Source organism: Fistularia commersonii, chromosome 31 (assembly GCF_037954325.1).
Source record: "Fistularia commersonii isolate RoL2024-O1a breed Wild chromosome 31, RoL_Fcom_v1.0, whole genome shotgun sequence".
NCBI classification, from domain to species: domain Eukaryota; kingdom Metazoa; phylum Chordata; class Actinopteri; order Syngnathiformes; family Fistulariidae; genus Fistularia; species Fistularia commersonii.
In genome coordinates this window covers 5803106-5870521 of record NC_141314.1, presented here as the reverse complement: position 1 = coordinate 5870521, position 67416 = coordinate 5803106, and the positions used below count along the sequence as shown (strand labels likewise).

Here is a 67416-nt window from a genome sequence, read left to right as displayed (position 1 = left end):
GCCTACGTTCAGAAGATGGTCAAGGTTTTCAACGAGCAGGACCGCTGGAGCCTCATTTCCCTGTCCAACAACAGCGGCAAGAACCTGGAGCTCAAATTTGTGAGCATGCTGAGGCGCCAGTTCGAGTTCAGCGTCGACTCCTTCCAGATCATCTTGGACCGCCTGCTTGAGTCCTACATGCAGCAGGAGTCGCAGCAGCAGCAGCAGCAGCAGCAGCAGCAGCAGCAGCAGCAGCAGCAGCGTAGCGCTGCTGACGCCAAAAGCCAGCCGGCGGAGGATCCAAGTGGACCTTCGTCTTCCGCTGTCAGGGAAACACAGAAGCCCGCCAGCGGAGACTCATCAGGTTCAGAGAAAGGCAGTTGGATCAGCCAGCAAGGAGAGGAGGTGCGTGAAGAGGAGTCCCAAAGGGAAGGAGTCCTCAAACCCTCCCCCTCTGGAAAGGATGACGCAGAGGATTCGGAGCTGAAGGAGCAGGGAGAACACCTCGCTGAGACGGACCTCTCTGAGCAGACCTGTGGAAACCAGTCGGAGACGCAACAAGCCGCTGAGGAGGTTGACCTTTTGAGCCAGCCCGAACTCCAACCCGAGCCGGAGCTCTCAGGGGATACAGCGTGCCCGCGAGAGGAGGATCATCTGGAGGAAGCCGACTCCTCCGACGGTGAACAGACGGTATGTCTAGATCACTCAAAGCCTCCCTCTGAAAAGAAGGTACTTGAAGAGCAGACGGGTCAGATGGAATCCCCCGGTATTTCAAGCCCGGCCCAAACGCCATCCGGAAACCCGAAGGAAGATTCACTTGGTGAGGAAAGAATCGAGGAGAGGTCCTCGAGTGGAGACCGGAGCGAGGATGGGAGGGGTATGACGCGGCTGACGTCAGAGTCACATGCCGAGGAGATGCGAGCAGAGCGGGAAAGTGACGCCGATATGAGTCAAACGAGCGAGGAGACTTTAGCCCCGGAGCCAAAGCACGGCGAGCAGGTTTCTCCCGTCTCGCAAATACAGGGCGCGCACGCAGGTAAGGCAGACCAATCGCAGAGCTCGGGGGATATCGACGAGCCTGCAGATTCTCAGGAAAACCCGCCTGCAGCCCCCAGCCTTGTCCTCGACAAGAAGACCTCCCCTCAGTCCTCCTGCAAGGCGTCGGAGAGACTCTCCCATATGGTGGTGCTCAAACACTCCTCTCCCAAACCTCCACGCAGGATGTGCAGGAAGGTCACCCCAAACCCTCACCCCGGTCCGGTCTGCGACAATGACCCTGTGGCGGACTCTCGTCGATCTCCGGACATCTTCCCCGGCCCCGAACCTGATGCGGAAGGTAACTCGGACCCCGCTGCGACCTCCACGACCTCACCGAAAACGATCGGCTTCGCTGAACCCAGCCCTTCCTCTCGCTGCGCGGCAAAGCCGGACGTTCCCTCGGCTCCCGACGAAGCCCCGGATGAACCGCCCGCGTCTGATTTACCTCAAGAGCCGACAACTTCTCGGTTCACCGAAGAAGAGCCGGTTCAGACCTCCGAGGAGACTCCGCACGTGACGCTGAACAAGCGAACCGCCGGAGAACACGAGTCTCCTCCCGTGCATCCGGAACCTCCCACCTGCCAGGACACGTCAGCAGAGGTCTTCGATGGATCCAGCTTGGACGGTCCAGATCCTGCTCATACCTTAGGGATGGGAGATGGCGGTGAAAACAGGGAAGTGCAAGGCAAATCTGTGGATGTGGACAGCAATCCGCAAGAGACCCCATTGAGTTCCCTTCTTCTTCCCCATGCAGGGACCTCCCCTGTGTCCTCCCTCACACTTCCTGTACTCAGTTTCTCCCCTCCTTGCTCCAGAGCCCCCCCGCCCAGCCTCAGCCCTCCCCCATGCGTCACCCCTCCCTCCCACTACCTCCCATCTCCAGCCCTGACCAGCTGTGCCACCAGCTTCAGCTCTCCCAGTCTGAGTTTCAGCCCAGCCTCGTCCTGCCTCAGCTCACCCCCTTATCTCACTCCGCCGACGCTCAGCCTCAGCCCTCCGCCCCTCTGCGCCAGCCCTCCTTCCCCTTGTATCAGCCCGCCCCTCCTCTGTCTCACGCCGCCGGTGGAGCCAGAAGATACTCTGGCTCTGATACTGAACACGGACAGCGAGGAACAGGTCGGAGAGCCTTCAACCCAACAGGGAGCTACCGTCGTCCAATTGGAGGACAAACAGGAAGAAGGCTACCTCCCGTTGGTGCCTCAGGTTGTGGAGCCCGTCTCCTTTCCGATCGCGATCCCCGGCCATGAATCCCACGCGCCGCCTCGCTCTCCGTCTCCACCCCCGGCCCCGTCTCCAGCCCCGAGCCCGGGACCCGCCGCCCCGGAGACCGCCCGGGCATACCGCTCCGCTCCAGAAGCCCAAAAAACGCAGACGGAAACATCGGAACAGAAACCGCCCCCTCTGCAAAACGGGGCAGTCCCCGCCGTGGAGGTCCTCGCAGAGAGCATGTACGGTGACTTCGAGGCGGCCATGGACCACTTGCGTTACCGCCTAATCGCCACGAGGAACCCCGAAGAGATTCGAGGCGGCGGCCTGTTGAAGTACAGCAACCTGTTGGTGAGGGACTACCGCCCGGCCAGCGAGACCCAGATAAAGACACTGGAGCGCTACATGTGCTCGCGGTTCTTCATCGACTTCCCCGACGTCCAGGAGCAGCAGAGGAAAATCCTGTCCTACTTGAAGAACCACTTCATCGGCGAGGAGAGGAGCAAGTACCAGTACCTGATGACGCTGCGGCGCGTGGTGGACGACAGCACGGTATGCCTGATGGGCCACGAGAGGCGCCAGACGCTGAACATGATCACGGTGTTGGCGCTGAAGGTCCTGGGAGAGCAGAACATCATCCCCAACACCGACCACGTCACGTGCTTCTACCAGCCGGCCCCGTACCTCGCAGAGCACAGCAGCCCTTACATAACGGAACCAAGCTACTGCAGCTACTACATACCGCAAGGGGGGTCGACGCTCCTTTACCAGCCCTACCCGCTGCACCTTCACTCGCAGACCGGACTCGTCTAAGAGCGGCGCTAACGAAGGTGCTGGTGGAGGGGAGGGGCGCTCGTCTGCATCCAGGGATATCCAGGGTCCAAAGTAGACCCGAGCGAAGTCCCCCGACGACGACATACAGTGATCTGTGCTTTTAGGGGGTGAAAATTTTCCATTTCTTCTGATGTTGTAAAAATACAAAATCGCCTGAAAAATGCTTTATGCATCGCCTGAGTCACCACCACCCCTTCCTGGGCGCTGGGGGGGGGGGCTCAGCTGCTGACATTCACGCGCCGACGCGAGCGCGCACACAAAGGCACTTCCAGGTTCTTGAACTCCTTTACACTCCTTCCCCTGTTCTCACCGTGTCGTTCTCAGTGGGTTTTTGTCAGAACGTGGACCTTTTTGCCCTCCCAACCCAACCCACCCCAACACCTTTTCCACCCCCCGTGGTTGATATCGTGCATGGATACATCGGGACTGTTCTCTCACTGCCAAATACTGTGTGACTACTATGCTTCTTAAACGGTTCAGTGTAACTTTGTTATTCCTTTAATGAATGGGGGGGGGGGGGGGGTATATTCTCAAGAGACGCAGAGCTCCGTGCACGCACACACACACACACACACACACACACACATACACACATATCTCGTGTAGGTGACTAGAGGTCGCGACACAAAGGCTTTCAGTTTAATAGGAAAATCCATATATTTTTGCAAGACTTTCCGAGACAACGCGGTAGCTCTGGAGAAAAGAAAGAAAAAAAAAAAAAAAAAAAACGCCAACGACAATGCCTTTGTAATGTACAGTGTATGTCAGTGCGTGTGTGTGTGTGTGCATGTGTGTGTGTGTGCGTGTGTGTGTGTATGTGTGAGTACAAACCCTTGTTTTTCAGGTGAATCGTGTTCAGATGTCGTGCTTGGTCCCCCCCCAACCCCTTGTGGAGTTTTCTCTCTGTGAGATGTGGTACCGCCCCGGCGTTCCGGGGGGGTTCTGGTCACAAACCATCTTTGGGTCATCCCTGGAAAAACGTGGCAGGACGATCTTCCGCAAAAGGGTTCCTTTGACTCCTCTCGGCATCGGCCGCCGTCGGGGGGAACCCGCCCCTGACTCGACGTCAAAAAAAAAAAAAAAAAAAAAAACAGCAACAATGACCAAAGATGGTTCGGTAGGGAATACAAGTGCCTAAATGTTGGACATCTTTGGCATGTCTTTATCTTACTGCACTGGGGAGGGGGGGCGGGAGGGGCGTTGAATCGTTTTTGATGTCTCCTTCAATGTAGTCCTTTGTTGTAGTTGATCCATGTATGTTTTGATAAAAAATAAAGGGGGAAATTCAACGTGAGCAAGACTGGATTCCTTTGAACGTGGTCCAAAATGTCAACGTTGGTTCTCGGCTAGAACGGAGTTCTGAGAAGTCGCCGGCTCAGGGAAACCTTTTAGTTGTACACGTCCACAGGCGCTGAGGGACCATAGTAGCACCTGAAGCTCCACGCTTGAGAACAAACCACCGAAGATGAAGATGACACCATTGAGAGCTGGGCTGCAACGGGCGTTCATTTTCTGGATAAGGGTCGACCTGTCCTAGAACCTTCTTAGGAACCAGACCGTTTCTTGGTGAACTAGGACAGCGAAGGAACCGTGGAGAAGACCATCTTCGCTCCTATTCCGAGGCAGGGTCTTTAACGGTTCCAAAGGACCTCGTAAGTTCTCGGTGATTGGTGGAACTCATAAGGCACTTATTGTAGTCACAGATTTTGATGGGGGGGGGAACTCACCAAAAAGGAGCGAGCTCACCCCAACCACACATCGACATTTCGGCCCCATATAAGTCTGTAGTTAGCTAACCGCTAACAGGTTTTTTTAACCCGCAAGAAAACATCTAACCGGTGAGCAAGGTATTTTTTAAAAGTGACGCCCCGCAGTCTGCGAGAAGCATCTGGAAATGGGCGTGGCTTACAAGTTCCTCCGGAAAAAGCCCCTGCATCGGAGTAGTAGCTGAGATGAGCAGAAGGTCCGCGCCCCCTGGTGCCCCTGCGGCCCAGAAGCAGTCTAGTTCCCAGAGAGCTCCTCCAGCGAAAGCGGGGCTGGATGAGTGTGTGGAGGCGACATCGGGTGGGCTGTTCCCCCGCAGGGGAGTTGAGAAGATCCACAGCAGTGATGAAACGAGAAGACCCCACCACCACCACCTCCACCACTGGGCAGGTCACCAATACGGGAGGGGGTGGCAGATTTACACCCAGGGAGGGGGTGGAGGAGGTGGGTGGAGAAGATCTAATAGGTTCTGTATCAGCATCTCACAGACCCTCCGAGCCACTCTTGTCCACTCAGAGCGTTTCCATAGAGACAGAGACGGGCAGCACGCCGGGGCGCAGAAAGCGTGACGGAAGACAGGGGAGACCCACACACACACACACACACACACACACACACATAGAAAAAAAAGATAGCGGGATGAAGGGTGGTAGGAGGGGGAGGTGGTGGATGGAGGCGTGGGAGGCTGTCAGGCCTTCAGTCGCATGGGAGTCGCTGTAAAGTGGCTGCAGTGACGGCAGGAGTGATGTCAGAGCTGTTGCATGAACACACACACACACACACACACACAAATGCACATACAGTTGCAAGGAACATTAATTCTCCCTAATGGCTCGTGGCCCATCCACCCCCAACCCAACCCACTTCACCCGCAACGCTTTAAATCGCAGAGACACAAAAGGGAACTTCTCACACACACACACACACACACACTCGCACACACACACACACATCTGCTCTGGGTCCCTCAGTGTGGCGTTGCATCTTCTAAATGTCAGTTGATGAAATTAAATGGTGAGTTGGGAATGTTTGGCGTTCACAGAAGCCTCTGTCTCGCCCCTGGAACCTGCCCCGCCTCCCTGCCCCTCCCCCCCCAGAACCCCCACCCCCACCCGCCGCCCCCCCGGCGTGTGCGTCCCACACACCTGCCTCCGCGATGCATATGACTCAGTTCCCTTCCAGCTTACGATACAGTTATTCCGACAAACAGGAGGTCGGACCAGACTAGTTGCTGGAATGGATTCAGCCTTAATGGCAAAACACACACATACACACACACACACACACACACACACACACACACACATACACACATACAGACAGGTCCTTTTCAGATTGTAAGCCAGGTGATGAAGATGATGGTCAAATTTCTGACTTCCTAATCACATGTTGATGCATGAGATGAATGTCTGAGTCTGATAATAGTTGTGTGTCTCTATATGTGTCCCTGTGATTGACAGGTCCAGGATGAACCTCTCGTCCAATCACAGCAAGGCTGGGCTCCATTCATTTATCCATTCAATGAATGAATGAATGAATGAATGAATTAAAACCTTTCAGGTCTATAGGAGTCACGTGTCCACTGGAGCTTCTCTACCTTCGGGCGGCTCCATTCAGAGTCGCCTCAGCCAATCAGCCGCCTCCATTTAACCCACATCCAATCAGCTGCCTCCTTTCAACCCTCTCCCCACACTGGTTTTCCTCTAGACCTCCTCCAACCTCAGCATCGTTCTACCCTCCAAACCATCTCAATTCTGACTTTATCTCCGGAACATCTGACACGTGCTGTCCCTCTGACGGACTCGTCCCCGCTCCTCGCTCCCCAAACATCCCTCGCTCCTGATTGGCCCTCCCGCTGGCACACTCCCCCCCCCCATTGGCCGTCTTGTTTGAAAAGCATCTCCGTCAGCTGTGACGATGATGAACGGCATCCAATCCCATTCCGTGATGATTCAATGTTTTGATTTCCGAAGAGCTCCAACACCTGATACCGGTCGAATGCGTGCGTGCACGTCTGTGTGTGTGTGTGTGTGTGTGTGTTATGTTGACGTGAATACCGTTGATCTTCAGCACCGCCGCCGTCTGCAGTGAAGCATGGATTTATCTCTGGACTCGAGAGGGGAGGCAGCATGTGTGTGTGTGTGTGTGTGTTTATATCTACGCTGATTGACGTCACAGCCCCCCCCCTTGCATGCGCGTAGAGAATAGATTCACATCTGCATCCAGCTCTTCTCCACCTCCCTCCTCCTCCTCTTCTTCTTCTTCCTCTCCTCCATCCCCGCCTCTTTCCATTCACAGCTCACCCTCTCATCCCCCCGCAGACAGATGAGACGGTCCGACACAAAACATCTCGAGGCAACCAGACAACGCACAACATCCTCCCCGGACTAGCACATCAGAGGGAGGATGGCGTGTGTGTGTGTGTGTGTGACGCCCAACGGCCCCCTCCTACGTTTCACACGCCGGTATCCCTGGTGACGACGGCACATCATTTAAATCACTTCCCCCATGAAAGGTCATCTCATCTTTTACGCAGGACACACACATAGGGGAGGGTGTTTGCAAACAGGCTCTGTCTCACACACACATACACACATGGACACACACGCACTCATGCAGACAGTGAGGGGGGGGGGCTGGGAATGCGTGGGATGACAAAATAGGATATTTTAAAAAGGGCGCGGAGGCTATTTCAGTCAACAAATCATAGGAGGGTGAAAACAGGAGAGCACTGGAGTGGTGTGTGTGTGTGTGTGTGTGTAGGAGGAACACACACACACCAGTTGTTTCTAAGGCAAAAAGGGGGCCGGTCAACAACTATCTTTGTGCGTGTGTGAGCCCAAAGCAGTGGGGGTGGGTCATAAGGGACGGAGGTGATCAATGGTTGTTGCGGGAGATCACAGAAGTCTCCGATCGATCAATACTCTATTACCTTTTGCCACACCTGGAGGGGGAGGGTGGGGTGTAGCCATCTCTGCTAATCAATCAGAAAATAATGACTTTATATTTCCAATTTACCGGACACGCAAACGTATCACCAGTGAGAACAAAAAAAAAAAAAAAAGTAAAATAAAATAAAAATGAGCCAACAGCGACCTCTAGCGGCGGGACTGCGCAATGACGTCACAGCTGGCGCGACGCGGCCATCGACAAAATGGAACCCGGCTGTTCGGCCATGACGCGCAGGGTCGTGGGAGGAGGTGGGGGGGGGGTCACCGTGGGAAGGGGGCACCCAAGGAAGCACGGTTTGATCGTGTAAAAAAATATATATATTGTTATTTATAAAATCTACAGCCGTATCTTCGTACCTCCTGCAGAAACTCGGTGGAAACGCCTGACCTGCAGGATTCCAGCCGCTGCCTCTGCTGTGTGTGCATGTGTGTGTGTGTTGTGTGTGTGTGTGTGTGCATGAAGCCACGCGTGCTCTCCATCCTCCCCGTGGAGCCGGAGGTCCATCCAACCTGCGGGTCAGAGTCGTCACCAAACCAAGAAACCAAACTCCAGACTTTTTTTTTTTTTTTCGAGGAAAATTCCCAGGGGTTGTGGGGAGGGGGGGCTTCATTTTATTAAAGAGAATTTCAGAACATTGAGAAGAAGGAGATGGGGAGGAGGAGGAAGAGGAGGAGGAGGAGGGGGGAGCCTTCCAAATTCAATCTAGAAAAGAAAAAAACGGCGTTTAGAAAAAGCTGACGCGACGACGGGCGGAGCGGGTGGCGTTTTTTTTGTTGTTGTTTTTTTTTCTTTTCGAGGGGGAGGTTGTTGTCGGAAACGCAGGGGTCGTCCGAGGTCGCGAAGAGGGGAAGGTGAGGGGGGGAGAGGGGGCGTCGTCGGTGTCGACGCCGTTCCTGGAATGTGTTCGTCTTCCTCTTTTTTTTTCCTTCTTTTTTTTTTTTTAACGGACTAACACACTTTGAATGGTAGGGGGGCTGGGTGGGTGACGGGCGCCGCACATTTAAAACCATCGGCCACGACGCGGCCGTTCATAAAACACGGATTAAAAAGGTGGACGGGGGAAGGGGAAAGGCGGGGAAGGGGGAGGGGGCACAGGAAGTACACAACTCACGACATAATCCCGGATTTTTTTTGGGGGGTGGGTGGGGGGGGGTACACTTTCTACACCAAACGAGCTTTCGACGACCACGGAGATGCCATTTAGAAAAAGGTTTCGAGTGTGTTCATCCTTTGCGGCGGCGTGGTGGCGGCGGCCATTTTTTTTTCAGGTTTTTCTTGTGCTAAAAATCTGTACGGATACTTATAAAATCATTGATAAAAATATTCCTCTGTTAACAATACACCTTGGAGGGAAACCGTGTGAGACCTGGAGGGGGTGGAGGAGGAGCAGGAGGGGCCGCTGGGGCTTCAGAAGAAGGGGTGGAGGAGGAACTCGCGGGGGTCGCGGAGGCGGAAGATGGGGCGGCGATGCTACTCCGACTTGGCCTCCTCCTTGGCCTCCTCTGGGGCCGCCTCCACCTGCGGGGGGAACGAGGAAGAGACGTTCAGAACTTGTGGATGTGCGGGGACGAGTCCCAGGACCTCCACCTCCTCACCTCGTTGGCCTTGGCCTCGCCGTTCTCAGAGTGGTTCTCCTCGTTGGCTTCCGCCTCGGCGTTCTCCTTCGCCTTCTTGGTCTTCTTCTCCTCCTTTTTGTCGTTCACCGCCTTCTCTTTCTGCAGCGAGGAGAAGGTCATCTATGACGATCCTTGAGTGTGTGTGTGTATGTGTGTGTGTGTTTGTGGTCGAAGGTCCTACCTTTGCCGCCTTCTTGGCCTTTGGTTCCGGCTTGGGCGGAGCCGGCTTCTGCCAAAGAGGAAGGGACTGGGTTTGAGAGAAGCTACAACGCTAACGGCGTTAGCCAAGGCAGAGCGAGGCTGTCCCTTTAAGAGACGCCCCTCTGATCGTCAATACTATCGTTATTATTGATCATCGAGACCTCACCGGATTCGTACCTCCGCTGCGGTGAAGCGATTGGTGCTCGACGACGCACCGGCATTGTTTTGATAGTGCTTATGGATCGCAACTTAACGGCCAATCACGTGAAAGCGGATAATGCTTTTCATCAGTGTCTTTACATTGTTACGCTATAGCATTGTTTATTCACTAAAGTGCAATAACATTTAGTGCACCTTACTAACTGAAATATTGTTTATTACACCCCAGAATGTGTCATAACATTGTTATTACATCTTAGCGGGGGTGTAATTAAAATGTGTAATAACATTGTTATTACACCTCCTTTCAACCTCCTCCCATCTAATCATTTTGTGCCATAGTAATGTGTCATAACATTGTTATTACACTTTTGTAAGGGAAATACCATTACCACTACAACCTGGAAAATGTAATAACATTGTTGTTACACCATAGTAAGTGTAATAACTTCATAATTTGCCTTCTTTTTCTTTCAGTCCCCCCTTCTGAGGTCTTCACAGCGAATAACCCTCCTCCATCTAACCCTATTCTCTCTGAGTATGTGTAATAGCACTGTTATTGTACGTTAGCAAGTGCAATAACATTGTTACGTTGTGCGTGTTTATATGTATATATATGAGTGCGTTTGTGCACATATGCTTTTTTTCATCACTTTGGCGCTTTTATTGATTTTATTTTCACAGATCTTTGGGATCTGTCTTTTGTGTATATGTATATACAGTGTCCTTGAATGCTGCTTAAGGCACCCAAAATTAAATGTATTATTATTTCTACACCTCGGTGTTGTAATCACATTGTTATAACACTTCTTTATTTACTTTCACCACTTTCTCACTGTTTTTACTTTTATTTTGTTTCTTCTTAATCAGTATTTTATGTATATGTATATATCTGTACAACAGCCTTATGTGATAAGTAAGGCACTTTAAATATAATGTATTATTATTGTTTTTATCATTACACCTCAGTAAGTGTAATAACAATATTGATACACCTGGAACATGTGATAGCAAAGGTATAACACCTTAGTACGTAACTGTCATTGTTATTACACCTTAGTAAATGTAATAACGTTGTTATTACACCTTAGTAAACGTGATAACATTGTTCATAAACCTGATGAAGGTAATAACATTGTCAATAAACTTGATGAATGTAATAACATTGCTACTAGACCTGGCAAATGTGATTTCATTGTTATCACACTTTAAGTGTAATAACATTGTTAATACAGCTAGTAAGTGTAATATCATTGTTATTACACCTTATTAAATGTCACAGCTTTGTTGTTGTAAAAAAAGGTGTGATTTGTGGTCAATATAGTGTGTGCGCGCGCGCACGCTCTTACCGCCGATAGCCGAGCCGATCTCCTCTGAGGCTGAAACACAGAGAACAGAAGGATTGAGCGTCAGTTGGGGATGAAACGCCAAAAACGTGCGTTTACATCTGAAAAACACGGCGAGGACGAGGACTCGCCGCCACCGTCGCCGCTTACCTCCTCCCTTTCTGCCCCTTCCGTTCCCTGCAGGGCGGAGAAGAAAAGGTGAGAAGTTGTGACATGTGGAGCAGATGATGGAGATGAGGAGGTAACTTTATGGATACACACACACACACACACACACACACACACACACACATAGAGAGATAATGCATGCAGCTCAGATTTGAAAGCTGGCGCCAAAGTCTTGCAGAAGGGAGGAGGAGGAGGAAGGGAGTGGGGAAGGGGGAATGGGGGGGAGGGAGCGTGGGGGACCCACTGGCGCCACCTAGCGGCGGCACCGCGTTACTGCAGCCACCGGGGACCCGCAAGACAAAGAGAGAAAAACACGGAATCTCACGGAAAACTCGACGGCGGACGCACGTCGGGGTTCGGACGCGGGAATGGAAAAAGCGCCGGCGTGTACCCCCGCACGGATCCGCGACGACGAAGAGGGAAAGGGGGGGGGGGAGGGTGGGGGTGGAAGAGGAGGAGGAGGAGGGGGGCTGCAAAGCATGGCTGCTGCTTGTGCTTTAAAACTGCATGGAGACCCGAGAAGGTCCGAGAAGAAGAAGAAGAAGAAACACGAGACGTGGAGGGGGGTGTGCGTAAGAGGGGGGAGGCAACAACAAACGCGGGAAAATATCCACGCGGAAAAAAAAGCACCTTGAACCCGGCAAACGTAGCGCTAATAACGCGTTAACGACTGCGTTACTGTGGAGTAACGTCCCCGCGGTGCGTTCACGGCCGCCGAATTCGCCCGGAGGACGCCTACCTTTCTCTTGGGCATGTCGATCTCTGTCGGAGGAAGAGGAGGAGGAGGAAAGGGGGTAGTGGAGGGTAGGGGTGGAGGGGGGTGTTTTTTTTTTTTTTTTTTTTTTTTTTTTAAAGAGGAGGGGGGGGTTCGGTTGTTGTTGTTTTTTTTTTTTGTTTGTTTGTTTTGTTGTTTTTTTTAAGGCTCCCTCACCCTGTCACCAAAAAAAAAAAAAAAAAAACAACCCGCAAAACCGGGAGGAGGACGAGGAGGAGGAAGAAGGAGGAGGGGGAAGAAGAGAAGCCGCTCTCCGTCCGTGCGGGATCAGTGCATGTGAAGACGCGGGTCTCCTCGTCGCTCCAGTGTAGTAAACACACTGGAGCCGAGCGGCGAGTGGCTCAATGGGGGGAGGGGTGCGGCTAAAGCGGCGTGATTGACAGTCGGGGCGGCCAATCAGGTGGCGCCCTACCGGGGGGCTGCGGAACACTTTTATTTTTTTTTGTTTTTTAACATGGAAGGAGGGGGGGGGTGATGTTCACTCCTTCCCGCGAGGATGAGGAGGTTGGAAGACATGGTGGAGGTGGAGGTGGGGGGGTTGCATGGGTTCACCTGCACACATCGGACCCCAACGGCGGGAAACAAAAAAAAAGCAACCCCCCCCCCCATTTTCTGTGCATCCTCTGCAGAGAAGAGGAAGAAGAGGGTGGTGGAAGGGGGGGGTGGCAATATGGCGCCCACTCCTCTCCTCTCCTCCTCCCCCTCCTCCTCCCAGACTCATTTTTTCTTTTTTTTTTTTTGTTTGTCAGTCGGCTTTCCTAAATTCGTTCCAGGGAATAGCCGCCACCCCCCACCCATCCCCACCCCCACGGGGGTGTCGTGCACCCTCGTTACCGGTAGGGGGCCCACCGAGCCCGGCCACGGAGCCTCCAGCACCAGACAAAAAAAAAAAAAAAAAGTGCACGAAGGTTCTCTCTCGTGCATGTGCACCCCCTCCCCATCCCCAGCCAACCCCGAAAAAAAAAACAGAACAATAAGACAAAAGGGGGGTGCAGAGGATGGGGTGGGGGGTCGCCCTCAGTGCCTTGCCGTTTTTCGCTTGTTGCCCCCCCCACCACCACCACAAGCAGCAGCTCCGTGCATGTGCGTGTGCGTGCAAGGGAGGCGGGGCTTAGGGAGGAGGAGGAGGAATGCGCAGCTCCATCTCCGCGCAGATCGTCCGCGCCGCGCTCCGCCGACGGACAGCGCCTCAGACGCCCCGGGAACGCCGCCGCCTTCCGCCGCCGGATCTCCAGCAGGAAGTGGGACCATCCCACCTCCGCCTCCGACATGGTGATCAAAGTGTACATAGCATCGTCCTCCGGATCTACCTCGGTAAGGGATGGCGAGATCCGTCTTTTTTTTTTTCTTTGTAGCTCCTAAAACCCGCATCTGCAGCATCCCGGCTCTGGAAGGACCCGGATGAACTTGGGTCGAACTCGAACTGACCCCCCCCCTCTCAACCCCACCCACCCCCTCCTCAGACATAGAAGGGGGAAGTTCAGAGCAGCAGCAGCAGGCCCACGCTTCGTCACAGTTTCCTGAAGTGATGGTTTGTGTAGCGGAAGAAGCAACAACAGGGGATGCGTTATAAGCGTGTTATACATGCGTTATGACTGTGTTACAAACGCGTGATAACGATGTAATAAGCAGGAAGCCGGTGTCAAAACAAACAAACAAAACAAAAAATACAAAACAGGCGTGGTTCGTGTTTTTTGCGGGCTCCCACTACAAACTGTCCTCCAGCAGGAAAGGGCCTCCAGCTCCAGGCCCTTCCACAGAGGAATGACGGTGATGCAATCCTCCAACCCCCCCACCCCTCCTCTCTTTAGCTGTTTGCTTGGACATGCAGCTGCAGGACAGACCAAGATCACTTTTCGTAATTTCTCGAAAAGGTTGAGGTTACAAGTGGAGGTGGATTGCGTTTGTGTGGAGCAGCCGCCTAGCACCTCCGCCTCGCAGCCGGAAGGTCCTCGGTTTGATTCCCACACGGGGGCGGAGGCTTTCTGTGTGGAGCCTCTATGTTGGGTTGGGTTCTCCGGGTTCCTCCCAGAGCCCAAACACATGCAGGAGGTTCATTAGAGACCCTGCATTGTCCAGATGTCCCTATATGACATGTAAATTAGAGGGTGAATGTTGTATGTCTCTATGACATATGAATGAAAGGGTGACTTTTGTATGTCCATAGGGGAAGTGAAGGGGAATGATTTTTGTCTCTAGGACGTGTGAATGAAAGGGTGAAAGTTTTTTTTGTCTCTATATGACATGTTTTGTTCCTACCCAACATGTGAATGAGAGGCTGAACGGATGTACGTTTCCGTATGTGACTCTGGTCCAATAATAGTTCCCCACCACCACCCTAAATAGTTGTACGGACGATGAATGAATGAATTTGTAAACCTCTTTGTTCATGGACTTGTCATGTAGTTCCCGGGCGTATCACTTGTACTCCTCTGAATTCCATTGAAACTCCAAAATACACGTGTTACGAAACATCGGGCTCAAGTAGAGTAGAGACGGTCTGAGCCTGCTAGCTAGCTTCAATCTGTAGTCCTGGGGAAGGAGAGGAATACAAAGAACTACAATTCACCACACACCCCTTCACATGGTTGTGGTCCATCGCCGCTCATCCACGCACGAGGACAGACATATATTCATCCATTCATTGGTGAAAGCGGAGTCATCTATGTATTGTTTTGACTAAAACATGAATTCATCCATTCATTGTCCAAAATGTTAATTTCTTCTGTATATTTGCTAAAACATCAAATCCATCTAAATACCAATCAAAACATAAATTCATCCATTCATCGACCAAAACATTGACTGAAACTTAAAGTTGATTCATTTCGTGACTCAAAACGTGAATTCATCCATTCATTGACTGAACCTTTGGAGTTGATTGATTTTGTGATGAAATCACTGGATTGGTCCATTTATGACTAAATATTAATTCATCCATTCATTGACAAAAACATTCAATTCAGCCGTATATTGAATGAAAGATTGAAGTTCATTTATATTGTGACTAAAGCGTTAATTCATCCATTCATTGATCAAGCATTGGACTCATCCATGTTTTGACCGAAACATTGGATTGATGACGTTAAATTCATCCATTCACAGCCAACCATTTAAGTTGACTGATAAAGTGACTAAAACAATGGACAAATCAATTATTGATGAAAATATTAAATCATCTGTGTGATCACCTAAAAATGGATTCTTCCATTGATTGACTGAATATTAGATCCATCTATGTCTTGACTAAAATCATTGAATTCCATCTATTCATTGACTGGAACACCAAAGGTGATTCATATAGTGACAAAAATATCAATTCATCCATTTATTGATGGATACATCGGATACATCCATTCATTGATTAAAGTATCCATCCATTGACGAAAACATTGGATTCAACCTTATATTTACTAACACATTAAATTCATCCATTCATAGATGAAACCACTGGATTTATCCATTAATTGACTAAAATATTGATTGGATTGTTGATGAAAACACTGGATCTAACCATTGACTGGCCAACATACTAAATTCGTCCATATGTTGACAAAAACATTGGATACGTCCATATAGTGGCTAAACACTCAGTTATCTGAAGGCCCAACATCAACGTCCCAGTGCTGTATGGCATTTCAAGTGTTTCACACGTTCCCCACACACCAGACGAGAATCCACCTTCGGCGTTGCCACGGCGCCCATAGCGCAGGCAAACATAGTCTACGGTGGTTCTCCTGAAATCCTCGTCCACATTCTTTCCCTAGCGAGTGCTGTTGCGTGCATCCGACCACATGTCACATGGTGGAGTTTGCACATTAAGCTAGTCACAGCAAAGTCTGAACAGTACTCCATCTCCAGCGCCCTCCTTCTTCTTCCCTTTCCTGGTTTCTCTGCCTGGAAGTCTTTCCGCCGCCGTCTGCGGACACGCAGTTTCTTGGCAGCGGGCGAGCGTCACCCAGCATGCCTCTGGCCGGGCTTTCACAGTGACACGATTTCCTGAATGAGCAATTAGAAGGGCTGAAGCTGCACTGTTCCAACAAAGTAACGGCCGCTTTTCATACGGTTGACTTGTTTCTTCTCGTCTTTTAGGCTCCTGCTATTGTCTAACCCTCTTCGTGTCCTCTTCCATGAACCTCCCCTCTGGTCTTTCTCTTGTCCGCCTCCAACCTCAGCATCCTTCTATCCCTCAGTCTGACTTGATCTCCAGAACATCTCCCCATGTGCTGTACCTCTGATAGACTCATTCCCGATCCTCTCCATTCTCCTCACTCCCAAAGAGAACCTCCACATCTTTGTCTCTGCTGCCTGCAGCTCTGCTCCCTGTCTTGTACAGCTTTCCTTTAACTCTGGCTGATACTCTCCTATCGTCCCTGAAACTGTTCTCCACTAGCTTCCACTTTGCTGCAAACATTCCTCCACAACTTCTCCCCATTCTTCATTGACCCTCGGTACTTCAAGCACTGGGCCCTCTTCATCTCCACTCCCCTGTAGTCTTACAACGTATGTAGCCTGTCTTACCTTCACCCCTCTCCTTTCCAGAGCATACCTCCACCCCTCCGCCTGCTCCCGCTACAGATCACAGTGTCATCTGCAAACATCATCATCCAAAACAGATGATTTATTTGCTGATTACATGAAACCAAGGCATGAAGGACATGGCACGATTAGCCTCATTCCTAACGTGCTTAGACCAAACCCAAACACAACAGGTAGTCTTGTTGTGCTGAGTTGGTTAACTGCTGTGTTATCCAGGTAGAAGCATTAGTGAGAGGCCAAGACAGCTCATAAGTTGTAGCAATGTTGCGTAGCATCATTGCCCCCCTGTGGTGCCTTGCATGGCATGAGGGTACCACCCTGCGCTACCTTTGTGCTCTAATGATTGATTTCTCAAGAAAATGTAATGACCCAAAAAGGCCCAAATCAATGTGAAATATTGTATTTTTATGAAGCATAGAGGTTGAGATCATGATCTTGAGAATCACCTCATCTCACTGAGAGCAAACCCAGAAGCTTCTCTGAATCAGCTGATTTCCTGTGCAGCTGTTTGAGCACTCCACCATGTGGTATGCCCGAACGGAAGTTATGCTAAAATGCCAATGAAGGCATAAATGAAGAGGGAATTTATTCTTTAAACTCGTACTTGGGGTTCAGAAGGTTCTGGAGCCAACTGTTATTGGACAAGAGGTCGGGTTCACCTCGGTATGGTCCATCACAAGGCAGTATAGAGACATGCTACCATTCGCTCATACGGCACAGAGACATACAACCATTCACATGTCTGGACAAATTAGGGTCTCCAGTGAATCTTCTGCATGGTTTAGACTGTGGGAGGAACCCCACGTAGACACTTGGAGAACATGGAGACTCTACGTAGAAAGCCCCCCAACCAGGGACCTTCTTGCTATGTTATCCGCTAATCAACGTGCTGCTACAACTGGGAAACATGGCACGCTCATTTATAAGCCTTTCTCGTTTAAAAGATCTTCACCTGTGAATCGTCGCTCCGATGATAACGACCATCTCCGCCAACCTCTGACCTTTGCTACCCTCTGGAGCACCGCGGGAAAAACCCACGCCATATTTCTGCCTCCCCCCCAATGAGAAACAGAGCGTCTCAGTCGAGCGAAGGAATGCAGACGGGGCCGCGAGCCGCTACGAACCCTCTGGTTAGCATCATTGTCTTTGCAACAATGCCGCCATGGTCCGGCAGCCGCCCGGTTCCTCCCCTGGAACCCTGGGCTCCTGTTAGCAGGGGAAACATTCAAATTGTTTTTGGATGCACACGTGTACTCAAACACACACACAAGCTGTTGGCTGACTGAAAGTAGTTCTTTGGAAAGAGACGAACAATGGCCAGCACTGCTCAAAACTTTTGACTGCCTCTTTGTCAATGTGTGCACCGCCGCCACTGCTGCCGCCACCGCCGCACAATTACGCAATTTCCTTGTTGCCGCAGTAAAATGCAGAGAGTTTTTCCCAACGGAAAGTTGGGTGCGGGTTTCGGGTTTTGAGTCGCGTCCACGCAGTAGCGGGGTCAGACTGATTTGTTAGCGGCTTTGCTAATGCTAACTGTGATCCAGGACAAGGTGGAGGCCGCTGCATGCTCAATCGGTGCAAATCATTGATCTAATCAGACTCTTTATTCTGACCTACACCGATAGAGTGAGTGGCACTGCAGGTGTGTGTGTGTTGTTGCATTGTCCTTCCACTATCAAGGCAGTCAGATACACAACTTCAGAACCCCCAGATAGTCCTACTATCTTTTCTTCTTCCCTTTCACGTTAGCACACTAACATTTGAATCCCGCTGGAGCCGCTGTTGCAAAAGTAATGGTTTTGTTGACCCTTGACCCCAATCCTCCAACCGGGTTCTTGTAAATTAGTCATAAAAGTTGAAAGGGAAAGTGGCCGATAACACTTATCATGGCCTCGGTGAGACGGTGGAACTTTGTCCCCATGTCCCGTCGCTTTGGTGGAGTTTGTGTCCGAGAGCTGTGGCGTGAATGGTCAGAAATCTGACGTGGTTGTCCTTGTACAGCGATGGATAGTTATGAAAGGATGAAAATTCATCCAACATGAATATCTCACTCTGTCGCTATGCTATGGTTGTTGTTTCTGTCTGATTCCCACAATGTATGCCTCAGTGGGTGGAGCGTGATTAAATCTAAACCCGATTGATCACTTTGAAAAGGTCAGAACTCCGCCTCTAGCGGCCGCCGGTGGGTAATTAGATAAATAGGCTTGGATCAATAAGGCGATCGTGTCAACGGGGGAACAGGGGCCCACATAGAGACATACGACCATTCACACATCTGGACAATTCAGGGTCTCCATGAACATCCTGCATGTGTTTGGACTGCGGGAGGAACCCCAGAGAACACTGAGGCTCTGGGGTCTTGTGGAGGCTCTCCTGCGGGAATCCAACCAGGGACCTTCTGGTTGTGAGCAGGCAGCGCTAACCGCTGTGCCGCCGCTTTTTTGCATCATTTTATTTGAATAATTTGAATATGTACCCTGCTGAGGTGGCACAGGGAGATATGCAGAATAGTACTCGCCGGTGTCTCGGCCTTTTCACTGCATCTATTCTTCTTGGTATTTCTCAAATTGCACCGGGGGAGCCATCGGCTCGCATTCCGGGGAATACATAAGCAGGAACGGGAGAGGATTAGATGTTTGTGCCACGCCCAGAAGCCGAGGGCCGTCCGACAGACAGCAGAGTTTGCGGGGGGGGGGAACTGAGTTTGGAGTAACGCTGTCAGTACTTTGCCCTCCAGAGAAGCGACCGCCATTGATTGGCTCAGAATTGCACGGACTCTTAATCTGCCAGCATCGGCTGCTTCCTCATTTCCCCTCCTGCCGAGCACCTGCCTGGGACTCGGGTGGAGCCCGTGTTATTGCTGTTTGTTTTCCCAAATGGGTTTTAGCCCAATAGGTGTGTGTGGTGTGTGTGATGTGTGTGCGTGTGTGTGTGCGGCCCAGGCTGGATGTGTGCGTCTCCCTCCAGCAAGGCCTTATTTGGCTCTGGTTTGACCGGTTACCTCCTCGTGAGTCCCCCAAAGAGCTGTTGTTTCCGTCTGGCCTTTTAGGGCCATCCTCCCTCCTCACACACACACACACACACACACACACACACACACACACCAAGACCCGATTGGCGCACAACTGCACAAACTATTACACACACACACAAATAGAAAGAGGAAGGAACAGCTAACCGTCTAAGGGACTTTTGTCCATATCGTTATCATTGCGCTGTTCGTGTTTTGGATTCCCGGAGACACTTATTGGACAAATAAATTATGAAACTACTAGGAAGGGAAGCCGAGACCCTTCGCTTGAATCAGCTCTCTGTTGAGGAGCGACCTCTGTCACCAGTGTAGCTAAATGGCACGCTAATATGGGTTTTAGCTTCACGGCGGGAAAGCTTTTGGAGCTCAGCTAAGGAAAGGAGGGGGAGCTAGAAGATGGAGGGCGCTAACATAGTACGCACTGATTGGTAGTCACGTGCTTGCCCTATCAGAAGCATTGGCGGGTTTCTTACATTCATTCATGCGTTATTTTAATGTCTATTCTCCTTATCCTGCGCTGAGGGTGTTGGAGCCTAAGCCAGTTGTGATTGGGCGAGAGGCAGATTCCCCCTGGACCAATCACAGGCCACATAGTCACTCAGTCTGTTACGTCATATAGGCATGCGACCATTCACTCGCTCATTTACCCATCATACAGACGCCGTTCACCCTCTCATTCATATGTCACATCAGGATAAACAACCGTTCTCTCCGTCATTCACACATCAGAGACAAAATACAAAAATTCCCCCGCTCATTCACACGTTGCAAAGATACAATTTTTCACATATTGACAAAAAGCCATTCACCCTGTCACTCACCTGTCACATCGGGATAAACAACCATTCACCCTCGCGTTCGCATTCAAACCTTGCATATGCTTTCCGTCCCCTGGCTTCATGAGGGGACTAGCATGCGGCTAAAGGCTAGCAGGAGCAAAACCCATTGGTCAATCTCAGATGTAAGATTCCGTTTTGCAACTTGCTGATAGTTTATTCTTCCTTTTCGCAACACAAACTGCATTTATGGGCAAAACGAAAGCGATGGAAATCAATCAGAACACTTCATAGATTTATTCCCCGCTTGGGAAGTGACTGCTAACAAGGGAAACGAGACGCCCGCAATGGGGAAGTGGGTTTGTTTTTAGCAGAAGACCGTCGACAGTATGCTCAACCGCTGTTTCTTGTGTTTCCTCTTATTGCTCAAGCTAGCATGCATCTAACAGACTATCTCCCCCCCCGCCAACGTTCATCCCAGATCAAGAAGCAGCAGCAGGATGTGATGGGCTTCCTGGCAGCCAATAAGATCGAGTATGAGGAGTGCGACATCGCTGCCAACGAGACCAACAGGAAGTGGATGCGAGAAAACGTCCCGGAGGAGTCCCGGCCGGCCGCAGGGAACCCGCTCCCGCCGCAGATATTCAACGAAAGCAAATACTGCGGGGTGAGACACTCGCGCACACACACACACACACACACACCAGGTGTAAACATGGTTCACTCATCAACAATTGGTCGATGAGTGTGGTAAAGCAACCCCTTCACTTCAGCAGTTCCCAAGTGTCACAGTCAACACGAGGAGGAGGTTGTTTGGCAGAGGCCCAACTGAAGCTTCTAGAAATTCCATGACCGCCATGGACGCAAAGATGGATTCCTCCATTGCCACTCCCTCACTGGATTGGCCCGGGTCAGAGGCATCCAGCAGCTGTGAAACCCTAAAGCTTCATGAAGGCATTAAAGAGCAGAAAGGCGTGCGTGAAACTGTTAGTGCTTCTCACTAATAGCAGTAATAGCTCATTTGTGCCCAGCTCTTCTGCAGATATGCTTATATATCTGTCTGCTTACTCTCCCAACTGGTCGAAGCAGAAGTCCACCATTTTCCCTTCCATCAGATATCATGTAGAGACATACTACGATTCACTCACCTGGCCAATGTAGGGTTTCTAATGCACCTCCCCTATGTTTTTGGGAGGAGGCCTTTCCGTTGGAGGAACCCTGAGGAACCCCATGCAGACACAGGGAGAACATGAAGACTCCACACAGAAAGGCCCTCCATGGGAATCCAACCAGGGACCTTCTTGCTGTGAGGCAGAAATGCTAATCACTGTGCAGCCCTTTAACTAGCGCTGAAATGTGTGATTTTGCATTGTCAGTCCACTGCCTTTCGCGTTATGTACCGTATTTTTTGCACTGTAAAGCGGATTTAAAATCCTTACATTTTCTCAAAAATCGGCCTTATAATGAATTCATGTTGTGCTTACTGACCTCGAACCAATTTACACTGCACTCAAACATCTTTCCAAATGTTTTAGTGCGACTTTGGTAAGCGACGAAGCCGCTCCGCTTGACTGATTGTCGGACCGTTCCCACCTGACACAGGGACGTTGTATTAAAGTGGGTCCTTGGTTGAATCCGGGTTGCAACGTCAGACAATGTTAGATAACTAATTATGTAGTGCTGGAATACGATGTTATTCCAACCTCACACTAACTTCAGGTGTCCGTTACCGCGATTGGCAACGATAAACCAATCAGAGAAAAGCACATAGTATGCTTACCGCCGCAACTTTTTGTAATAGCAGTATATATAATGCTTCAATAGAATATTACTGTACATTTGTGTGTATGAACGCCCCCAAAAATGTTAAGGGACATGCTTACAAAGCAGAATTCAAGCTCAAATCACACAGCAGATCATGAGAATAGAGCAGCCATGAAAGAATTCAACACTAATAAAGTGGAGGAAGCAAGCAGATGAACTGTACAAGTAAAGAAAACCAACCACAGTTTCTGAGGGAACAAAGTGAGATGAATGAGATGAATAAAGTTCGACTAAACTTAATGTTTTGTTTCGCTTTATATTCCGTATGTTTTATCACACGCCTTATAAAACAGTGCGCCTTATGTATGAAAATAGACCAGTTTATTGATATTGTGCCTTATTGTCCCCAAAATACAGTTGGTTCTCACACAGAACAATTAAATAGCAATTTTATTCCTTTCTTCATCCGTCAAATATCTGTAGAATTTGCAACAATATGCTTTGGAAACCACTTGAAAACAGTTCCAGGGCTGGTCCAAATCCATGACAGATTGAGCAACAAACACCAAAACAGGTGCCCAGAGGCAGGATTTCGGTATTTTTAAGCTCGGGCAGTTCTTTCCCATGTAAAATAAAATGTCTGGAATCCTTCCAGGACTGACAAAGAGCACTGTGAGTCATGATCTCGCAACAAAAAGGCCCAGTTGCCTATTAGGAGTGTGTGACAATACAGCTGAGCTAATCCAGGCAAGGGGCGGCACAGTGGCGCAGGGGTTAGCGCTCCAGCGTCACTGCAAGGAGGTTCCTGGTTGGATTCCCACACTCTGTGGACTCTCCATGGGTTCCTTCCACACTCCAAAAACAAGGAGATATGAATAACAAATGATTGGTTGTTGGTCTCCATGTATGGCCTTTAGGTTAGCCGGTCAAGGGTGAACTCAGGCACTTGCCCAATGACAGCTTGGATAGGCTACATTCTCCACAGGATGAAGTGATATAGATAATGAATGAAAGCTGGCAATGCCTTTGACAAGGCTGGAGGTACAGTAGATTAGCTAGAGATGAAGAACGCTTACAGACTCGCTGACCTGCAGGTCTTTTTTCCAAGGACAATCATCAGCAGACAAATGGGGGAAGGAATCTGACACCCCAGTAGAGCGGAGCTTCCCTCCCCCTGTTCGATCCCAGCTCTACCTGTCTGTGTGGTGAAGATTCCTTGGGCAAGACATCGAACCCGTAGTTGTTCCCGATTGTGTGGTTAGCGCCTTGCAGGACAAGAGGTACAGAGCGGGTGAATGCCGTCCAGTGTAAAGTGTTTTGGAGCTGCAAGTCATGAAAGCACAATATAAGTAGAGATTACCAGCACTTCCTAAGAAACAAGCTACTCCGGGGGCAGAGAAGAGGTGATGCACGTAGGATGCAACGTAAACACGATCTGAATAGTGACAGGATACTTGCCTGAAAGCAGAGTATCTCTCGCAAATAGAAAATGTCAGTTTAAAGGGAAGAAAATGTCAAGGCCTGACAGTGACGAAGGTCAGCTGTCTCAGTGTACTCAAACTCAGACCAGTGGGACTTCCTCGCTACCCATGAAAGATAAGGGACCGGCCTGTGCATGAGGTAGTCCTGGCAAAATACACTGATGTTGTCTTTACCTTTGGAGGTCCATTAGCCTGGAAGCGCCACTCGGTACAGCTAATGGCCGGCTAAAAGGGAACCCGCAGATGCAGGGCAGAGTTTATCGAACCAGAGTAAGACATTAGCCGCTTTCAGACAGAGATTTTCCAAGAACCGTCCAAGGTCAGGTTTTGTTTCAGAGACGACTCTCCTCAGGGGGAACTTTTTAGTTTTACATTGGCACAGGCAGTGAGGGACTGGTGGGGTGGAGGCTTCTGTGACAGGGACCATGAGAAGAGGAAGATGACACGTATGACATGGAAGCTGCCACAGTGTTCATGGAATAGCAACCACGGACTATGGACAGATGAGTTGAAGTTTTTCTATCTTCTCCCTTCACGCCTTCGCCATGTGAAGAACCCTGTTAGCCGTTAGCTAACGCCGCACTTATTTTGGCCAAAATGCTGATGTTCCTCTGCCAGCCCTGGAGACCCCTCGGAGGCGTAGCAGGACAGAAGAGTCTGGACCTCTTCGTCCATCCATTTCTTGTCCCAAGAAAACAACTGACCAGTGACCAGGATACTTTTTAAAAATGGTGCTTCACAGTCCAAGAAGTATCAAGTAATGGGTGTGACTTAGGAATTCCACCAATCACCAAGCACCTACGAGTTCCTATGGAACTGTGAAAAGACCCTGCCTCAGAGCTGCGATGGTACTAATAGTCCCTGGTTCCTCTTCTGTCCCAATGCTTAAAGAAACGATGTAGTTCCCGAAAAGGTTCTAGAAACTGCAAGAAGTTCCTACAGAGAAACCGTGGCTCCTCAGAAACCTGGAAGGTTGTTGTTTTGGGAATGACGCCTCCGATGAACATCTTGTCTTCCTTCTCCCTCAGAACTACGAAGACTTCTTCTATGCCCGGGAGGACAACGCCGTTTATGCATTTCTAGGTCTGACTGCACCGCCAGGCTCCAAGGTGAGACTCTCATTCACACACACACACACACACACACACACCTCCGCAGCAACAATTATAGACTCATCCTCAGACTGCGATTTCCACGCCGAAAACAGACGTGTTATGTAATCCATCTGTTGGCGGCATCCCCTCCTGCCACACGCTGGCGCCTCCCCTCTGCTTCCACAGGAAAAGCAGGAAGGTGTGCCAGTTTCCATGGAAACAGAGGGGGATTCCTCTTTGTGGCAGAGGATAGATATATAAGAAAATATCCTCCATTTTAATAAAACACATGTTCTTTAACCCTCCCCTCTTTGTGTTTTCTCCCCAGGAGGCTGAGGCGCTAGCTAAGAAAGCACAGCAGTAGCTTAACGCCGTTTCTACCTGAGAAATCGGATCCGGATCCCGAAGCCGGCGCTGATCTGGAACTGAATCCAGTGGATAGAAAAAAAAAAAAAGAAAAAACGACGCGCAACGTTTCACTCTGCTTGTCAATCTGTGGATTTTTTTTTTTTTTTATTATTTAAAAAAAAAAAAAAAAAAATCCAGAATGTTTATTATTCTGCGCTAAGCTGTGCCTTGTCAGCCATGGCGAGCGGAGTCCGGAGGGCAGAGCATCACGGGTACCCGAAGGCCGCTCCGCTCCCTTCCTGTTTAAAAAATAAAAACAAACCTCAGCCTGCTCGAAGCCCATTGGCCCACAATGACCTGTCAATCAGAGCGAAAGCAGCGAGCTGAACGTGGAAACGCGGCCTTTTTTTTTGTAGCATCGCCGGGGGCTCATCACGATAAGTACTTGACGTTGATTTATTCGCCACATCGTTGCCAAAAAATAAAAATAAATAGAAATAAGCCGCCGCACTTTTTCGCCAGGGGTTCCAGACATAACTTCCATCCCGTTCTTTATGGTTTGATTCTTCGACAATGTCTTAAAAAGCTGTTTTTAAACGGCGAAGCCTTTTTCTAAGAGATGATGTTTGTATGTTTTAAAAAGATGCCAAAAAATTACGGAAAAGAAAAAAAAAAAACGAAAGAGCAATGTATTGGTACCTAATTTTTTTTTTGTTTGTTTTTTTTGTTTTTTAAGCGCTCTTGTCCCGCTGTTAGCATCCTGTTTTCTAATGTCTGTAAATTCCCGGGAATAAAGATTTCAAGATTTAAAGGGCGGGTTTAATCGAAATAAACCCCTAGAACGACGGCCAGTTCGGGTTCAAAATAAAACCTGCTTCCTTTGAGGCATCTTATTTGGATGGAAAATTAAAAAAAAAAAAAAAAGTGTCTCAACGTCGATCTTTGCTTGTTCCACGCGATATTATGGGATGTGTTACTTAACGCCTGAATTAAAAATGTGTACCTGAAATAAAAAGGGTGTCATGTTCACACGTTTGGTTCAATATTTGCTCTTAGACGTGATGAAGGACACAAGTATCTATGATCTGGCGAGAGCTTCCCAGCCAGGAGGTCCCTGGTTGGATTCCTGCAAGGGGGCCTCCATGTGGAGCTTCATGAGGGACCCAAAACTGCAAAGATGTGTGAATGAGAGGGTGAATGATTATTTGTCCCTATGTGAAGTGAGAATGAGGGAGTGAATGTTTCCTTATGACGGGTCATGAGAATGGCCGTAGGTCTCCATGTAATGTTTGAATGAATGGGTGAATGGATCATACATCATGTCCATGACAGGGTGAATGAGAGGGTGAATGGCTGATTCTCATGAGTGAGTGAATGGTTGCATTCATTTGTAAGATTTGTGAACGAGTGAGTGAATGTTGTCTCTTAAGGAAGTACAGTATGTGAATGAGTGACTGAGGGAATGGTCGTATGTCTCTATATGGCTTGCGAATGAATGAGTGAATGGTTGTACGACTAAGGTATGAATGAGAGAGGGAAGAGCTGTATTTCTCTATAATGATTGTATGTCATGTGAATAAGGGTGAATGGTTGGTTCTCGTCTGACTTGAGAATGAGTGGGTGAAGGGTTTCATTCATCTGTCGGGCTTATGAACAAGAGAGTGAATAGTTTTGGGGCATGTCTATTAGACTTGTGAATGAGTGAGTGAATGCTGTCTCTTTGAGGGGTCATGTGAATGAGTCTATATGCCATGTGTATGAATGAGTGAATTGTATGTCTAAGAGGTGAGAATGAGAGTGAAAAGCTTTAAATGTGATGTTTGAATGAATGGTTTTATGTCATGTCTAAAAAGACTTTGAGGGGAAGTCGTCTCATTAGGAAGTATCATGTGAATGAATGGTTGTATGTCTATATGACTTATGAATGAGTGAGTGAGTGAGTGAGTGAGTGAGTGAATGGTATTAGGCCATGTCCATTAGATGTGCGAATGACTTTGGTCCAATCACAGCAGGGATAAGCGCCACCCCCAATGACCCTAACTCGCAGGATGAGCAAAAAAAATGAATATTTTTCCTAGCGGTCCAGATTTCACACCAATAACCCATTCTGAACTCTGGGGTAGGAGGTTTACTGTAGAACTTCTCACAAAATACACAATGAAGACGACGTTCATTGAGAAGACATGAATGAGTGGGTCTGTGGTGGTTTGAGAGGAACAACTACATCCCAAATTCAGTGCAAAGGGAAATCCCTCACCGCACGTGAAAATCAAGAGTCAACAGACCTGTCTGCTGTAGAGACGAGCTCCTGAGACCAAGAATCAGCGACAAGGATGTCCAAGGCAAAAGCAGACCTCTTATGCATGCAGGTGTGGACAATCAGGGCCGTTCAGACGAGGGGAGGTTGAACAGGTGTGGACCATCAAAGTTCCTGGGCACGAGATTCAAGGAGGGCCATTGCAAAGCACTTGTCATCCGAAGGAAGTCCGGGAGTAATTATGGACAGCATGATCTTTGTGATAGGAGATGCAGAGAAGATGGTTTTGGTCCCCAGAGGTGAAACAGGGAGTCTTGAGATGAGATTTGTATGCTTCAGATGGAACCATCATCTGATCTCCATGCAAAGGGCTGACACCTTCCCCTTTTTGCTGCTCACGAATAGTTTCCTTTTTTGAGAAATCCTATCGTTAGCATTAGCCTAGCCCCTAGTTATGCTGCCATTGCAACATGCCATGATGTATCTCTCCCAGATCCCGTCATGCCTGACGGTAACCACGTATCTCCTCCTTGGAGTCTCTCGTGTTGCAGGTTCCCGGTGAGCATGGCTCGATCTACTGCGGCGTCCACCACCTATTTCTCCTATCGATATCAAAGCTACTATTTTATCACTTCAGCTGTTAGCATGTAACTGTTAGCGCTACTGGTATTAGCGACCCTCTGTCTCTATCACACTCTCCCTTTCCACCCCACCTGGTCGGGGGAGAAGGCCGCCAACAATGTACTTGGATCTGTTTCCAAGTGCTTGCTCCTTGGGTCCTTGGGGAATGGAGGGCTTCTGCAGATCATCTGAAAGAGTACGGTCCAGACCTGCTCTTTGCGGATACAACCCGCAATGCTGCAAACTGGCTTTCTTTATCAGTCTAACTCTCTGAAAACAGATTGCTGATTCCACCACATTGCCGTGAGAAGGTCCTCAAGAGTTTATCTTTGTATGTGGCTGTTTTTGTTTCTACATGAACATAGGCGGTTGTTATTGAACCAATAGAGGAAGTGGGCGGCAGGGCCGTGTCTGTTTTAGCAGAAGTGAAAGGAGCTCAAGAATATCCAGTGTTACATCTGGAGTCACACTGTGCTGTCAGAACTTCGGGCTGACCATACCGACCGTCCGGGTTGCCTTTAAGGACCAAAAATAAGGAGCTCAATTGTTCGCCATGATTGCCGAAGGTTTTCTCCGAATGTTTCTTTACAGGGAGCAAAACAAGTTTGCCAAAGGACAGCAATGTCTCCCTCCCAACAGGGACTCCATCAAGCATCCTTTCTCAAACTCTACCAACCAAAGAGATCCTCCAGCAACAGGTAAACCTCTCGTTATTCTTCTATCATTTGTTTCTGCTCAGATCCTTTGGGTCGGTACCTTTTGGTATTCACGTTAACGATCGACTTCAAATCCCGTTCCTCATTTTCAGGGCTAACTCAAGAAGAGCTTGATCCCGACTATGCTAAAGAGCTGACAGTGATGCCTTCAGGGACTTTAGGAGTGTCCATCCCCTGGTATTCACATGTCCTCCCCTTGGAGCCAGACCTCTCTGTGTACAACTGCAGCTTCCTGAAAAACTATCCCGACCTGCATGTGGCCGACGCAGGGTTCTTTCCATGTGGCATTAAAGCGGTTCAACCAAACGCAGACGCTCAAACTTCTGACTCTGAAGCTCCCCACGAAACTAGAAAGAAGGTCAAGCAGGAGCTGCGAGGCGTTCCCTCCCTGTCCCCGGACAATCAGAACTACACGGGAAGTGAAACCCACATGAACATCGGCTTGGAGGTACCCGGTCCCGGCCCGGAGCCCATGTCTAACTCGCTCCTGAACGGGCTGCTGGAGAAGCAGCTGGACGAGGTGTACCTGCAGCACTTGACGGACAACTTAGCCCGGTGCAACTCCCACCTGGGGAACAGCCTCCTGCATGGCCTGATGCCCCCGCCGCAGCCCAGCAGCCAAGCCAAGGGGGGCAACCCCCCCGAGGACAGCCTGACAGAGGGCTCCAAAAACACCAGCTACGTCTGCACCCAGAACGCACTCCTGTGCACATCCAACTTCAGCTCCCCTATGCTGCGGATTTCTGAGGACAACCCCCGTCCGTGATGGCTTATCAGTCCACCGCAGCGACCGATTGGATGATTTCATTCAGATCGCCTGTGGTTGCGCCACAGTTCGCTACCAGTTGGATCAACTGATCACTCGTTTGTTCATTTCTCATGTGCCATCTGCTGGTAGGTTTCAGTATAACGCCATCATTGTCAAAGGGAACCTGCTTGAGAGGACTGGCATAAAAATGCTTGTCTCATACTAGAATGTATTGTTAGTTCTTTAAAAATCACAATTTATAATATTTTAACCCAGAGGCACTGCCATTGTTTTACTAGCGCAATGCATGCTGGGTTGATGTATACAGGTTGCATGTGCTGACTTTGGCTTTCTGCTAGTGTAAGCTTTGGCTTGGTACATTATGGTATATATATGCTAATGTTACATTGTGCTGCTTTTGGGGGCAATTTCCAGTCCAAGGGAAACAAAGGGACTGATGCTAGGCTATACAGCTTTTCCAGGGACAGGAAAAGGAGTGGGGAAATTACTTGTGAGCTTTCACAACTTCCTGAGGACCTGCAGCCATGCTCTCGCCACTTCTCTCAAGACGCATTTTGCCAAGCCAAGAGCTCACATGTGCTGCCAGTGTTAAATGGCTAAAGACAAAACGCTGTGCCTACTGTCTTTCACAAAAAGACATAAGAACCTTGGGAAATGAGTGAAGCCCTCTGGACCAAATGGTCTGGACTGGTGACGCTGGACGTTCCACTGCGAGGACGTCAACAACCTGCTACTGCAGACGTACCATCTGATGACCGGCACGATCATGGAGGAAGTTGACGAGGAGTCACCCGGTCAGCACAGCAGGCCGGAAGTCTACAGTGAACAAGGTCAGCCTCAGTGAGTCACTACGCAGACAGCGTTGCAACATGGACAACAATGGTGGCCTGCAAGTTAAATTTTATACCAACTGAGATATGCTAGCGATTTTATCATTTTTATGTAGCTGCCGCAAATATTGATCAACTAGAACAATAATCCCTTTGGGAGCTGCGGCTTCATCTACAAGGCATGGGAGGGCGGTGGTTGTTTCTGTGCGAGCTATGAGTTCATATTTGTTGAAGTGTACTCATGTTTCCACCTTGCGTGGAGAGCAAGCCTCTAGAGATGGAGCGTAAACTGCAATAACTAACTTATGCAAATAAAATGATCATTCAACATTGTGTTCATATTACTACATCCGCCACTCGTGTGTACATATTTTGGCACCTTAGCAATGCAACATGGACTGCAGATGGTGTTTTGACAGACTTGCTGTCGAGCTTACAGGTCTGCATCACACACACCGTACAGATAGAAAACTATTGTTTTGGGTTGCAGATTCAATTCCCGTCTCCTGTCTGCATGCTGAAGTGTCCTTTGGCAAACATGAATTACACCCCCATGTGAATTAATAGACATTCTCCAAACCATCTTCTTGATCTCAACTCCTTGTAGCTTCACCGTTCCACTCGGGTCCCTCTCCCTCACATGCATTTATTGTCTTGCTGCAGCCAACCCTCCTTCCTCTCCGTTCCAGAGCATGCCGCCTCCTCTCGAAGTTCCTTCACCTGCTCTCACCACAGATCATAATGTCATCTGCAAATATCAAGGTCCATGGAGATTCCTGTCTAACGTCATCTGTCAGCCTGTCCATCACCACTGCAAACAAGAAGGGACTCAGAAGATCCCTGATGCAAGCCCAAGCTCCACCTTGGACTGTGTTGCACCTACAGCACACCCCACCACCATCTCACATTTTGCATACATGTCCTGCACCAGTACGACATAGTTCTTGCCACTCCAGACTTCCTCATCCAATAGCATAGTTCAACTCTTTGCACCCTGTTTCATGTTTTTTCCACAAAGGTACGATGCAGCTCCCTCTGACCTTCTCTTCTCTACCTGCATTCTGAAAGCGAATACTGCAGATGAATTCACATTAATGTGCATTCATTGTTCCTTGTTTCATTTTTGTCTTTCTGCCTCATGAGAGAAGGTGGTATATGGAAGTCACCCAACGTTCCCTGAGGTTTTGTCTGAGCTCTTGCAGGCGAATCCCTGGCGTTGATGTTGCTCTTTAAGCAGGAAGTGCTTAAAACTCCTTCCCGTAGATCAAGCAACTACTTCCTGTCACTCGATCGTCCCGTCTCGGATGTGTTTTGGGCTCACACTTCCCATCCAGAGGCCAATATGTTGTCGAGGGTCATCCATCCTGATGCCGATGGACTACCGATCCATGTCAGGGAGTGGAATTGTCAGCCTTTGAGAACTCCCCCCTACGTTCATACTCTAATCAAATCTATCATGACAACCGATTAATCCGTAACTCACTTGTATCCTATCACAGGTTCTCCGAAATATTTCCAAAGCTGGATGATAAAGTGAGACAGTTACGGAAACATGACGGATGTCATGTCACTTCAATGAAATCCCACTGGTTCAACCACACACCAATTGTGTGTGTGTGTGTGTGTGTGTGTGTGTGTTTGTGTGCCTACGTGTGTTTGTGTATGTTTTGCACTGCTGGTTGTTGTCATTGCTAGCTCAGGGATTCCTGTGCACATTAGCGTCTGCATGAGTTGTGTTCAGGTTTGTGTGTGTGTGTGCGTTGCTCACCCTGCCCCTATATCACCATAACAGTCGTCCACCCCCCCTAGTCTCTGTCGGAGCATGGCTTCGGGACGGCTGCTCTGTGGACTGTCCCTCTCCCTGGTGGGGTGTTGGGCCTGGACCCCGGCGGCCCGGCCCCCCCTGCCCCACAGCTTGCCCCCTTCACCGGCCGTGAATGGTAGCGGCGTTAGCATCGGTAGCAGTCTGTCCGTGGATCTGCCCATGGCCCTGAGGGTTTTCAGCGTGGACTACCACCATGTGCAAGCTCCGTTTGAGATCGTGCTGTGGATCATGCTGGCGTCGCTGGCCAAGCTTGGTGAGCCGGTGTTTGTTCGTCTGAAACCTTTGGCGTCGATTCCTCTAGATGGCGGAAGACTTACCGACAATTCCTGACCGACAAACGGTTTGTTTTTAGCATTCGATAGCCAGACAGTTACAACTGTGGATTTGTGATTTTGTTACTTTGCGCCGAAAAGTTTGATAGTACTGGTGATAATATATTCATAAAGCTATTGATTTATTTTCTTTACTGCTTATCGTGCAGTCGGGGGTCGTTCCCGGCTGTCATTGTGCAAGAGGCAGGGTTCACGCTGGGCACGAACATATGGAGACACACTGTTCACCCATTGAGTCCCACCTCATGTAAAGACATAGAACCATTCACGCTCTCATTTAGGCGTCACATGGAGACATAGAACTGCCAGGGCCTCTCCGTGTGGAGTCTACGTAGTTGTGTGTCTCTCTGTGTGGCCCTGCGGCCCCGGTGCAGGGTGAACCCCGCCCCTCGCCCAATCCCCGCTGGGATCGGCTACGGCCCTCCCGTGACCCCGAGTGCAGGATAAGCGGCGTAGATGATGACCTTGTGCCGTTAATCGGAAGCCTTACTCCGCTGTTTGCGTTCCTTCGGAAAGGTAGACTAAGCTCCTTGTGTCTGCTCCGGATGCCCAGGTTTCCACTGGTCCGGTCGGGTCCCGGCCGTCGTCCCGGAGAGCTGCCTCCTCATCATGGTGGGCCTCCTGGTGGGGGGGGTCATCTATGGTGTTCGTCACTCTGCCCCCCCGACTCTCAGTGCTGATGCTTTCTTCCTCTTTCTCCTCCCACCCATTGTCTTGGACGCAGGCTACTTCCTGCCGGGGAGGCTGTTCTTTGAGAACCTCGGTACCATTCTCTGGTTGGTGCTTTAGTAAGGTCCAATGTGTTGACGTATGTCTTCCATCGTGTAAAAGTAACTTTAAGATAAACGTTTCTATCTCCATGTCCCCCTCAGTTCCTTCCAAGATGGACTTTATGCAATGAAAAGGTATTGAAAGGACTTTGAGGTGTGGATCTTCAGTGTGGTTCCTGTGCGCCACTGCAGGTACGCAGTGTTGGGGACCCTGTGGAACGTGCTGGGCATTGGCCTGTCTCTGTATGGGGTGTGTCTGCTGGCCCAGAGCTCCCTGGGCGACGTCTCCCTGCTCCACTGCCTGCTGTTCGGCTCGCTGATCGCCGCCGTCGACCCCGTGGCCGTGCTGTCCGTCTTCCAGGAGATGCACGTCAACGAGCAGCTGCACATCCTGGTGTTCGGGGAGTCGCTGCTCAACGACGCCGTCACCGTGGTGAGGAGAGATGAGGTTGGAGCAGCTTGAGGCCGCACTATAGGGATGGCCAATGGAAAAAAAAACAAAAGGCAGCACACGATAAGCAGCGTATACACACTATAGGAATCTCAGTGGATTATGGTGTTTGTAGAAAGAGCAGGGAGCAGGTTGAGGGACATCGAGAGAGGTGGAGGTATGCTCTGGAAAGGAGAGGAATGAAGGTTCTGTTGCAGAGAGACAGCATACACCTGTGTGAATGACAAGAATCTGAGTTGAAGCTACAGGGATGAAGAAGGTGAAGGGTTTTAGGTACCGAGGGTCAACAGTCCAGAGCAACTGAGAGGGAGGAGAGGAGTTGGTTGTATGGTTTAGAGACACCGAGGTGAAGACCAAGGAAAGTTGGAGGCAGCAGAGTTGAACTCCTTGGGAGTGAGGAAGATGGAGGGGATCAGGAATGAATCCATCAGAGGGACGGCACATGTTAGATATTCTGGAGATAAAGTCAGACTGAGATGGTTTGGACATGGACAGAGGAGGGATGGTGCAGATATGGGTGGAAGGTTGGTGGAGATCTAGGAGAAGACCAGAGAGGAGGTTTATGGATGGAGGGAAAAGGACATGAAGATAGTAGGTGTGCGAGGAGAGGGTTAAGTGGAGGCAGTAGAGGCTGATTCCCTTCATCCTCTTGAGCAGCTCTCGATTTTGTGGTTCCGTTGACGACCTGCCGTCTCACCTACACCGCCCCATCTCCTTCTCCCAGGTGCTCTACAAACTCTTCGAGTCCTTTCTCCGCTTGCCGTCGGTGTCCGGGCTGGATGTGTTGCTGGGCGGATGCCGGGTGGTGGTGGTAGGCCTGGGTGGCCTGTGCGTCGGGCTCTTCTTTGGCCTGCTGGCGGCCCTCACCTCGAGGTTCACCTCAAGAGCCCAGGTCATCGCCCCTCTCTTCGTCTTTCTCTACTCCTACCTGTCTTACCTGACCTCGGAGATGCTTCACCTCTCCGGCATCATGGCGTGAGTCAATACCTCAAAAGCCCGCTCCCTTCGTCCTCCCCGGTGGACTTTACGACGTTCCCTTCCCCTCTGCAGCATCGTCACCTGCGCCGTCACCATGAAGCAGTACGTGGAGGCGAACGTGTCGGAGCGGAGCAACACCAGCATCCAGTACTTTCTGAAGATGTGGAGCAGCGTGAGCGAGACCTTGATCTTCATCTTCCTGGGCGTGTCCACCATCCAGGACGTCCACATGTGGAGCTGGCCCTTCGTCTGCTCCACGCTGTTGCTCTGCCTCATCTGGAGGGCCACAGGTATGTCCGCATATTTACGCGGTAAAAAAAGAAACTTTTGTCCAAGAAGATCTGAACACAGCTTTTCCACTGCTGCCTAGGGGTTCTGTTACTAACCGCTGCTGTGAACAAGCTGCGGAGGAACGCCGTGACCTTTCGCGACCAGTTCATCATCGCTTATGGCGGCCTGAGAGGCGCCATCTGTTTCTCCCTGGTCTTCCTGATTGACGACTTCCCGAAGAAACGACTCTTCATCACCACCACCATCGTGGTCATCCTCTTCACAGTCTTCGTCCAGGTAGAATCCAGACGAACGTGACGTCGGAGGGCAGCTTTTGGTTTTGTTCGTCGCTCATGTTTGCAAGGTCTCCAGGGGATGACCATAAAGCCCCTGGTGGAGCTGCTGGACGTGAAGAGGAAGAAGAGAGCCCTGCCCAGCGTCAGCGAGGAGATTCACAGCAGGGTGAGACGTGGCCTCGTCTGCGTGGGGTCAGTCGGGTTTTCCCATGTGTGATGGAGCTCTTCCAGCTGGCTCCACGGACACAAGCAGCCAGAAGGCTTGAATGAGACCATTGACCGTCATATAGTACCTTCTATGTATGAATGTTTTATACTATTTCTTTGTAAATTAGCTTCTGGGGCGACTCTACCAATGCATTTGATGGAATTGTTGATGACAATGTTAAGATACACACCCTTTATATCCTGCTCAAAAAAATAAAGGGAACACTTGAACAACACAATGTAACTCCAAGTCAATCCCACTTGTGTGAAATCATAGTGTCCACTCAGGAAGCAACACAGATTCATTTTGACTTGTTTTAAGGACATTACATCAAAGTTGGATCAGCCTGGAGTTTGTTTTTACACTTTAATTTTGAGTGTGATTCCTAATCCAGACCTCCATGGGTTAATACATTTGATTTCCATTGATCATTTTTGTGTGATTTTGTTGTCAGCACATTCAACTGTGTGAAGAGCAAAGTATTTCATAAGAATATTTCATTCATTTAGATCTAGGATGTGTTTTTTAAGTGTTCCCTTTATTTTTTTGAGCAGTGTACATTGATATATATGCATGTCTGTAGTATGTAGAATGGTGGCATGGTAGTGCAGTGGTTAGCGCCACAACAAGAAAGTCCCTGGTTTGATTCCAATAGGAGTGCTTTCTTTGAGGAGTTTAGATGTTCCTCCCACAGTCCGAAAACATGCAGCAGGTTCCTTTTGAGACCGTGAATAGTCTAGATAGGTGAGAGAGAGGGAGAAAGGTTGTATGTCTCTTTGTATGGCCCTGGGATCAACCAGTCCAGGGTGAACCTAGCCTCCTGCCCAATCTCAGCCGGGGTGAGCCATTTAGATAATGAATGAATGAACGAGTGAATGAATGTAGAAAGAGATGCTTTAGAAATGCAAAACACATGTACTAAAGTTTATGGTACAAATTTCTATGACAAAGTACTCCTACGAGCAGAGCCCTATGATCTGGATGTCTCTTCTCAGCTCATTGATCTCCTCCTGGCGGGCATTGAGGACGTGGTCGGCTACTGGGGTCAGCACTACTGGAAAGACAAGTTTGTTTCCCATGATCTGCTCATCGGCTTTTGCTCTCACCAGTAGATGGCAACAAATACCGAGTGCAAATGTTCTTCATCGCTCCCTCCCCCATTCAGGGCAGGGGGTAACAGCACCGGTACAGGAGGTAACATCTGTGTGTGTCTTTTTTTTCAATCTGTGAGGTTTGAGCAGTTCAACAGGAAGTACCTCCGACGATTCCTGATCCGCGAGGATCACCAGGCCCGCTCCAGCATCCTGAGAGTCTACCAGGAACTGGAGAGGAGGGAGACGCGGGGACATGAGGAGGCGCCTTCAGTGTGAGAACTACTCCCTCTGACTTAAACACCACCTGAGCTGACATCCTGTTCAGGTCTACACAGCTTTGTGTTTGAACAACCTGTTCTCCTCTATTGTGCCCTTTCAGGATATTGATAGAGGAGTACAGAGAAGGTCAAAGCGAGCTGCATTGTGCCTCGGTAGACATACAAAAGCACATGACTGGGTGCCAGAGTGGAACTAAGGTTGTATGAGGAGGTCTAGAGTGGGAGCGAAGTATGCTGGGGTGGTGCAGGACATGTATGCCAGCTGTGAGACATTGAGGTGTGATGTAGACATGATCGAGGAGGTCAAGGTGGAGGTGGGACTACATCAGGGATCTTCTCTGTGCCCCTTCTTGTTTGCAGTGGTGATGGATAGGCTGACAGATGAGGTCAGACAGATTTCTCCAGGGATTATGATGTTTGCAGATGACATTGTGATCTGAGGCGTGAGCAGGGGTGTCCTTTCGGGTCAAGAGGGCAGCTGAAGGAACATCTTGAAAGGTTGAGGTGTTCTCTGGAAGGGAGAGGAGCCGATGTTAGCCACAGCAAGACAGCAAACCTGTGTGCGAATGAAAAGGACATCAGGACACCACCACCAATCTGAGGTGAGGCTGCAGGGAGTGGAGATGAAAAAGGTGAATGATTTTAAGTAGCAAGGCTAAACAGTCCCTTGCAATGGAGAGGAATGAAAAGAGCTGGAGAAATGTGGGCGAAAAGGTTGGAATGGGTAGAAAGAAGTGTCAGGAGTCATAAAAGAGTGTCAGTCAGAATGAAAGGAATGGTGTGGACGATAGAGGTGAGAGCAGCCATGTTGTCTGGTTTGGAGACACTGAAGAGAAGACGGGAAGCAGAGCTGGAGGCAGCAGAGATGAAGATGTGGAGTGACAGGGACGGAGAGGATCAGGAACAAGTCCATCGAAGGGACAGCACATGTCCAGTGTTCCGGAGGTAGAGATGCTTTGGACATGGACAGAGGAAGGATGGTGAAGATCTGGATAGGAGGATACTGAGGCTAGAACTCCCAGACAGGAGACCGTGAAGAAAATCACAGGGAAGGTAAATGGATGGAGGGAAGGTGGACAGGAAGTTAGTTGGTGTGAGAGGATGCAGGAGAGAAGGTTCGTAGATGGAGGCTTTTGATTGGCTGTGGTGACCCTGAAGGGAGTAGACAAACAATTGTGTCCAATACTGTATTGTTGTCCTATTAGAAAATCAATACCTCAATATATCATTAAAACAATAGAAGTTATTGTTGATATCATGATATTGGTAAACCACTAGCAGTAGTGGGAGTAGTAGTAGTACTAGTAGTAGTAGTACCACTGTAGGCTAAATGTGGATACTCTGCATACTTGCAGCGTGGATCCCCACTCCAGCAGTCGTCCTCTCCTCCCAGAAGAGATGGACAGCATCCGGCGCATCCTCTCCAGAAACCTCCACAACTTCAACAACAAGGTACGTTCTCGGCGAGCTGCCCCCGATCTCTCTCCGTCTTCCCCGTAGTTTCTGTCCGACATCCACGGTCTCTGGCGTTTCCATGCAGCAGATGCCGGCCTACAGCCGACACACCCTCCACCAGGACGCCACGGCGGACAGGATCAGACAGCCTCTGCACAGACACCAGAGTCTCGGGGAGAGATACACCTATAATACGATCACACACTGGCCTCAGGTAGCACACAGAGATCCAATCAAAACCCAGGTCTGGAGTGTCACATGGAGGAGGAGGGCCACGATTGCCCTTTATGCACTTTAAGTGTCCGAATTATGGTCGTCAAACGTGACTGTGACTTTCTCAAGTGACGGGAGCAAAATTGGACAATTCATTGCTGAACCCACAGCCAAATATTTCATCTATTCATTTATCATCATCGACCACTTCTCCTGCATTTCGGGTCCTAGGGGTGCTGGAGGTGGGGTTGACCCTGGACCAATCACAGGGCCGCATATAGAGACATGCAACCATTCACTCATTCATGGACATGGACACGACCATTCACCCTCTCATTCACACATTTGAGTAATTTAGGGTCTCCTTAATGCAGTGCTTCCCAACCACTGTGTCGCGGCATATTAGTGTGCCGTGGGAGATCATCAGGTGTGCCGTGGAAAAATGCCCACTTTCACCTGATTGGTCCGAAAATTATGTATCCATCGCAAATAATGTGTCTTCCTATGTCCATGTGGGCAGCGTTCCCATTCGATGGCAACGGGTAGTGAATTAACCTGTGCATCTGTGTATCAGAGTGATTAGTGACGCTTTGCGTGATAAATTTTTAAAATAAAAAAGTACCGTAATTTCCAGACTGTTAAGCGCACCTCAATATAAGCCGCACCGGCTAGCCAATCGCTATCTTGGGCTTCCTCCTGCACACTAAAACCGTCAGTCGTCTTCTTCGGTGTCGAAGTTGAGCGGACTCAGAATTTCCCGGTCATTTCATCGGTCCGATGTGACGAGGATAAACGTTTTAGTGGCGTGAAGCTTGTTAGCGTCCCCCACCCAAAAAAGTCCATATATTCGTCGTATCGTTGTTTACGTGAAAAAAGTTGCGGCTTATCGTCCGGAAATTACGGTACTTGTATCTGCGTAAACAAACAGGCAGCATTGTTGAAAACTACCAAGACGGGTGAGAAAGCAGTGAAAGCTGCTATAAAGTTGCTCAACTCATCTCTAAATCCAAACAGCCACACACTGTAGCAAAACATTAATACTACCAGCTGGCAAAATCATTGTAGAAGAAATGCTCAGGTCTGGCGTTGATAAAGAAATAGCCCGAGTTCTCTGAAATAATACCATTTCCAAACATATTGATGACGTGTCGTCAGACATTGAAAAAAGTGTTCTGGAAAAGTTGCACATCAGTGGGAAATTTGCATTGCAACTTGACGAATCTACAGATATTAGATATATTAGATTTCACACTAAGTAAACTGAGACTACGGTTTCATTCTAACCCGTTAAAAAATGTTTTTGACATATTTATTTGGTGGTGCGCCGTGTGATTTTTCTAATGTAAAATATACTGTTCAAAAAAAAAAAGGGAACACTTGAACGACACAATGTAACTCCAAGTCAATCACACTTCTGTGAAATCATTGTGTCCACTCAGGAAGCAACACAGATTCATTTTGACTTGTTTTAAGGACATGACATCAAAGTTGGATCAGCCTGGAGTTTGTTTTTACACTTTAATTTTGAGTGTGATTCCTAATCCAGACCTCCATGGGTTGATACAATTGATTTCCATTGATCATTTTTGTGTGATTTTGTTGTCAGCACATTCAACTGTGTAAAGAGCAAAGTATTTCATAAGAATATTTCATTCATTTAGATCTAGGATGTGTTTTTTAAGTGTTCCCTTTATTTTTTTGAGCAGTGTATGTGCCGTGGCTCAAAAAAGGTTGGGAAACACTGCCTTAATGAACCTACTGCATGTGTCTGGGTTGTGATGACGAGCTAATGAACATGTTTTTCCCGATTTTTTTTTCATGGGTCTTCTAAACGCCTCTCAATCATTTGCACTGCTGACTCTGTGATTGCTTGCGATCATGAAAGAGGTTAAGCAAATAGTGTCAGCTGAAGCGAAGGTAACTCACCCGCTGTGTGATCTGTCCAGGGGTTGGACGGGGAGTTCGGTGGATCCCACAGAGCGAGAGCAGGACTCAGCAGGTCTCACACAGGTACCGAACCGCCCGGGAACACAACAGGCTCGTGGTTATGAGCGCGGATTTTGACACCTCTGACCGGGGTGAACCCCCTCGTCTCTCGCCAGTGTGCTCCATAAGCTCCAGGCCGACCTCCCGCGACTCCCCGGCCGTCGCCGTGCAAACTGACCCGCCGTCCGGAGGCGAGCGGACGTGCCCGCGGAGCCAAGCATCCAAGAAACAACTCAACTTTGTGTTTGAGAACGAGACGCAGCCGTGACCTGGAGGATTTGGTGGATCCAAAGTATTTCTTCCCAATAAAGAGCTTTTATTGTACGGGGTGTGTATGTGTGTGTGTGTGATTTGCGTCTCAGGTCTAATTCGTTTTTCAAAGCGCCCCTCCCAGAGTAACACCCGGCTGAGAAATAACTTGAAGTCACACACACACACACACACACACACCCTGTTGCCTTTGTAAATGCACAGAACACATGCAGTAATTTGACAAGGACAGACACACTGTTTCCTAAAATACACCCGCTGGTCTGACCTCCTCGTTTCCACGGGGGCGAGGGGAGCAGTGTTTTCTTTAGCGTCGGCCAGAGGGTTGCGGAGCATTCGGCGGCGAGTCGCACCGACCGAATAATTCGGGGGCTTAGGGGAAGGACGCGCGAGGAGGACGCTATGAGGGTGGGAGCTGCAGCTTTGGCCGGAGGGGTGTTCGGCGCGTTGGGGACCCTGTGCTTCTTCCTGGCCTTCGGTACGGACTACTGGCTGGTGGCCAGTGACAACTGTTTAGAATTTTCCCAGCATTCTCCGGCAGGAGGAGATGCCAACAGCACGGAGGTAGGACATGCACGTCGTTCGTTATAAAACCTGTGCAGGTTAAACCTTAGGCACGTCATTATGAAGACATATGACGTTGCGCTTGATATATACTTTATTTCTGAGAGGAATGAAGTGTGCAGTTGCTGATCCTCCCTTAAAGGCGGACCTCTCATCGATTAATTCAACAGGATTTCTGTTTGTCTTGTTGAAAAACAATCCGAAGTGCTTGTGACGCCATCTCCAGTTAAATGAGCGTAAAAATCCATACAATCATCACCATGGAAACATTAGCCGTTGGCTAATGCTAATGGCGTGTTAATCCTTCGTATTCCAGCTCTAATACCGGATGGCACACATAAAGTTGGGAGGGAGAGTTGGCAGGCGTTAAGGCCTGATAACTGACTGTCAATTGCTTTATTTATGGGATGGCTGGTCCCTCCAATCGGGAGGTTGCTGGTTCGATTCCCAGCTCCTCCCGTCTGCATCCTTAACTGTCCTCTGCCAGACGCTGAACCCCCACAGTTGCTACCGATGGGTGTGAATGGATGAATGCGTTGCCTGCCGCCTTCTGTTCCTCAGATCCCAGCCTTGGAGACGGTCGCGGTCCGTCCTGCGTCCCTCTCCCTCCACCACGAGGGCTTTTTCTGGCGCTGCGTGTTCCAGGTGGAGGCTACGAAGCACGCCGTCCTGGCAACTCTCTTCAGTACGTCAGGCACACTTTTCTCCGACGACGAAACGAAAACCAGCATAGAGATAACTGGAGTCTGCTCGATGTGATTGTTTGTTTAATTTTTTTCGTGATATTTCCCCACAGCAAACCAGCCGGAATCCAAGTTGTGTGTGAACGGTTACCTCTTTCCCCTGCCGGTCACACTCGGACCCGTACCTCATCCCAATTATGACACCACTGCAGGTAATGTCTCAAAACCAACCAACTGGTCAACAGAATGCATTTGTTTTTTATTCCGTAACACCCGGTTAGCAAATAAAATCCAAACAAATCAGATCCTTGCCTCCGCGATAAGATAATTAAATGATCCTGGACATTTTCTCCAACTTAGAACTTTAACGTATTTAAAGTACGTCTCCTATGTGTGGATGGAAGATTCAGTTACACAACAAAATAATGTCTTTTTACAACCAAAGACACACATTTGGATTCTAAACGGGTAAACATATGTCTTTGATGATTCTCAAAAGAAAATTAACAGAAATTAAAATGAGAAAAATGTTTGAATAAAACAACATCAGAGATAATAAATAATACGTCTGTTTTCAAGCCCTCCTCAATAAAATCAAGATGTAAAAAAAATCAAATAATGAATTCTCAATATTCAAGGATTTTCACTGCCATTAGGCCAGCATGATGTAAATTTGTAGGGGTCTGCATTAAAATGTTTTCAATAGACAGTATGGGCGCAGTAGAATAAAAATATATAACAACAGATGACAGCAACAAAATAAAAATAAAACAATATACTATAATGTTATTGATACCTCTTCAATACTAGAAAATCCTTTTTTTTTCACAACATATATGTCTTCTTATCTTTTCAAACTATGAATTAAGGATGAGGAACTTTGCAGGTGTCTTTGAAATGGTGCTGCATAAATAGAGCCGCGGTCCTGTGCAGCAAAAAGTACCTTGATGTCCAATGCAAAGCGCAAGACGAATTAAATACAACGGTTGTTGTGGAGAAACAATCAAAACATTTGACGTTGTACTCAAATATTGGACATTTTTCACTCAGTCATGGACATGACATGAGAGGAGGACGTGTCGTTAGAGTCCGCTACAACTGGATACATTAGTGTGGTAGTAGAAGAATTTCTAGAATGTAACACAACAGCCTGACAACTTAAAAAGATTAGCCAAATTAGCCGTAGCTTAAAATTAGATCAACGGCTGTGACTAAAGCCGAACACTACCGTGGAAATCATAAAAAAAGATTTAATTGTCACTTAGCACAGCATGGCACTGTTAAACATAAACGCTGGGAATGGGCTGACTGATAAAATAAGTTAACTATTGGCAATACTTAAATGAGATAACGATTCTTTGTAGTTACAATAAGCTAGCTATCGGCAGTACCAAAACAAGGTAATTATTGTGAGTGATAAAACAAGCTGATTATTCTTCATAGTTAATATAAGCTAAGAATTGGTGGTGCTGAACTAAGCTATATAGTCGTCATATAAAAAATACAATTAAATATTGGTAGGGCCAAAATAAGCAAACTTGGCAGTGCTCAAATGAGCTATATATTCAGCTTAGTAGTTAAAATAAGCTAACAATTTGCAGTGCTAAAATAAGCCTACTACTCATCTTCATAGATAAAACAAGCTGACTATCGGCTTTGCTAAAATCAGCTAACTATCCGCACTAGCATCATTAACAAAGCCTGATTTGAGAGATTTTAAAGAGATTTTGTCAGATTCTACTTGAACTGCAGTTTCAACTTGTTTTTCAAACATCTGTCTAAATAGAGCAGACTTTTAGCATCAGTAGTAAGAGTGGAAAGCCTCTTCTTTAATAAATGATGTGGTGGTTTACCCCCTTCTGTAAAAACAAGCTCCCTACTCGAGCAACTTATCACAAATGCAAACAATTTCATCACATATAAGTGTTCATTAGAGTATTACCCTTTTTGTGCACAGGAGTATTAGTGAGGAAATGTCATAATATTCCAAGGTATTCCAGTGAAAAGTGTGACAAGATGTCTCCATCCCCTTGATTTGGTATTATTGCAAGACTATTTAATGTCAATAATGTACTGTTCAGGTACAGGGTCTTTCAGAGGATCACCCGGCGTTCATACAGACTAATGGCCTTTTCTCCGGCAGTGTTTCGGGGTTTCTGGACGTTGCTGATCATCCTCGGGCTGGTCTCGGCTCTCGCTGGGAGCTTCCTCTTGGTCTGCGGAGTCCCGTTCATCAGCCACAAACTCTACAAGCTGGGCGGTGCATTCCTCATCATCGCCGGTAAAAAAATAAAATCACTTTCCGATTTTGCAATCAGAGAAACACGGGGCGGAAGGGGAGGAAGGGTTTGTCATAAACAAACACATGCTGAAGTCGCCTGTGCCGCTTCCGTCAGCCGGTCATATGACAAACATACGCGGCGCTAGGACTACCAGGTGTCGCCCTGAACAACTGTTGCTATAACAACATGTCAACATGGCTACTGTGGCAACAGCAGAAACGGTCATAACATTTCTCAAGAATGAGCCCCAGCTGTGATAGGGTTTTCCCTCATCTCAGACAATGTGCATATTCCTCCACAGCCTGCCTGTTCCTGCTTGTGCTGCTTCTCTTTGTGTTGTGGATGGAGGCGGTGGACGTGAAGCGCTACATCATCCAGGAGAGCGAGGAGCTGTGTCCAGATGTCCAAGTATCAGTGGTCTACGGTCTCTCATTCATGGTGGCGGCAGCCGGCGTGCCTCTGGAGCTCGTGTCCGGGCTCATCTTCATGCTTGTGGGCCGCGCCCTGTTTGTCAGCAAGTGAATGACTATCTCACCAGCAAGACTAGAGATGACTGACATATTTATCCTCGCTCATGGAACTGAGCGGCAGACTTGCGCTCGCTGGCCAGATTAATCCTCACAGTATTTGACGTTCTTTTTTTTCCGAGTGGTGTATTGGGTTTTCTATGGCACACTTTGCCTTACTTTATATAAAAGATCTGTGGTAAAATGTGTGATACTGTTATAGGGCGACATCTGAAAAGTAGACTCTACCGTTAATGCTGTCATTTTCTAAATTGCCAGTTTTGTGAATGATACCTTATTGACAGTGGACGCTGAGCGATGCACGCTCAGGTGACCCAGCTGTGCCAGCTGTCCTCCCTTTGACACAAGATCATGGTGGTTTACCCAGATCCAAGGGGGGATGTGGATACAGGAGACAGTAATGGATCTTGCAGAGGGGAGGGGCACGGCAGATATAGCAGGGTTTGGGAGGAACCATTGATGCGGGGGCACGAGAGGGGATTTGAGAGATGGACAGCTGTTTGCTGGTTCGCTCTGTGCTCAGCCTGAAGAGTAACCGCCTCTTTCGTCCTGGTCACATTTCGCTCCCTCATTCTTGCCCTAGTTTTTCTGTCACACCGGATCAGGATTTTATGATGCCTTTTTAATGCAATGTTTGTGAAACTCCGCAGCCTAATACTTGCATATGACGTTTGCGGCTGTTCTCGCCAAGATGTTGCCCCGACTTTGACTTGTAACGGACCGCCTGAGCCAAAACGTAACAATAAAGTAATCACTCATGCTAATCCTCATCTCAACCAGGACCTTTGAAATGACAGTCCGCCATATTTAGACCGCGAAAATGTCCCCCCGCTTCTGACAAGGCCGGTATTCTTGTCAGAAACAATCCCCGCATGACATAAAATGAAAGGCATGTAACCTCTGGCTCATTTCGTCCAAAAGGGAAACAGACTTTGGTCGTCGTACTTCATTAGATCGTCGTCCACTTTCACTGGTCTAAATGGGCCTGAAGGGGAATCACACGTATCAGCTTTCTCCTGCTTCGCTGGGATGCAGGAGGCACGTTCCCCTCAAAGAACTCACTGACTACATCCACCAGACTACACCATGACCATCCCTTCTCTGTGCATGTACTGTACGTGCACTCACGATTGCCGTCAATCACAATATTGTTTGTACAAACAAAACAACAGGGTCACAACAAAACAACAATCTGAAATCCATCATGAGAACTTCAACCTGTGTTTCTGCTCCTATACAGTCATGTATTGGCAGGGGCCAAAAGTGAGATGAGAAGGTGGACATAGCACTTTGAAGAACTGATGAATTCGGATAATGGCAGAATGAAGACCAGAATAGGTGAATGTTGTGGACCACAAAGCAGCAGACATTTGCAAAAGCAAAGTGAGGTGGGCATTGAAGAGGATGAAGAGTGGAAAGGCAGTTGGTCCTGATGATGTACCTGGAGGTATGGGAAATGCCTAGGAGAGGCGGCGATAGTTTTTGACTTGGTCATTCAACAGGATCTTGGAGAGCGAGAGGATGCCTGGAGAATGGAGAAGTGTGCTGGAGCCCATAATGAGCGAAGTGATAAGACCTTATGCTCCCGGCAGAGAGCTGCGCTCCTCTAATACAAACCTACTAGCAGTACCTTTTGCTCGCTCTAACCGATCTCAGGCAAAACTGTTCTCAGTTCTACTACCTCAGTGGTAGAACAAACTTCCAGAAGCAACAAGACTAGCATCATCTATCTCAACCTTCAAGAAACAGGTAAAAACTGTTCACTTTCAGGACTTTTTACTGCGCTGATGCCCCCGATCAGGTTAGGCAGCAAGTTAGGCTATGCAGTGTGTGTGTGTATGTTTGTGTATGTCTTTGTCAAAAAAAAAAAAAAAACTCACTAACCCAAGCTTACTGTTCTGTATATTTCCTGTGCATCGTGTATTTGCAAGTGTATTTGCAGTCCCTATGTCCTCTATTGTAAGTCTCTTTGGATAAAAGCGTCTGCCAAATGCAATGTAATGTAATAATCAAGAACAATGGAGACATCCAGAATTGTTGTAACTATAGATGAATGAAGTAGTTTAGCCACACAATGAAGTTATGGGAAAAAAGTATTGGAAAATAGAGTGAGGGCAGAGTTGAGGGTTTGTGAGCAGCGGTATGTTTTCATGCCAAGAAAGAGTACTACAGACCCGGTATTTGCTTTGACGATGTTGATAGAGAAGAACAGAGAAGGTCAGAGGGGACACACAGTGCAGCGTCTTCGTAGATCCAGAAAAAGCATACGACAGGGTGCCAAGAGAGGAACTAGTGTTGTATAAGAAGGTCTGGAGTGGCAGAGAAGTATGTCAGGGTGGTGCAGGACTTGTATGGGAGCTGTGAGACAGTGGTGAGGTGTGCTTTAGGTGTGACAGAGGAGTTTAAGGTAGACGTTGGACTACATCAGGGATCAGCTGTGAGTAAACGCGAACCCATCCAGACCGTATGCCAGAATAATCGATTCTGTTGCATCGATATCCTGCACCTAAAATGTGACGTACAGACGGGGTGGTTTCATATTTCATCCCGTCTGCAATGACGCCATCTTGGGAATGATCACTAAAAGGTGGCGGTCGCAGTCCAGATCTGGTGGTTTTTCTGTCAGTGGATTAGCCGTCTGCACAGTTGTTGTCCAACAGCTCATTCCCACAGGGGGTGTGGCTTCTCTCTCAGTGACGCAGAAAGATTAAATAAGAAGGGGGAAATTGAGACAAATTCTAGAGGCAGCTGCTCCTCCACATCCAGAGGAGACATCTGGTCAGGATGCCTCCCGGACGCCTCCACGGCGAGATGTTCTGGGCACGTGGCAGGAGGCCCTGGAAAGACCTCAGACAAACTGTAGGGGACTATGTCTCTTGGCTGGAACGCCTTGGGATTGAGAGCTTTGACCAAGCGGAGGGAGGGGAGGGATGTCTGGGCCTGTCTGTTCAGCCTGCCGCCCTGCTACCCCTCCCTGGAGGAGAGCCAGAGGACGGATGGACGGATCATCTGACCTAACTTTTAGTCAAAGTATTTCCACTGTTTTCTGATCCAAACATTAATCCGTGGAGAAACCTGACAACAAGCTATCACACATGTCTTACGTAACACACGTGTCCACTGGTGTGTGATCGTTGTTGTGGAGTGTGAATTTCCACCCGCGACCAGCAGAGGGCGCTCCAGCCATCCCCTTTGGAAGGAACATTTACTCCCCGAGCACGGGGTGGAAAGGCTGTAAGAGAGGAGAGGAAGCAATTAACACAGTATTGAGAAAGAGCCTAAGCTTGTTCAGCAGCTATAGCTCTTCCTACTCAGTTTATTAAGTTGTGTCTCTTCCCAAGCCATCCACAATGGAAAAACACCCTCAGTCCATTTAAGGAAGAGATAATCCTGTGCTTCGAAGTGTGCAATCTGTGTGTGAGGTGATACGTCTTTGTCTGCAGGCTCGTCCGCATTATTTGCCACTAATCTCCAAGTATTTTCCTGACGTCTCATGAATGCAACGTGTCGGGTTGGCAAACAGCTGGATGAGGTCGCACTTTTAGGAGGAGGAGTGCCTGAAATTGAGTCCAATAAGGGGAGTGAAAGAGCTAGCCTCTAAACTGCTCGTGGAAAAAAGCTGTTCATGTGGCGCGGGGACTCGGTCTTGACGGACAAGACCAAGACCTACCCGTCTCAGACATTTCATGCCGGTAATGCGAGGGGTCGGCAACAATTTTCCGCACATCCCAAAGGGTCCTGGAAGTGTACAGGTCCTGCAGGGATGGCAGGTCATAGCCGATCGCCTTCTTGGCAGAGCCAAAAACAACACTGCGGCACACTAGGTGGTGACGGAGGAGGTCTGACGAGGGGAGAAGACAATCCAGTGATGTGCAGAAGCAGAAGAACCGCTGAAAAGTCTGGAATTACGAAGAACAACGTGGCAACTGGGTGTGTCCAAGGCTGGTGTCGTTGTACTGAGCTTGAAGGAGATCGGGTTCAATGGAGGGGACGAGAAGGACAGAGCAGCAGAAAAGTACCAAGTTCAGATTAGTGAGCCTCCAGATTAGGACACAAATCTAAAATAGAACCTCGCGAGATGGTCTCACTGCATTCTGACAGGTTCATTTGTTTATTAAGTGGACACCCAGAAACTGATGCCTCCAGCCCAGCGGAGTTCAGAAGAACACCAGTAGAATCACAACCACCCGATTGCGCAGCTACCAGGCCCAACGTCTCCAAAGGAGACCAAAGGATCAACCCCAAGAAAGGATTTCTCTTTTCCCCTCTGCTCTGGGCTCAGTCCAGGTTCCGGATCATCTCTACACCCGTCTCCATGACTCTGACCTCATAAATTCATCTCCTCAGCATCAGGATTTATGTGATTTCCATGTTAGCCGCACATTTACTCACTGGATCGTCACCATCGATGACGAATCATTCTGGAGGTCGGATCTTTGAGGTGATGCGGGGATGGCCGTTGCTCGTCCGGTGGAACGGAGCGTCCCCCCAATCAGCAGGTTGGTGATTCGATCCCCCTCCCGATGTCGTGGGGCATCACCCTCATCACGCGGTTTCCTCAGTAACAAGACAACCAAAACGCCATTAGATAGCCGCCTCGGCCTCCTACTCACAGCAAAGCAAGATTTAGTGGATCCAAAGTGTCCCTTTCTAATAAAATGTTTTTATTGTACCGCTTATGTTTGAGGCTCTTGCTTGTTTCTTGACACACGGTCGAGGCCAGGGGGTTGTTTGCATCTCAGGTCTAATTCTTTCTGAAAGCGCCCCTCCCAGAGTAACGCCCAGCTGGGAAATAACTTTTAGTCGCACACACACACACACACGCGGTGCTGTTGCCTTTGTAAATGTGAAGAAGGCGTGGAGTAATTTGACAAGGACAGACACAGTTTCCTAAAATAACCCCAACCCCTGCCCGCCTGACCTCATCGGCTACGGCGGCCTTTGGACTGTTTGCCTGCGAGACGGCCAGGGGGTTGCAAAGCGGAAGCCGACACCGTGGACGCTATGCCATGATCCATCTCGTCCAGAGTACGTCTGTGTGCGGGAAATCATCTTCTTCTGGTCGTCAGGTTTTTTATTTAGATTGACGTTCGATCAACCTGGAAGAATTCCACTGGACGTGGTGATGGCGCCCCCTTGTGGCTCAAACACGAACTCCACCCAGGAGTATTAAAGAAAAGAAAAAATTAAACATTTTAAATTAAACGAAACGACGTTTTTACTGTCAGGCATAAATACTTAACTCGAAAAAAACACTTAATGCGTTTAAAATTAAACTGGCAGGAATCCTTCCCGTGAGGTCTCACGCCCATATGAACGCGGGGACCGGATGTACTCTTCGTCGCCATTGGCAACCGACCATCGAATTATCAGATCAACGACAATGGAGTTAATTTTGTGAAATATAGGAATCTGAAGCTGATTATCTTTCGACATCCGGGTTAATTTTGTTTTCGTGTTTGAAAGAAATATCAAACACACGTTGTCGTTGTTGTCTTCACGTATTCAATCTTTATTGATCCCCGGGGAACAGGTCGGCAACAAATACGTAACTAGATTCGAAACCGTCCATCAGTTGATAATCGATATGAGATTGGAAAAATTAAAATAAAATAAATAAAAAAAAACAGGTTCTGTTCAGGCAGCAGAGTGAGACCTCTTTCTTTTCTGACCTCGCCGGTCTGTGACGTCACGACAGCCACTTGACTGCGGATCGCCGAGCTCGAGCCCTCCCGCGTGCCACCGTTCAATCCCATTTTTAAAGCGGAACTCCGGTATTGACGTCACTTCCGTACAGGAAGTGCCGCGAAGCCGTGCGTGTTGTTGCTCCGAGGTCACGCCGACCATGCTGGCGACGCTGCGAGTGTCGGTGTCCGCTCTCCGGGCCGCCGCCCGGTCTGTCGGCTCGCTCCCGGGGCCGGAAGCGGTGGCCCGACGCGCGGCGGCGCGGCCGCTGGGCACCGGAAGTCGCGGACGCCACCGGACCTGCGTCGTGGACCCGAACCTGGAGGAGCCGCTGGTGTTGGTGGACCTGGACCTGGACCTGGACCTGGACCTGGAGCCGGACCGGGACCCGGAGCACACTGGTCAGTCCGATCAACTGATCGCTCTTGTTTTGTAGTTCGTTAGACCGAACTGTAGTTCTCGACGTCACTTCCTGAATCCCTTTTTATTTTCCGGGAACTAACTTTGTTGTTATTCTTACAATAAAAAAAAAAAACTCCTGAAGTTTGTTTTTGTGCTGAAGCAGAAGTAGAATTGACATAGATCATCAACTGTGTCTCAGGTTTTCTGAAGGTCCATCTCCATCAGGAGAAGGTTCCTCCTCCAAGGCAGGAGAAGATCCGAACTCTGGAGCGTCAGCTGGAGGTTCTGAGGGGAATTGCTGGAAAGGAGCCGCCACCGGACTCTCTTATCGAGTTCCAGGATGTGGACTTCCCCCTGGATCTGGATGCCACGGTTTCCAAGAAGAAAAAGAAGGTGAAAAAGAACGGGGAGCACAAGGTCTGCGGGACGGTGGACGTGGAGGAGCCCGTGAGCGACACCCGCTGCTCGGGTTGTGGCGCCATCCTGCACTGCATGTCCACCACCGTCCCAGGCTTCCTGCCCAGCGAGAAGTTCAAGGTCCTGGCGCAGGAGGAACGCCTGGGTGATGCCATCTGCCAGCGCTGCCACCTGCTGACGCACCACCACAAGGCCCTAAACCTGCAGGTGTCCCCGGAGCAGTACCGGGACGTGGTCCGACAGCTCCGGCCTCAGAAGGCTCTGGTGCTGCTCATCGTGGACCTGCTGGGCCTCCCGGACTCCTTGGTCCAGGACCTGCCGGAGCTGGTGGGCACCAACAAGCGCGTGGTCGTCCTCGGCAACAAGATCGACCTCTTACCCAAAGACGCACCCAACTACCTGCCTCGAATCAGACGACGGCTCTTAAAGTGCTGCCAGGACGCAGGCATCGGGGACCAGGTGGCCGACGTCCACCTGATCAGCGCCAAGACGGGGTTCGGCATCGAGGGTCTGATCTCCAGCCTGCAGAGGACCTGGAGGTATAAAGGTGACGTCTATCTGGTGGGCGGCGCCAACGCCGGGAAGTCCACGCTCTTCAACGTGCTGCTGGAGTCCGACTTCTGCAAGTCCAAGGCCTCCGACATCGTCAACAAAGCCACCATCTCTCCGTGGCCCGGTGAGCGGCGGTCCGGCATCCATGTGTGGATAATCTTACGGTTAGCTAGCGGCCAGTTTTGTGCACAATTAGCATGATAAATGTTGTAGTCCTTCTTTACAGCGATGCTCTCCTGACCGATGAGATGCACCTTTTGAGAGGAGATGGTTCACTGTAGCTGTGTTGCGCCATCTAGTGGTATTAGCCAAGTATTACAGTGGAACTGAAAGGAATCTCTCATTGTTGTTGATGTTAATCAGCTAGATGTTTACTTCTTTTGTGTAAGGGACTGAAGTCGTCTAGCGGGGACACGAAGCTGCAGGGCGTTTTCACAACGGCACTAGTCCTTCACAGTGACGACAGCAACACAACACGCCGCCTGATTTGATTATTAGTTAGTCGTTAGCCCCGCCGTCCCGCTGTCTGTCAAAGTTGTTCGAGTGTTTCTCGCCATCTTATTCCGACTTTCTCTCTGTGCTGCATTCAGGGACGACTCTGAACCTGCTGAAGTTCCCCATCATCAACCCGACGCCGCAGCGGATGTCCCGGCGCCAGGAGCGTCTGGACGAAGCGTCGCGTCAGACGGAGAGCGAGCTGCCCCACGACGAGCTGAGGAAGCTGGAGCACCTGAGCCGCCAGGGGTACTTAGTGGGTGAGGAGGGGTTTTGGGGGGAGGAGTGGAGGGGGCGGGGCTACTCCTGCTGGAACAGTTGAATGGACCCGGCTTTATGCCTTCAGGTCGCGTAGGCCGGACCTTCCACGCCGAGGTCGGATCCAACCGAAGGGTGATCGAGTTCGACCCCGACACTTTGGCATTTGGGGAGAACGGTGAGGGAGAGTGGTCGACAGGTGAGGGAGCCGAGCCAGCCTTTCTCGCCCTCGCGTGTCTCTGGGTGACCTTTAACCTCCGTGTGCCCTTCACATGCGCAGCCCCCAGGAAATCGCCTGAGTTCACCTACAATGAGCTGAAAGACGCCCGCTGGCTGTTCGACACGCCAGGAATCATGAAGGAGCGAGATGTAAGGTCTCCAGCGGTGGTCCAAGGGTCGCCGCCTGGTCAAGGTCACGTCTTGGACATCCTTGGATCTCCTGGAGTAACGTAGCGGCCCGTTTCCATCCTTCCGCCCCTGCAGATCCTCAGCCTGCTAACCGAACAAGAAGTGAGGTCGGTGGTTCCAACCCAGGCCATCGTTCCGAGGACCTTCGTGTTGAAGCCCGGCATGACCCTGTTCCTCGGGGCGCTCGCCCGCATCGACTTCCTGGAGGTCAGGAGGCCCATGCAGACACTTCCATGCTAAAAATTCTAATATATTCGGGGTTCATTGCTGATTTTTATGTTCTCTGGGGTGCTAACGCCTTCTTGTAACGTTCTCTGAAATTCCAAGAGCCTTTTTTGTGTACGTCCCCCCAGAAGTAGACCCATGACTCATCGCTAAACACTATATTATCAGGTAGTGCAGGAGATGCTAACAATCCAGCAAGGGTTTCCTCCGTGTCTGCTCATTGTAGCCACAGTTAACATGCTCTGCTAGCAGCTAGCACTAATCCACCAACGTGTCCTGCTACGTCATATTAACTTAGCATGCCCGCTCAGAGCACAACTCCACCGGTGGGTCATCGTTCTGGTGATTGATGGATCGTCGTGTTCTCAGGGGGCGGAGTCCTGCTGGCTGTCCGTCATGGCGTCCTCGCGGGTGCCGGTCCATGTCACCAGCCTGGAACGGGCGGACGCCGTCTACGAGAAACACGCGGGACGCGAGCTGCTCGGGGTGAGGAGCAACCGCCCGAGGTCATGTGACTGCCGTTTGCGTCTTGTGACACTTAGTGTTGCGTCCAGGTGCCCTTCGGGGGGTCGGAGCGCATGAAGACGTTTCCCACGCTGGTTCCCCGGGATGTGCAGCTTGAAGGTTGCGGTCATTTGGAGGCGGCGGCCGACATCACGCTGTCGTCCGCAGGTAAATCCGGGAGAGCCGAGCGCCACCTCTGTTGATGATAATCGTTGCCATGGTGACATGCTGTGCTCCCGCAGGCTGGGTGGCGGCGACTGCGGCCGCGGGCCGGCAGATGCTGCTGCGGCTTCATGGGCCGGAGGAGGCGGGTTTCGGCGTCAGGATGCCGCCGCTGCTGCCTCACGTGGCGGCGCTGAAGGGGGCCAGAGTTGGGAAGTCAGCCGCCTACAGGACCCTGCGGATGCCGGGGCGGCTGGGAGGCGGCATGGAGGCGAGCGGCGCCCAGCGGCTGCATATCCAGAAGAAGAAGAAGATGGCGAAGAAGAAGGCGTGACCACTTGAGTTCAAACTACTTCCTGGACGAGAGTTCAGTCACAACAGCGGCGGCAACTCCTTTGGTGAGGGCCAATCACATGAGGACATGGTTGCAATGATGTTGCCGTGGTGATGTCAACGCCGTGGCGACGTCATGGATGTGGATTTCCTCCTGAAATATCTGTTACAGCGCCAGAATTTAAGACCACATTAAAGTATTGATAGAGAAGAAGCTGTGATGATCTCCTGTTGTGTATAGACTGTAGCACAGGCAGGGACTGGGAGGTCAAAGGTCGCAGGGGTCTCCTCTGGGTGAATAGGATTGACTGATCACTAATCGACTGATCAGAGTTGAGCCAACACACTCACAGCAACATACATTGATTTGTATTCCATTGTTCTTTACAAAGTGTTTGATCATTTTCTGATCAATTCATCAATTCAAATTGATCTTTAGGTAAAATCTGAGTCCACCGGCTGTGTTCACCCTGTCATACCTAGATTGACCACTAGAGGGCAGCAGTGCCCTTCGGCTGAGCTGCGACAAGTTCATGACGAGGAAGAGGAAATATCTCGTAATAATCTGAAGTTTAATTTACATTAAAATTCAAATATTCAAAATTCTGGCTTTGAAATCATAGACATGTAGAAAAAAAAACATGAGTTCAGTTATATTTCAGTTTTTATAGATTAAGGTTTTCCAGGATGCCCTCTGTTCTGAGGACGGTTATAAACATTGTCTGCTAATCAATCATTAAGTCTAACTTTATTGATTAGACTGAAGAGAAATAGGGTCAATATGATTCCTTGGAACAAATCAGGGTTTTCTAGATGTTCAAAAACAAAGGATTCCAGTGAGAAAACTATAATTACTCGTAATTACTATTACTCTATTATCAGTGAAATAATACTTGTTCTTTTTCCGATAACATGTTTAAAATGTACTGATTTATTGTTTAAAACGATCTTTGACAATAAATATTTTCAATATTTAACCAAGAATATGGATCCAATATAAATTTGTATAAAATGTGAAATGTTCAATGTTTTAATCTCAACTGTAAAAAGGTGGTTTGTACGATTTGTTATAAAATCTGTTAAATATATTAATTTATTGAAAGCAATTCTTGATTGCTATTGATTTCCAGATCTCTGAGGAAAGAAAAAGCCAAATAAATCTTTGATTATTGACCAAACCTGTCCCCCTTTGTTCCGGGATGAAGCCGCCGCCACTGGAGCAGAAAGCAGCCAATCAGAGCGGAGATGCCGGCGGCGACACCTCCTGATCCGGCCCGACCTTTGACCCCTGAGCCGCCGGTGGAACCTGATCGGAGGAGCGTCTGTGGCTAAGTGGCTAAATGCCTTGAGGACACACACGCACACACGCACACGCACACACACACACACGGACATCTATGTTTGTTTGTGTGTCTGAGAATGTGTCAGAGAACCTTCATCCGGTTCAACTCAAGTCCAAGACCAGACAGGCTCTCAGACCTGGTCCTGGGTCAGACCTGGTCCTTAGGACCAGAATTCATTCTCAGTTGTTCCCGATCCAGAAATAGAGCGAACGTTCTGCAAGAACACGGGAGGTTCTGAGAGAAGATACACCAAAGTTCCCGGTTCTCCTGGCCTTTAATGTAATCTGATGACCTTTGGATGACCTTCAGCATCATCAGATGACCTTGGTGATGACGGACTTGGTTCCCTTCACTGTAACCAGGTGACCATCGTGATCACATGACCTGTGATGACATGACATAGATCTTCAGAGTGTCCCTCACTGACATCGGGTGACTTTTAGACCAGGATGCTCCGGGAAGCTGTTAGCATCCGGGAGTGTGTGTGTGTGTGTGTGTTTGTGTGTATGTGTTTGTGATTGCTATCGAAGTCGTGGGAATCGGGCTGGGGTAAGACGATTCACGACGAGATGGATCGATTTAGATATGTGTTTATTAAGCGAAGCTTCTTCAAAAATACCCAATACAAAATCATCTAATACAAGGCTTATGCTGTTTCCCTGCAGTAGCGCCTGCAGTCAGCAGGTCTTACGCTTGGAACACCCAGCAAAAAGCACCCTTCTTTCCCTGCCCGGCTGTAACATGAATATTCATAGGAGGCGTGACAGGGTCTTCCACGTGTGCGTTGTTTTCCTCCCGTGCGTCTTCTTTCCACTTTCCCCCGGTTCTTTCTCCATTTTTCTCCACTATCTCTGGGTCAGCACATCCCGTCCATCTCACACTGATGTCTGAAAGAGAAGAAGACAACCTGCCCTCCCTTACAGGTGTGACCTGGGAGAAGGAGGTCTTCCCCCCCCTACAATCGCGAGCTGTAAACGTCGCACTACGTCTGGCTCGCGTTGTTTATCCGGGCTGCTGTTTAATTGGATTATGTGTTGAGCAAAACAAATGTGATGTCTACTTCATGAGCAAAGCAATATGTTGATTTCTTCACTATGTATGTTTAAATCGTCTTTATTGATAAGAACTACAAAAATGGCCGAAAAAGTTCAGTCGTCTTCCTTTAACTTCCTTCTGGGCGTCCGACCTTCAAAGTAACCCTGAGGTGCTCCATCCTTTGGTCCTTCTCCTCCTCCTCTTCCTGGTGTTCCTGCTGGAGTTTCCCCCCACCGCCCCCCGAGAACCCTGGTCTTCTTCAGAGTCAAGTGTCTGCTCTTTGTCGCCTCGGGTGAGCGGCGAAAGGGGGCGTGGCTTGAACTCCACGCCGCTCGCCGGCCTCTGATTGGATGATAAAGAGGCGAGAGGCGTCGTCGACGCGGACAAAGAGCCCTCAACTCTGAGAGGGTTCTGGAGGGGTGGGGACCTTCTCCAGGAACCTTCTGGAGAACATAGGTCCTTCTGCGGCTGGGAGGCACACATAAAACACCCACACACACACACAGAGTCTGTGACACACACGCAATGACAGAGAAATACAAACACACACACGCAAACAGTCAGTGACACAAGAACACACACACACACACAGACACAAACAGACACACACAAAGTACACATACATATATACACAGAGGAACACACAAACACGCACACAAAGTTTGAAGACAAGCGCACAAAAACACACGCACTCACAAAGATACAAAAGATACACACACGAATACACACAGATACATGCACAGCGAAACATACTCACACATATATAGGCACATACACATACACAAATACTAAGACAGACACAGAGATGCACACAAACACAGATGCACACAAACACAGACTGACAAATACTGAGACGAACACAGTTCACTCGCTGTACACACACTGACATGCACACACTCTCACACACACACACACAAAGTGAAATGTTTGTCGTCTTATTGTCGTTTTCTTCTTCTTCAGTCTAATAACTGCAGGGCTGAGCAGGATAATCCCAGTGTGACCCTGCTTTGTCACGCGAGTGTGTGTGTGTGTGTGAGAGAGCGTGTGTGTGTGTGTGTGTGTGTGTGTGTGTGTGTGCGGCCGATGAATCAAAACAAAGGAGAAATGGCTCACATTAAATCCAGCACACTGCTCGTCTATACGCCGACCTTTGACCCCTGAGGGTGAAGACCTCCTCCTCCTCCTCTCCTTCACTCTTCATCTTCCTCCTCCTTGGTTTCCACCCACCGCAGAGGCTCCAGGAGGAACAAGGTTCTCCGCTCTGGGACGTTCCGGCAACCTCCAGGGAACGTTCTCCTCTAACCCTGGAAGGTCCTGACTGGTTGGAGAACCCGAGCAGAACGTGGTGGGAGCGCTGGGTGCGTGATGGCCAAACAAGTTTCAGAACCAGGAGGACACATTTTCGAGAAGGTTCCTCCAGGAACATTTGGAGAACTGAAGCAGAAGCCACAAACAGAAAGAGTATTTCTTAAAAGAAGAAAAAATGACTCTGGAACAAAGAGGCCAACAACCATTTAAAGTCTGGATAACACACACACACACACACACACACACACACACACACACACACACACACTTGTTCTTCATTGTAATGTGAGCCAGACTGACTCTGATGAAATCCTGACTATACATCTCCGTCACACACACTTGTTAATATTGTGTGTGTGTGTGTGTGTGTGTGTGTGTTAATTGCCCTGCTCGTCCATCTTTGCAGATGTCTCTCTCTCTCTCTCTCTCCTTAATTTGCGTCAAGAGCAACAATCAGCCCCATCTGTCCCAGTTTTTACTTTCCTCCCCCCCCCGAAAAATCACCTCTGCGTGCCCCCCCTCCCATACACACACACACACACACACACACACTCTAAATCTCCTCGCTGAGCCGCACACACACACCTCCCATACAGAGTGTCAGTGGCGAGGGGATTGAAAGCCAATCAAAAAGCTATAGAAGAGTGCTTTGGTGTGCAGGGTGACAATCGGGGAGGGGGGGGGGGGGGGGGGGGGGGGAACCCCCACCAGCCCAGTGTGTTGCTGCTGTGAAAGAAGCTGCAGAAACTGGACAGATGGGAGACTCGGAGGGAGGAATAATCAGACAGACTGGACGTGTTTGTTACCCAAGCTGATGAAGATGAGGAGGAGGAGGTGGAGGAGGAGGAGGACGTCACCGACTCACCTGGTGCTTCGGAGCAGAGCTGCACGTGAGAAAGTTGAAGTCAGGTGAGTTTGAAAGAAGAAAACCTGACGGGAAGGAACCGGACCAGGAACTAGACCGGAACCGGACCTGGAAGTAGAACGGGCAGTGACCAGACAAGGAAGGGAAGGGACTGCACCTGATGCCAAACCAGGAACGAGTCCAGAATACGACCAGGAACCAAACCACAAACCAAACCAAGATGGAAAGGAACTAGACCAAGAACCAGACCAGAAGTTAGTCCAGAACCAGACCAGATCAGGAATCATACCAGGATGGGAAGGGAACCAGACTATTATTCCAGACATGGCCTAAGAACTGGTTGGGAGGGGGTTTTAAAGACCAGGTCCAGGTTCTGCATCTTCACCACCACCATCAGAGGCCCATTTTGACCAAAGACATGAACATCTATCTTCTGCCTCTTGAACTGTTACTCTTGGAGGTCCTGGAGGTCCTGGACCTCCAGCCTCGGCCTGGTCAGTAGATTGCTCCGCATGTTGAGGATGCTTGGTTCCCCAATTTCACACGGTATGTTTGGGTCGCTCAAGTCAAAACATCTCCATTCCTGAGGAGCCTCCTGCCTTCAAGGAGGAAGTTGGATCACATCAGTTTGAATCCATTCGGGGAGGAACCATGACCCACCTGTTGGGTCTCCAGGTCCAGAACCTGAGGTGGGGGTTTCTGGAGGAACTAACTTCACCTAGTGAGAAGACGGGCGGGTTTTGCTGCCTTGTGGACCAGAACCTGGTGTGGATTTGTTTCTTCTGTGTGTGTGTGTGTGTGTGTGTGTGTGTGTGTGTGTGTGTGTGTGTGTGTTGGGGGTGTTTAGCTCGTGTTCTTGGGGGATAAAAACTTGATTTGGCAGCAAATCTGAGGTTCAGTCACACGACTGGAGTGTCGGGCCTGATCCCATCCTGGACGAGCCACAGGCAGGACAATGGGATTGGGTGTGGGGGCCGGGGGGGTTCGAGGGGACCCGGGGGTTTGAGCCGGGATTAGCAGGGATTGGGGGGGGGCACATAAATTAGAGGTTATTAAAAAGAGAAAAATAAGAGCCGACGGCCAAACCTTCTCTCTACTGAGACCAGGATCTGCAGAGGAAGAAAATCACCTGGTGGACAACTGGTACTACAACTCAGGAAGAAGATCCAAGCACCAAAACTACAACATCACAACTACTCAGTTATAACAATAGTTACAAGAACACATCGGGCCAAAGTTACAACACAGGAACAACATCGCAACACTGATGATATTATAACAATGAAGCTACAACTACACAGAAACAACATCACAACGACACGCAATAGCACAACATAGTTACAATACACAGGAACAACATCACAACAAAGTTTCCACATAGTAACAACATCACAACAAAATGACAACAACACAGGAACAACATCACAAGAGAAAAGTTTCAGCAAACTAACAGCATAACAAAGCTACATGTCCTATTTCCCCCGTTTTGTTCATTCAGTGAACAACAATTTACATAATATTGCTTCGTTAGCACGGACAGGAAAGATTACCCAGAGTTCTGTCAGCCTTTGGCGTCCGGCCACCTGTCGGCTCCGGTCACACTCCTCATCTTAGGATCCGAGTGCTCGAGAGTTGCTGTTTTTGTTGGAAACACCAAGCGCCAAACAGCTGGAAATTGCGATAGTAAAGTACGTTACACTGAGGTACATTTGTCTCCTGACTCTAAATCATAATCGGATTGGGGTTCTGATTTTGTCTGTTCGTCTTCGTCATGTCCCAGGAGCGACCGCCCTTTGGCCATCGTCATAGAAAATAGCGGTGGCATTTTTCCTTTCTATGGTTCAAGTGATCAGTTGTTCGGTCACGGAGTGAGCACATGGTATGGAGCAACATCCACATCGGACTATGACTGTTACTCCTATGACCAGGGAGGTTAATATGGATAGAAACAGTCTCTTATATTTCCCAAATATGCGTTCTAACATAGTACTCAGCGGGTTATCTATACCAGAATGTTCCTTCATCTGATCTGACAGTGTTCTTAGCTCCTCAAGGGCTCTTGTTACCGAACCATCAGGGGCTGCGTTGTTTCGAATAAATGGGTAACGTTGTTCACGAACATTGAGCAAACACTTCCTTTTTCGGCTAGTGGCGTGTCTGAAGCCGTCCTATTCTGCGCTGTCACCAAAGAGGTGGCTGCTAGCTGCTCTGATGCTACCCTGCTACTGCATCTCGCGTTAGGTTTGCTAACCTTTGTACATTGTAATGGATGTAGTTTATCTTGTCTACAGTATTATTTTGTTTGAGGTCACCCATATGAGTACAGACTCAAACCTTCCTGCTATTTGTACTCGTCTGGTACTCCTCGAGGGATTCCAATGGCATCAATGTATGTGGAACTATTATGGGTTAAACTAAAATTGGTACGCTTTGATTGCTTTGGCGTTTCTGACGCATTTGCGTGTAAAAGGGACACTGTTAATGCTGGTTTAACTATTGTACACGTCCCTGTCCATGAGGGAAGTAACTTAGCATTTTCTTTCCCCCACTGTGGCAGAATAAGGCTGCCCTAACCCAGACCAGTCTAGTGGCATTTGTCCAGTTAGACCAGTCCTTCTCAAACAGTGGGGCGCGTTGCGATGCCAGAGTGTGACCCTCGGGAACATGCTTTTTTTTTTTGCCGTACTAGAATAAAGTGCAATTGCACATCCACTACAGTAGTTAGCAGTGGCGCTCTATGGTGTAGGGTTTTTTTTTTTTTGCACCGAGCAGGCGATATGAAGTGCAGTAAACAAACCCTCAAGAGACAACATAATTTTCTTTTTGTAACAGGGATGAAAAGAAAGGCGTGGAGAGACAAAGATAAGGAGACAAAAGAAAGTCACCCGAAAGCTAAGACGAGGAAATATGACGAAGCGTAGGTAGCGCTCAGCTTCACTGTGACTACAGTGGGAGACGAGGAAAGACCTAAAATCAACGTTAATAAAGTTATTCTTTGTCGTAAGTTGAACTATATTTCTTTCTTTTTTGTTTTCTTTAATGTTAATAAGGATATAATTTTATGCAGAGTTGTACTTATAACAATTTTATAGACGACTTATATTATTTATAGAGTGGGGGGGGCATGAATTGTTTTCTTCTTGCTAGGGGGGTGTAACAGAAAATAATTGAGAAGCTCTGAGTTAGACACATTTATTGTTTGTGTACAGCAATCATCAGGTACTTGGCCCAATGTCTCCCCTGTTGTATTGCTTCTGACTAGGCAAGTATAGTTGCTACAACTACAAATACAACTACTACTTGTGTGCAAAGACAGGTGGGATAGTTGTATTGCTTACTATTGGGAATATGGAAACCAAGGTCATATAATTACCATGGTTGTTTTCCTTATGCATGTATAGCATGCAATGGAAGTCTGAGCTGCTTCTGTAAACACAACAGGGACATCATAACAACAAACACAACTTCACAACAAGTCTAACATCACAAGAATAAAGTTACAGCAACACAGTCACATCACAACAACATAGTTACAACACATGTACAACATCTGCTGCTTCTGTAAACACAACAGGGACATCATAACAACACACACAACTTCACAACAAGGCTAACATCACAATAAAGTTACAGCAACACAGTCACATCACAACAACATAGTTACAACACATGTACAACATCACAACAAAGTTACAAAAAAAGGGACAACAGAGTTAGAGCACAGAAACAACATCACAACAATACACTTGGAACATCACAACACAGGAACAACATTACAACACTACATCAAAATACAGCTACAACTACACAGTGCACATGTAACAAGATTGATTCAACAACACAACCATTGCAACATCACCAAACAGTTACAACACAACAATGACAGTTACATCACACAAACCCAGTCACAACAACACAACACTTAGGACGTCACAACAACACACTTGCAACATAAAAAAAAAAGTTATATCACAATAATGGTTGCATCTCAACAGTTTTCACAACATTGCACAACATCACAACGACCCAGTTGCAGTTTCACGGCCATTCCTTCATGTAGACACTAGAACATTAGCGACCCATTTGTGAAAGGTCAGAGGTCACAGGTGTGTGTTTTAAATGTGCGTGTGTGTGTGAGAATAAGAGACCTCCCATTAGTTGTAAGGAGGTGATTTGAGGTGAACCCCCTCCCCGGCAGGATGAAGACCTGAAGGTGTGCCCTCTGAGTGTGTGTGTGTGTGTGTGAGAGTGAGTGTGTTGGGAGGGGTCTTTAGCAGCTGCCTCACAGAATAAAAGCCCCGCCCCTTCCTGCACGCCGCACAATGGATGAAAGGTGGCGTCCCGCCAGGCGGCAGCGGCTCCAGGTGACCAGCAACCTGTCCGGCTGGCTGAGCTGCTCCTCATGTGTGAAACCATCTCCCGCCGCTACATACAGACCATTAAAGGTGGTTCTCAGGGAGGTGCCGGGGGGGCAGAAGGGGTGGGCGGGGGGCAATAGGGGAGGGGGGCAGATGTGGGGGAGCAGGGGGCAGATGGGGGGCTTTCTCTTGTTTTTTTAACCCACCACATAATCGGAGGCTCGGAGCGTCACACAATGGCAGGTCTGAAGGAGGAACCGGCGAGGACGCCCTAACTAGCAGTTACTGCAGCAGTGTGTGTGTGTGTGTGTGTTGGGGGGGGGTCCGGTTACAGGGGAGGGTTATTGTAAGTATGTTCACACGACCAATTACTGAGGCGGCGACCTCACGCACACACCTCGGACCTTGTGTCTTCACCCAGAGTAAAGCTGGGCCGGGTCCTCCTCCATCCTGAACATGGCCTCCCACACCTAGACCAGGTCTTCTTTCACATTAATCAGATCTTCCTTCATCTGGACCACAGAAACATCTTATCATATTAAAATGTCACGGTTAGAACCATCATGATGCTCTTATGTTCTGCCTAGGGGTTCTTCTCCATCTCCATCTTCTCCATCCCAGCCTGAAGGGGTTTGGACCAGTCGTCTGGTCATGTGTATGTGTGTGTGTGTGTGTGTGTGTGTGCCTTTGTGTGTGGGTGATGGTGGTTAGGATTGTGTGTGTATGTGTGTTTATGCATGTGTGTGTCATTCAGTATGCAACGTGTGTTTGTATGTGTGTGGTGTGTGTCTTTAGCATTAGTGCATGTGCATGTGTTGCTGTGTGAGATAGTGTGTGTGGGGGTGCATCAAATTTTGCACAAAATGATGTGTGTGTTTGTTTGTGTGTTTGTGTGCGTGTGTGTGTGTGTTTGTGTGTGTGTGTGTGTGTGTGTGTGTGTGTACAAGAATGTATATGTGCGTGATAGTGCATGCATATGCTTGTGTCCGTAATGGTGTGTGTGTGTGTGTGTGACTATCTTGGTGTGTGATATACTGCGTGTTGCTTTGTGTGTGTGTGTGTGTGTGTGTGTCTGCATACAATTTTGTACAAAATGGTGTGTGTGTGTCCTTGTGTGTGTGTGTGTGTGTGAATGTGTGTGTGCAAGTGTGATATTGTAGGTGTAGGATAGAGCATGCGTATGTTTGTGTGTGAGATGGTATGCGTGTGTGTGTGTGTGTGTGTGTGTGTGTGTGTGTGTGCGTGTGCGAGAGTGTTTGTATATGTGCATGATAGTGGATGCATATGTTTGTGTCCCTAATGGTGTGTGTGTGATTCACTGTGTTGGTGTGTGATATATTGCGTGTTGCTGTTTGCGTATGTGTGCATACAATTTTGCACAAAATGGTGTGTGTCCTTGTGTGTGTGCGAGTGTGATATTGTATGTGTAGGATAGAGCATGCGTATGTTTGTGTGTAAGATGGTACGCTCGTGTGTGTGTGTGTGTGTGTGTGTGTGTGTGTGTGTTAGGGAGTCAGAGAATAGGCACAGTGTATTGATGAAACACAGAGGTCGGCTGTGAACATCAAACCCTTCATAAGCCGCCCTCTTGCCCCCCTTGCCCCCTCTTTGCCCCCCGGGGATCTGCTGGTCAGTGCGTTTGAACCCACTTCCTCCTGAGCAGAGGTCAGAGGTCACAGTTCAGGTACCTGAAGGCGGCGTGGCTCTGAGCCGGATTCAGATTGAACAGGATTAGCTGTCAGTCACGGAGCAGGTCACGTGACCAGAGAGGCTCCAATGGGCTCCTGCCCGCCGATCCCCTGCTTACCAGTCTTTCATCGTACGATCGCACCGCCGCCGCCACCACCGCCTGAGCTTAGGCTCATGTGATGTCCAGAACCCGGTCCAACTCATAGATCTGAACACGCCGAAGGAACCGTACTCTGAAATTCTTGCAGCACCTGCCCCCCCCAGCCCCCATCCCTCCTCCAGGGGTCAGAGGTCAACTCAACAACTGGCAGCGGTCAAACTCCCTTGACCTCCAGCTGCCAGCAGGAGAGTCCTCCTGCTGCATTCAAAGACCACCGCAGAACCTCCACATGCACACACACTCACACACTGATCACTAACCATTCTGAGAACTTTCATTCCAGTACAGCAGCTCCAAGGTTCTCCAAACTGCGGATTCTTCTCCTGAAGTCACTTCACCAGCCATTAGAATGACGTGAGTCTGTCCTCTTCCTCCTCGTCATCTTCCCCTTCGCCACGGTTCCTGGACCATGTCTCTCACCTGTCAATCATCTGCATCAGTGTATTTCATCTGTCAATCACCTGTGATAGTGAACTTCACCTGTGGATCACCTGTGACCATGTCTCTCACCTGTCAATCATCATAGTGTATTTCACCTGTCAATCATCTTCAATAGTGTACTTCGCTTCATCCGTCAATCACCTGCATGCATGTCCCTCACCTGTCAATCACCTATGACCATGACTCTGACCTGTCAATCACCAGGGGGAGCAGAAACTAGCATCTGTTCTTAAAACTCGCCTCCATGTTGGATTTAATGTCCAGCTAGCGCGGTCGTCCCAGTCACGCCTGGTTCAGCCGCCCTCAGCTTCTCAGACCAGGGGGTCGCGGGGGCAGGGGGAGTCTCGGGGGGGCCGTGGGGGTGTGTGGGGGGTTCAGGGCCGGGTGGGTGACGGGGGCCCTCAGGGGAGTGAAGTGTGCCGCCTGGCAGCTAAAAGGCCTGAATGGGCAGCAGGAGATCTGGCAAAGCTCCTTGTAAAATCCCATTAGATCCCCCCCCACCCCATCCACACACACTCACACACACACATGTACGACATGCACACGCACTTGCACGCATACGGCAAGCACACACACTCTCCCAGACACACACACACACACACACACACGACGGCTACATCTCTGTCTGATCATGTTCATTCCATTGGAAGGTTAGAAATCACAGTAGCTTTCTGCTTCAGCTGTGTTGTCACTTCCTGTGAAACTTCAGCAGCGCACACACACACATGCACAAACACACATACCATGCACACGCACACATATATACACAAGCACGCACACACACACACACATACATGCCAGCTGCAGTTTTATCTCTGTGTCAATAAGATTAACAATGTGATGGAGGTTGGACCTGATGCACCTGAGTTTTTCTGTGTGTGTGTGTGTGTGTGTGTGTGTGTGTGTGTGTGTGTGTGTGTGTGTGTGTGTGTGGTATCAGCTTCACTCCGTCAATGATTTTCTAACCTTTGAAGAAATGAGGTCAATCTGACAAACCTGCAGTTTTTCAGCATCTTTGTATTGCCTTTGATTTGAATAATTGATAAGGAATTAATTATAATTGATAATCCGACCAACAGGAAGTGACCGGAAACGGACAGCCGACCAATCAAATTCAAACCCCCCTGGTGTAGAAGCGTTCAGGGAACAAAGGCGGCTATGAAGCTCCTCAATCTGTTCGTCAATTCATTGATTAGTTGATTGATAGCAGACCTGCTGTTGCTTTTGACGCTGTGTCGCCATGGCGACAATTGATCCGGCAGCCGACCTGTCGCGGCGCTCCAGCTGATCATGTGCGCGCTCGTGTGTCAAAGGGCCCCCCGTGAACACGCTGAACATCCTGTTTCCACCTGTTTCCACAGGAAGTGAGGAGACATCCAGAACCTGGAGGTGGACAAGGAGGTCCTGGTCTGGAGACCACGCGAGGTCACGGGGACACGGAGGGACGACCGAGCCATGAACCAGGACCCAGGGATTAATCTGAGATGGCGAGCAGATGAGATGTCTGGGTGGTGAAACATCTGGTGCTTCGGAAGTGAACGGGTCAGGTGGGGAGCAGGTCGGGTATTTGGGTGAAGAGCGGCTCGGATGTTTTCATGGTAAGTGGGTCAGAAGGTAGGGGTCAGGTGTTTGGGTGAAATGTGCGTCAGATGCTTGTTGAATAGCAGGTCAGGTGTTTGAGTGGGTCAGTTGTGCGGGTGAGGAGTGGGTCCGGTCAGGTTGGTGAGCGGGTCAGGTGTTTTGGTGATGATCCGGTCAGGTGTTTGGATGAGGAGCGGGTCGGGTGTTCGGCTGACGAGTGGGTCCGGTGTTCTCATGGCAAGTGGGGAAGAAGCTAGAGTGTAAGGAGGGTCAGGTGTTTGGGTGAAGAAGAGGTCGGGTGCTCGTTGACTAGCAGGTCAGGCGTTTTGGTGGTGAGCGGGTCAGGCGTTTTGAAGAGGAGCAGGTCAGGTGTTTGGATGACGAGCAGGTTGGGTTTTTGGGTGACAAGTGGATCAGATGTTTTGGTGGTTTAGCAGGTCAGGTGTTCG

General features: G+C 49.1%; 7 protein-coding genes and 3 long non-coding RNA genes across 19 annotated transcripts in view; 6 read left to right on the top strand and 4 right to left on the bottom strand.

Annotated features, from left to right (window-relative positions):
- tent5d (terminal nucleotidyltransferase 5D) overlaps positions 1-4232 on the top strand; it is a 7661-nt gene extending 3429 nt beyond the window's left edge. The window contains exon 3 of the mRNA XM_086139231.1: positions 1-4232. This exon is cut by the window's left edge and continues 90 nt beyond it. Coding sequence (XP_085995357.1) covers positions 1-3036 — 3036 coding nt within the window. The 3' untranslated portion in view covers positions 3037-4232.
- A 4521-nt stretch (positions 4233-8753) lies between these two features.
- On the bottom strand, positions 8754-12342 carry hmgn6 (high mobility group nucleosome binding domain 6). 2 transcript variants are annotated; one of them, XM_086178585.1, is made up of 6 exons: positions 12003-12342; positions 11246-11272; positions 11099-11128; positions 9571-9618; positions 9369-9488; positions 8754-9291 (listed from the first exon to the last, which is right to left on the bottom strand). In XM_086178585.1, exons 1-6 carry the CDS (start codon positions 12015-12017, stop codon positions 9244-9246), a joined length of 288 nt encoding a protein of 95 aa, XP_086034711.1. In that variant the 5' UTR covers positions 12018-12342; the 3' UTR covers positions 8754-9243. The 2 variants fall into 2 exon arrangements, with proteins under 2 accessions (XP_086034711.1, XP_086034712.1); XM_086178586.1 differs by having other exon boundaries at positions 9571-9615; positions 12003-12339.
- An 841-nt stretch (positions 12343-13183) lies between these two features.
- sh3bgrl (SH3 domain binding glutamate-rich protein like) lies at positions 13184-26100 on the top strand. The gene is made up of 4 exons (XM_086139258.1): positions 13184-13352; positions 20866-21051; positions 24658-24738; positions 25052-26100. Exons 1-4 carry the CDS (start codon positions 13308-13310, stop codon positions 25085-25087), a joined length of 348 nt encoding a protein of 115 aa, XP_085995384.1. The 5' UTR covers positions 13184-13307; the 3' UTR covers positions 25088-26100.
- Positions 26101-28424: 2324 nt separating this feature from the next.
- Positions 28425-30592, top strand: LOC147215687 (uncharacterized). 2 transcript variants are annotated; one of them, XR_015109233.1, is made up of 3 exons: positions 28425-28647; positions 28758-29559; positions 29849-30592. XR_015109233.1 is itself a non-coding variant. In XM_086178813.1 (2 exons), exons 1-2 carry the CDS (start codon positions 28503-28505, stop codon positions 29429-29431), a joined length of 819 nt encoding a protein of 272 aa, XP_086034939.1. In that variant the 5' UTR covers positions 28425-28502; the 3' UTR covers positions 29432-30592. The 2 variants fall into 2 exon arrangements, 1 of the variants encoding a protein (XP_086034939.1); XM_086178813.1 differs by having other exon boundaries at positions 28758-30592.
- A 1620-nt stretch (positions 30593-32212) lies between these two features.
- Positions 32213-40726, top strand: LOC147215686 (sodium/hydrogen exchanger 2-like). 4 transcript variants are annotated; one of them, XM_086178651.1, is made up of 14 exons: positions 32309-32342; positions 32975-33033; positions 33146-33197; positions 33384-33624; positions 34367-34617; positions 34693-34910; positions 34991-35187; positions 35263-35352; positions 36390-36502; positions 36626-36760; positions 38122-38218; positions 38307-38435; positions 40381-40444; positions 40537-40726. In XM_086178651.1, exons 4-14 carry the CDS (start codon positions 33556-33558, stop codon positions 40686-40688), a joined length of 1515 nt encoding a protein of 504 aa, XP_086034777.1. In that variant the 5' UTR covers positions 32309-32342; positions 32975-33033; positions 33146-33197; positions 33384-33555; the 3' UTR covers positions 40689-40726. The 4 variants fall into 4 exon arrangements, with proteins under 4 accessions (XP_086034776.1, XP_086034775.1, XP_086034774.1 ...); XM_086178650.1 differs by having other exon boundaries at positions 32213-32342; positions 32975-33197; positions 36390-36460; XM_086178649.1 differs by having other exon boundaries at positions 32213-32342; positions 32975-33197; positions 38310-38435.
- On the bottom strand, positions 36799-40753 carry LOC147215685 (uncharacterized). Its single transcript, XR_015104170.1, has 3 exons — positions 40361-40753; positions 38116-38407; positions 36799-37918 (listed from the first exon to the last, which is right to left on the bottom strand). It is a non-coding gene; the product is annotated as an uncharacterized LOC147215685 (long non-coding RNA).
- A 224-nt stretch (positions 40754-40977) lies between these two features.
- Positions 40978-45511, top strand: LOC147215684 (transmembrane protein 182-like). Its single transcript, XM_086178785.1, has 5 exons — positions 40978-41254; positions 41816-41939; positions 42051-42149; positions 44081-44218; positions 44521-45511. Exons 1-5 carry the CDS (start codon positions 41093-41095, stop codon positions 44739-44741), a joined length of 744 nt encoding a protein of 247 aa, XP_086034911.1. The 5' UTR covers positions 40978-41092; the 3' UTR covers positions 44742-45511.
- LOC147215683 (uncharacterized) lies at positions 42009-49519 on the bottom strand. Of its 2 annotated transcripts, XR_015109232.1 has the most exons (4): positions 49420-49519; positions 49139-49303; positions 47851-47978; positions 42009-44723 (listed from the first exon to the last, which is right to left on the bottom strand). It is a non-coding gene; the product is annotated as an uncharacterized LOC147215683 (long non-coding RNA). The 2 variants fall into 2 exon arrangements; XR_015109231.1 differs by lacking the exon at positions 49420-49519 and having other exon boundaries at positions 49139-49394.
- Positions 49520-50375: 856 nt separating this feature from the next.
- On the top strand, positions 50376-56530 carry noa1 (nitric oxide associated 1). 2 transcript variants are annotated; one of them, XR_015109218.1, is made up of 10 exons: positions 50376-50832; positions 51033-51926; positions 52393-52557; positions 52644-52754; positions 52836-52924; positions 53039-53170; positions 53558-53674; positions 53743-53860; positions 53935-54252; positions 55393-56530. XR_015109218.1 is itself a non-coding variant. In XM_086178701.1 (9 exons), exons 1-9 carry the CDS (start codon positions 50592-50594, stop codon positions 54186-54188), a joined length of 2121 nt encoding a protein of 706 aa, XP_086034827.1. In that variant the 5' UTR covers positions 50377-50591; the 3' UTR covers positions 54189-55365. The 2 variants fall into 2 exon arrangements, 1 of the variants encoding a protein (XP_086034827.1); XM_086178701.1 differs by lacking the exon at positions 55393-56530 and having other exon boundaries at positions 50377-50832; positions 53935-55365.
- LOC147215681 (uncharacterized) lies at positions 55792-60624 on the bottom strand. 3 transcript variants are annotated; one of them, XR_015109221.1, is made up of 4 exons: positions 58739-59997; positions 57679-57999; positions 56272-56417; positions 55792-55914 (listed from the first exon to the last, which is right to left on the bottom strand). It is a non-coding gene; the product is annotated as an uncharacterized LOC147215681 (long non-coding RNA). The 3 variants fall into 3 exon arrangements; XR_015109220.1 differs by lacking the exons at positions 55792-55914; positions 56272-56417 and adding exons at positions 56540-57074; positions 60289-60624 and having other exon boundaries at positions 58739-58846; XR_015109219.1 differs by lacking the exons at positions 55792-55914; positions 56272-56417 and adding an exon at positions 56543-57074.
- Between the last annotated feature and the right edge of the window lie 6792 nt (positions 60625-67416).

Bases quoted from the DNA above. Each gene is read 5' to 3' on its own strand.
- hmgn6 (XM_086178585.1), bottom strand. The intron at 11,129-11,245 runs GTAAGCGGCGAC...TCTGTGTTTCAG, and splicing joins AAGGGGCAGAAAGGGAGGAG to CCTCAGAGGAGATCGGCTCG. The intron at 9,292-9,368 runs GTGAGGAGGTGG...TTCCCCCCGCAG, and splicing joins GCGAGGCCAAGGCCAACGAG to GTGGAGGCGGCCCCAGAGGA.
- sh3bgrl (XM_086139258.1), top strand. From the start codon at position 13,308: ATGGTGATCAAAGTGTACATAGCATCGTCCTCCGGATCTACCTCG. The intron at 13,353-20,865 runs GTAAGGGATGGC...CGTTCATCCCAG, and splicing joins CGTCCTCCGGATCTACCTCG to ATCAAGAAGCAGCAGCAGGA. The intron at 21,052-24,657 runs GTGAGACACTCG...CTTCTCCCTCAG, and splicing joins ACGAAAGCAAATACTGCGGG to AACTACGAAGACTTCTTCTA.
- LOC147215687 (XM_086178813.1), top strand. From the start codon at position 28,503: ATGATTGCCGAAGGTTTTCTCCGAATGTTTCTTTACAGGGAGCAAAAC. The intron at 28,648-28,757 runs GTAAACCTCTCG...CCTCATTTTCAG, and splicing joins AAGAGATCCTCCAGCAACAG to GGCTAACTCAAGAAGAGCTT.
- LOC147215686 (XM_086178648.1), top strand. From the start codon at position 32,249: ATGGCCCTGAGGGTTTTCAGCGTGGACTACCACCATGTGCAAGCTCCG. The intron at 33,625-34,366 runs GTGAGGAGAGAT...TCCTTCTCCCAG, and splicing joins TCAACGACGCCGTCACCGTG to GTGCTCTACAAACTCTTCGA. The intron at 36,761-38,121 runs GTGAGAACTACT...GCATACTTGCAG, and splicing joins CATGAGGAGGCGCCTTCAGT to CGTGGATCCCCACTCCAGCA.
- LOC147215684 (XM_086178785.1), top strand. From the start codon at position 41,093: ATGAGGGTGGGAGCTGCAGCTTTGGCCGGAGGGGTGTTCGGCGCGTTG. The intron at 41,255-41,815 runs GTAGGACATGCA...TCTGTTCCTCAG, and splicing joins GAGATGCCAACAGCACGGAG to ATCCCAGCCTTGGAGACGGT. The intron at 41,940-42,050 runs GTACGTCAGGCA...ATTTCCCCACAG, and splicing joins CGTCCTGGCAACTCTCTTCA to CAAACCAGCCGGAATCCAAG.
- noa1 (XM_086178701.1), top strand. From the start codon at position 50,592: ATGCTGGCGACGCTGCGAGTGTCGGTGTCCGCTCTCCGGGCCGCCGCC. The intron at 53,171-53,557 runs GTCAGGAGGCCC...TCGTGTTCTCAG, and splicing joins CCCGCATCGACTTCCTGGAG to GGGGCGGAGTCCTGCTGGCT. The intron at 53,675-53,742 runs GTGAGGAGCAAC...TGTTGCGTCCAG, and splicing joins CGGGACGCGAGCTGCTCGGG to GTGCCCTTCGGGGGGTCGGA.